The sequence below is a fragment of the Entelurus aequoreus genome, linkage group LG03 (assembly GCF_033978785.1).
Source record: "Entelurus aequoreus isolate RoL-2023_Sb linkage group LG03, RoL_Eaeq_v1.1, whole genome shotgun sequence".
Classification (NCBI taxonomy): domain Eukaryota; kingdom Metazoa; phylum Chordata; class Actinopteri; order Syngnathiformes; family Syngnathidae; genus Entelurus; species Entelurus aequoreus.
Window position 1 is genome coordinate 2,144,877 of NC_084733.1, and position 72,089 is coordinate 2,216,965.

At 37.5% G+C, this 72,089-nt stretch overlaps 1 protein-coding gene across 2 annotated transcripts; it reads left to right on the plus strand.

Moving 5' to 3' along the window:
• The first annotated feature begins 11,272 nt into the window (after positions 1 to 11,272).
• Positions 11,273 to 34,585, plus strand: ptbp1a (polypyrimidine tract binding protein 1a). 2 transcript variants are annotated; one of them, XM_062040943.1, is made up of 16 exons: positions 11,273 to 11,343; positions 14,333 to 14,386; positions 15,491 to 15,521; positions 23,212 to 23,272; positions 23,464 to 23,636; positions 23,759 to 23,905; positions 24,005 to 24,178; positions 24,272 to 24,382; positions 24,893 to 25,067; positions 25,138 to 25,230; positions 25,335 to 25,492; positions 26,675 to 26,708; positions 27,634 to 27,726; positions 31,916 to 32,132; positions 32,216 to 32,293; positions 32,374 to 34,585. In XM_062040943.1, the coding sequence occupies exons 1-16, from the start codon at positions 11,336 to 11,338 to the stop codon at positions 32,504 to 32,506; spliced, it is 1,740 nt and encodes a 579-aa protein (XP_061896927.1). In that variant the 5' UTR covers positions 11,273 to 11,335; the 3' UTR covers positions 32,507 to 34,585. The 2 variants fall into 2 exon arrangements, with proteins under 2 accessions (XP_061896927.1, XP_061896928.1); XM_062040944.1 differs by having other exon boundaries at positions 25,138 to 25,212.
• The last annotated feature ends 37,504 nt before the right edge of the window (positions 34,586 to 72,089 follow it).

Below are 72,089 nucleotides of genomic sequence, written 5' to 3' on the forward strand. Positions count from 1 at the left end.
TGTGGTGCATTATGAAGCCTAAAATAGCACAAGGGAGACCCCCGGACTGTTGAACAACTTAAGCTGTACATCAAGCAAGAATGGGAAAGAATTCCACCTGAAAAGCTTCAAAAATGAGTGTTGTTAAAAGGAAAGGCCATGTAACACAGTGGTAAGAATTCCCCTGCAATATGTTGCTGCCATTAAATTCTAAGTTCATGATTATTTGCAAACAAAAATAAAAGTTTCTGAGTGTGAACATGAAATATCTTGTCTTTGCAGTCTATTCAATTGAATATAAGTTCAAAAGGATTTGTTGTATTCTCTTTTTATTTACCATTTACACAACGTGACAACTTCACCGCTTTTGGGTCAATAAAGGTGACAAGCAGATATTTAGCTATTTGGTTTTATCTCACAAAAATAGTTTTGCAATACAGTATATAATAATATAATTGGCATGATCAGATAATATTAAAGTTTAAATTATGCATTTTTTTTCTGTCGAAATTGAAAGAACGAATGCATTTAGTCAAAAAATAATTTAAAAAAATAGGTATTTTTTAGAAACCCATTTTTTCCAGGCTTTGGCGGGCCTCATAGAATGACGTGGTGGGCCACATAGAATGTCGTGGTGGGCCACATAGAATGACGTGGTGGGCCACATAGAATGACGTGGTGGGCCACATAGAATGACGTGGTGGGCCACATAGAATGACGTGGTGGGCCACATAGAATGACGTGGTGGGCCACATAGAATGACGTGGTGGGCCACATAGAATGACGTGGTGGGCCACATAGAATGACGTGGTGGGCCACATAGAATGTCGTGGTGGGCCACATATGTGGTTTGTCATTCCAAATCATGTCCAACCAACTGAATTTTGATGGGGTTTTTTGGGGTTTTTTTGGTTTTGTTTTATTGGATTTGAAAAAAATCTCTTAAAAAAGGGGTTGGGGGCTCACATTGTATTTATGGGGAATTTTCAGTAGAATTGTAAGGGGGAAAAAATGACTATTTTCTCAAGTTTGAGCCTCTTTAGAGAGCAATTTTGCAGTAAATAAGTCAACCTGAGGGTTGCAGTTGCACACACATGCCACTAGAGGGCGCGCGTAAACCAGGTTAGAAAAATAACATTACAGGAAAAATCAACACTTAGTTTTGTCCAAATGTACACACACTTCCCCATTCCAAAAATTTTAAAAAAATATTACTTTTTAGACACTTACCACGAAAGGGAAGCTGTAAAAATATTACATCCATACAGAGCATGTGCACATAACTGCAAAAATGTCATTAAAATGAAACGATAGTGTTACGCCAACCTTAACATTCACTCACAGCTTCTTACCTGCTGACAAATAAAACCGCTGTACGTAAGCAGACATTGTGCAGTAAGTGATGTCTTATTTTGTTTTGGCTCTCATAAAGTCTGCAGTGAGTAATAATCAGTTATATTATTTAAACAATATAAAGAAAACATGTTATTATGAATGTTACTACATGACACATATACTTACATCATGTATATATTACATGTTATTATGAATGTTACTACATGACATATATACTTACATCATGTATATATTACATGTCATTATGAATGTTACTACATGACATACTGTATACATACTGTATATACAAGTCTGTTTCGCAGGTTTTTCCTGCTCTTCCGAGGATTTTTAAAATCTAAAATATATTCCGCTCTACCCCAGTATTGAGCACTTTCTAACGGAAAAACCACAGTAACCCCAGCTATATATATGTATTTATGTGTGTGTTTATATATATATATATATATATATATATATATATATATATATATATATATATATATATATATATATATATATATATATATATATATATATATATATATATATATATATATATATATATATATATATATATGTATATATATATATATATATATATACATACAGGTATATATATTTATATGTGTTTATTTATATATATATATATATATATATATATATATATATATATATATATATATATATATATATATATATATACATACATATATATATATATATATATATATATATATATATATATATATATATATATATATATATATATATATATATATATATATATAAATAAACACATATAAATATATATACCTGTATGTATATATATATATATATATATATATATATATATATATATATATATATATATATATATATATATATATATATATATATATATATATATATATATATATATATACAGGTATATATATTTATATGTGTTTATTTATATAAATATATATATATACATACAGGTATATATATGTATATGTGTTTATTTATATATATATATATATATATATATATATATATATATATATATATATATATATATATATATATATATATATATATATATATATATATATATATATATATATATATATATATATAAAATTAAATGTTTTCTTAAATCTAAATAATTATAGCTTTCAACCTAATAGTTCCGACTTTTTATCTCAGAATTATGACTTTTTCAGCTCATAATTTGGAATTTTTATTTCAAAATTTTGACTTTTTATATCACAATAACGACTTTTTAACCACGTTATTCCAAATTTTGATCTGAAAATTACGACTTGTATCCAGGGCCGTAACCAGGATTCGACAAATACCGAGGTAAAAAAAATGGGGGTCCAAGAGGAGCTTTGAAAGGCTAAAATCATGAGTATCCCAGCACCATATAAATAAATGCCTGCAACGTTTTTCAAAAAAGCTGGCACAAGTGGCAAAAAAGAGTGAGAAAGTTGAAGAATGCTCATCAAACACTTATTTGGAACATCCCGCAGGTGAACAGGCTAATTGGGAACAGGTGGGTGCCATGATTGGGTATAAAAGCAGCTTCCATGAGACAAGGACGGGGCGAGGGTCACCACTTTGTCAACAAATGCCTGAGCAAATTGTTTAACAACAACATTTCTCAACAAGGAATTTAGGAATTTCACCATCTACGCTCCATAATATCATCAAAAGGGTCATAGAATCTGGAGAAATCGCCAAAAACCAACATCAAAAACCAAAAAGCCACATCAGTGTGTAAAGGATATCACCACATGGGCTCAGGAACAGTTCAGAAAACCACTGTCAATAACTACAGTTGGTCGCTACATCTGTAAGTGCAAGTTAAAACTCTACTATGCAAAGCGAAAGCCATTTATCAACAACACCCAGAAACGCTGGCGGCTTCGCTGGCCCCGAGCTCATCTAAGATGGACTGATGCAAAGTGTAAAAGTGTTCTGTGGTCTGACGAGTCCACATTTCAAATTGTTTTTGGAAATTGTGGACGTCAGAGGAAAAGAACCATCCGGATTGTTCTAGGGTGAAAGTGTAAAAGTCATCATGTGTGATGGTATGGGGGTGTATTAGTGGCCAAGACATGGGTAACTTACACATCTGTGAAGGCACCATTAATGCTGAAAGGTACATACAGCTTTTGGAGCAACATATGTTGCCATCCAAGCAACGTTCTCATGCTTATTAACGCCACCTGTCTCTCACATACAACACTGTCCTTTCAACCATTCCTAAAAGACTCTGCAATTGAGCCTCCAACAAATAACAGGAGTCAGAAACAGTCTGGTCACAGAAGGTGACCAGTATGCCATTTGTGTTTACAACTGAATGGAGTTCTAACACGGGGGGGATTCCGACTAATTTGACTGGTGGTAGTCGATGGTTCTACCACAAAATGCTAACCAGGGTAATGACACTTCAACGACTGCCGTTGGCTTTGACAGTAGGATTGCTCGTTTGCATCTCAACAGTAGTTTTCCTCACTAAAGTAGGGCGAAACCATCCTTGCCCAGCCACACCCTTCTGGTTTGTGGAGTATAAACATTTGGGGTTTTGGCAGCAGCCGCTAGACCGGATCTGACCAATCTAAGTTTATGATGAAGTCTACTTGGATGAGAGGACAAACGTCTTCGAAGACAAACCAAACAGTGCAGTTGCGATCGGTTGAATGACCTGGATGGATATATATATATATATATATATATATATATATATATATATATATATATATATATATATATATATATATATATATATATATATATATATATATATATATACATATATATATATATATATATATATATACAGTATATATAGTCGAGGTCTCTGTGGTTTTTCCGGTATCCAGTGCTCAATACCGGGGTAAAGCGGAATATACGTTAGGTTGTAGAAACAGTTGAATTATATTTATATAGCACTTTTCTCTAGTGACTCAAAGCACTTTACATTGTGAAACCCAATATCTAAGTTACATTTTTAAAGCAGTGTGGGTGGCACTTGGAGCAGTTGGGTAAAGTGTCTTGCCCAAGGACACAACGGCAGTGACTAGGTTGGCAGAAGCAGGGATCGAACCTGGAACCCTCAAGTTGCTGGCACGGCTACAATAATAATAATAATAATAATACATTTTCTTTGGTATAGCACTTTTCAGAGCACTCAAAGATGCTTTACAGGATAAAAAAAATTAAATTAAAATATAAAACAGTTTAAAGTAATAATGTAAAATACAGGAAATATAAAAGCAGTACATTGTAAAATACAAAATAATACACACTTCCAACCGAGCTATACCGCCCCACAGGAAACCCCAGAAACAGGCTTGTAGGGATGATATAGCCTCTGTGTTTTTTTCCTGACCTAACGTATATATATATATATTCATTTTCTACCGCTTGTCCCTTTCGGGGTCGCGGTGGGTGCTGGAGACTATCTCATCTGCATTCGGGCGGAAGGCGGGGTACACCCTGGACAAGTCGCCACCTCATCACAGGGCCAACACAGATAGACAGACAACATTCACACTCACATTCACAAACTAAGGCCAATTTAGTGTTGCCAATCAACCTATCCCCATTATAAATATATATATATATATATATATTTACAGTGAGTGAGTGAGTGAGTGAGTGAGTGAGTGAGTGAGTGAGAACAAGCCTGAGGGAGTCAGGATTGTTGCGATGTTGAGATAAAAATTCACAATTATGAGATTAAAAAAAAAAACGTTGTAAGTGATCAAAAGTCATAATTATGGGATTAATAAATTGTAATTCTAAAATAAAAAGTAATTATTATAAAAAAAATCAGTATTATTAGATAAAAAGTCATAATTATCATATGCAAAAGTCTAAATTATTAGATACAAATTCACAACTATGATATAAAAAGTCCTAATTCTGAGATTAAAAAGTCAAAATCATGAGATAAAAATGTATGATTTTGAGATAGAAATTATGTGATTATAATTATAGACTTAGACACTCTTTATTGATCCACAAGGGAGATTGTTCCACACAATTACTCAATTACAAAGGATGGAAAGTGTAAGGATGGAAAGGATAATGCACACAAGGGCACAAAAAGAGGGCGAAAACAAAAGGCATAAAGTAGACTAAAAATGTACCATAGTAGCAATATAAAATATATCATATATGTAATATTTATATATTACATGTACAGTATATAATATACACTGATATATTATATTGTATTATATTTTTATATATTATATAAAATATATAACAAATTTAATAAGCTCTGCTTCTTTTTACTCCTTTTCAGACATGTTGAAATGAAAACTGTTAGCCTTAGTTTGTGCACAACTGTAATCTGGTATGCATGTCTGGGAAAAAAATGAACCGATATTATGAATTTTTATCTCATATTTTCAACTTTTTTTCTGATGAATATAATTTTTTTTCTCATAATTTCGATTCTTTACCTCAGAACTATGACTTTTTATGTCATGACTAAGACTTTTCATCTCAAAATTATGATTTTTTTTTTCCTAATAACTATATTTTTTCCCCCTTCATAATTATGACTTTTATCACATAGTTCCCACAGTGTTCCATTTAAGAACTCCTTCATTCCGCACTCCATCCAGCTGTATAATCACTAACCATACTGCAATAGATGATATCTGTCTATTACTTGACCGCTTCTACTGTATGTTTTCTACCTCTCTTTCTTTATAATGTATATTTTCTGATCGATATACTGTCTATTTTTTGCTGCAGCTGTAATATTGTACATGGTCATTGGGATTTGTTATATATTTTATATAGTATATAAAAATATAATACAATATAATATATCAGTGTATATTATATACTGTACATGTAATATATAAATATTACATATATGATATATTTTATATTGCTACTATGGTACATTTTTAGTCTACTTTATACCTTTTGTTTTCGCCCTCTTTTTGTGCCCTTGTGTGCGTTATCCTTTCCATCCTTACACTTTCCATCCTTTGTAATTGAGTAATTGTGTGGAACAATCTCCCTTGTGGATCAATAAAGAGTGTCTAAGTCTATAATTATTATCACATAATTTCTATCTCAAAATCATACATTTTTATCTCATGATTTTGACTTTTTAATCCCCGAATTAGGACTTTTTATATCATAGTTGGGAATTTTTATCTAATAATTTTGACTTTTGCATATGATAATTATGATTTTTTATCTAATAATACTGATTTTTTTTTAATAATAATTACTTTTTATTTTAGAATTACGATTTATTAATCCCATAATTATGACTTTTGATCACGTACAACATTTTTTTATCTCATAATTGTGAATTTTTATCTCCTGATTTCAACTTCTACATCTCAGAATTACAAGTTTTTATTTTATAACTATGACTTTTTATCTCATAATCAAGACTTTTTAGATCATAGTTGTGAATTTGTATCTGATAATTTTGACTTTTGTATATCATAATTATGACTTTTTATCTAATAATACTGTTTTTTTTAATTTATTGCATGATTATGACTTATTATCTAATAATTCCGCCTCATAATTATGACTCTTCATCGCATACTTTTGATGTCATTGGGGTATTTTTCTTGTGGCTTCCATAACCACAGACATGTTCTAAGGGTACGCAGCATGGAGCGCAACTGCCTACTGGCGCTGACGAGACGCGGGGCCGCCATCTTGGAGTGGTGATCCGCTCCACTCAGTGCAATTCATTTGGCAGGAGCAATGAACTGTCAGCGCATTTAATTCATCTTACCTCACTGAATACCACTGATTTTCACGCTCTTTTTTGTCATACGTGTATCTATGATAAAAGACACATGTTTTATTATTCATAGTTTGCTTAACAGTAATAGAATATTCTTATATGCTATAAGTGAGCAGACGTCCGAGATCATAACTGGGAATATAATCCCAGAGAAGGGGGGAAAAAACGGTCAGCTATTTTTAAATTGAAGAAACAATATGATTAGGTTATATATACATGTGTATATCCTACAGAAACAATGTATGAATATATTAGATATCTATATATCTTAGGGACCTATAGACTGTATACTGAGTTTATTCTGTCTTGACACTTTGTATTGATATTTTGTGTTACATTCTTCCCTTAAATCAGGGGTCACCAACGCGGTGCCCGCGGGCACCAGGTAGCCCGTAAGGACCAGATGAGTAGCCCGCTGGCCTGTTCTAAAAATAGCTCAAATAGCAGCACTTACCAGTGAGCTGCCTCTATTTTTTTAAATTGTATTTATTTACTAGCAAGCTGGTCTCGCTTTGCCCGACATTTTTAATTCTAAGAGAGACAAAACTCAAATAGAATTTGAAAATCCAAGAAAATATTTTAAAAACTTGGTCTTCACTTGTTTAAGTAAATTCATTAATTCTTTTACTTTGCTTCTTATAACTTTCAGAAAGACAATTTTAGAGAAAAAATACAACCTTAAAAATGATTTTAGGATTTTTAAACACATATACCTTTTTACCTTTTAAATTCCTTCCTCTTCATTCCTGACAATTTAAATCAATGTTCAAGTAAAAAAAAATGTTTTTATTGTAAAAAATAATAAATAAATTTTTTAATTTAATTCTTCATTTTAGCTTCTGTTTTGTCGACGAAGAATATTTGTGAAATATTTCTTCAAACTTATTATGATTAAAATTCACAAAAATTATTCTGGCAAATCTAGAAAATCTGTAGAATCAAATTTAAATCTTATTTCAAAGTCTTTTGAATTTATTTTAAAATTTTTGTTCTGGAAAATCTAGAAGAAATAATGATTTGTCTTTGTTAGAAATATAGCTTGGTCCAATTTGTTATTCTAACAAAGTGTAGATTGGATTTTAACCTATTTAAAACATGTCATCAAAATTCTAAAATTAATCTTAATCAGGAAAAATTACTAATGATGTTCCATAAATTCTTTTTTTAAGTTTTTCTCTTCTTTTTTTCGGTTGAATTTTGAATTTTAAAGAGTCGAAATTGAAGATAAACTATGTTTCAAAATGTAATTGTCATTTTTTTCGTGTTTTCTCCTCTTTTAAACCGTTCAATTAAGTGTAAATATCATTAATTATTAATAATAACATAGAGTTAAAGGTAAATTGAGCAAATTGGCTATTTCTGGCAATTTATTTAAGTGTGTATCAAACTGGTAGCCCTTCGCATTAATCACTACCCAAGAAGTAGCTCTTGGTTTCAAAAAGGTTACTGACCCCTGCCTTAAATGATCATGTTTACAGTGATTGTTTTATATGTATTTTTTATGTATGTCGCTTTGGATAAAAGCGTCTGCCTAATACTTCAACATAAACATATATAAACACCAGAATTGATTGATTGATTGAGACTTTTATTAGTAGGTTGCACAGTGAAGTACATATTCCGTACAATTGACCACTAAATGGTAACACCCGAGTAAGTTTTTCAACTTGTTTAAGTCGGGGTCCACTTAAATTGATTCATGATACAGATATATACTATCATATATACTATCATCATAATACAGTCATCACACAAGATAATTCTTGTGTGAAAGAAAGTCTTTATATCAGCTAAAACCACCAATCTGTTTCACTGGCTTCAGAATAAAACCAAATTCTGTCTTACCCAACAATGTTAGTATTTGAATATTGTTACTTGAAGACTTATTCCTGGTTACAATTATACTGTTAAGAAAGTATTGTCTTATACTTTGCCTAAAATGAGAACGCATCATAATCAGTGGCGGCTGGTGAATTTTGTTTTAGGTGTCACAATCATTTATTTCAACTTAATGTTATCCAAGTATGACATTTTTAAATTAAATTTCATTGACAAGCAATTCTATTATGGTCATTCTCTTGTTTGTTGGCGGCTGCGATTTCAGTAATATTGACGATCTTTGCTCCTTCTCAACTCTGTGCTAATATTCTTTTCACAAAATAAAAGTATGTTAATGTTAAATCTTACTTGTGAAAAGTATTCCCCCGATTCCTATTTTCAACAGCCCGCTCATTTGAGCAGGAAAACGCTGAACACCGTCTTTGTTTTCTACCTGTCAACTGTCAGTTTAGGCTGCTCGCCGGCTCCTCATCACCACTTCAAGATGGCGGCCGAATTTCACACGTCACAGCAGCCAATGCTGCGTCTACTTATAAGATGTCTATGGTTATAACGTCATTGCAACGTCCACTGCAGTTTGCTACCTTTATTCATACTTTTTGTCAAGTGATTTTTTTTTAAGCAGGGTTGCATGAGGTACCTATACATAACGTTACGTTAGTCAATGTATCACATACAGTAACGTAACGGTAGACGGCGGTCAGCAGCACTGCGTATTTTAGCCACCTACAAAAAGACAAACATAGTCAAATAAAGGTCAGTTAAAATGTATACTATATTAAGAATATGTGTACATATTGCGTAGGGCCCTGACATCTAAAAAGTACAACTCTGTTCATTGTTATGTTCATGTATTTGTTATGTTTTTCATGTGATGAGATCAATGAGATAAGGTAAGAACAGGATAAAAAAATGCTGTGGAACTAGTTACAATGCAATATGCCATGGAAGTACAATGTTAACCCTTTTGTGCAAATAAATACAGTAGCACTTGTTTTTTCATATGTGTTTATTCTGTAAAGGAATGAGTTAAATGTTCAAAATGACTGGTTAATAGTGCTATTATGAAGTGCAATGTCAACACTATTTTTTTTCCTGCAACTTCAAATGCACTTGTTTTAATAAATAAATACAGCGTTTTAAAAGCATACACAATCTGTGTAAATATGTTAGTCTGTGGTTAAAAGGACTCGAAAGGACTCAAAACTCAAAATGCAGGACTTGGGACTTGACTTGAGACTTTCCAGTCTTGACTTTGGACTTGACTCGGGACTTCCCTGTCTTGACTCGGGACTTGAGGGCAAAGACTTGAGCGGACCTGGGCAAATTAAGGCCCGGGGGCCACATGCGGCCCTTGAGCTTTTCAGTCTGGCCCGGCGGACATTCCCAAACAATTTTTTTAGATCTTTAAGATGGAAACTCTATTATGATGTGCAGTGATGTTTTCTAATGACCGTAAGTCTTCAACTATACTAAGTCTTTCAATGGTTGGAATCTGTGCTTATTACTATGGTAATCTAATTAGTTACTATGGTCATCTAATTAGTTACTATGGTAATCTACGTCACAGCAGCTCAGACGAGGCACCAAGCAGTGTGGGCGGGGAGCGTTTCCACAGACGCGGAAGGAGCTTTTCACAACAAAGTTCTGAAGCTTTGAGATATATCAGATTGTAGGTGGGTTTATTTTGTACCCTTCGCGTTCATATTTCACTGTTTGTTGCATTTTTGTTGCGTTTCACTCGATTGTAAAATATGCCGATCGAAAGGGGGTGTGACATTCATACTTTGTCAACATTCAATGTTTTATCGTTCATAGAAAAATTTAAAATTCCATTACGTTTTTTTAAGGCGGTCTGTCATAACGTTTTTAGCATTCAATCAGACATTATTGTGAGGTTTTGTATTAGTGTCCCTAAAAATAGATAGGGACACATTTTTTTCTCTAAATGTGGCCCCCGGATCAAAATAATTGCCCAGGGCTGGACTTGAGACTTACTTGTGACTTGCAAAACAATGACTTGGTCCCACCTCTGTTGTTTTCTACCTGTCAACTGTCAGTTTAGGCTGCTCGCCGGCTCCTCGTCACCACTTCAAGATGGCGGCCCAATATCTCGCGTCACAGCGGCCAATGCTGCGTCTACTTATCACATGTCTATGTGCCTAATGTTTTGACTGGTGAGTGGCCTTGTTATTTTTTATTAACCTCCGCCCCCGCCACAAATGACGGCCGTCTTGACCAATGGCGTGCTGATGAGCCCTCAAGCCCCGCCCACACCAGGCGCGGGGAGGCGAGTGGACCAATCAGCGGTCGCCTCCGCGCGTTCAGCCATTTTGTAAGAAAATCAAGCAAGTGTGCCGCCCTACCTTCGCCTCAGACCTGCAGTTTTTTTCTTGTGCAATGGACGGGTAAGTTAAGAAAGAGCCACTCTCCCTACTCCATTTTACCCCGAATTTACACCGCAAACTCACTTTTGTGTCGGCAATTCGTCGCCGTTTGCATGTCGCTCGCTTGTTTGACCGCGAAAGTTGGACTTGAATTACTTTTTTCTTTTCTTGTCGCGCGCGTATCTGTTGAACATGCAACAGTTAGCACGGCCGAGCTAGCGTGTTAGCATCCGTCAAGTTTACGCCGAGGGACGCTTTTTTTTGGAAAGTACATTTATTTAAAAGACGCTGTTCAAAGTCGGCGAATGTGTGGTAATAGGAGTTAAAGGAGGTTGTGGCGGAGTAAGTAGTGATTCCTAGTAAGCAACGTGTCTCATTTCCGCCTTCATGTTTGTCACTGAGGGCCATGTTGCACCATCGTGTCTGCAACTTGCATTCAAGCACATTATTTCCACAACGTTGGAATATCAAAGCCCAGTTAACATTACTTTATGACGAAGACCCACTTTTAAAGGGGAACTGCACTTTTGGAGAATTTAGCCTATCATTCGCGATCCTTTTTGAGGGACAGGAAGACAAAAGGTGTTTTTTTTGTTGCTATTCTAACATGTAAAAATGCGTTCAACAATACTTTATTTACGCTCCGTAAACTGTATAATAACCAAACTGCAGCGACATTATTGTAAGCGCGAACGCCGAGGAACTCTTTTTTTTTTTCCCTAGTGTTGTTGCACATCGACGGTATTAGCCGTAAAACAACCTACGGAAAGCGATAAGCTAGCATCTATGTCAACAAAAAACGCGTTTGAGTTTGTAACTCACAAACACCGCCATAGGACACCGATCTGTACTGACCGAAATACATAAACAATCGTTACAGTATCTGTAAAGTCACGACGTGTTGCATGAATCATGGTCGATATAAAGCGTAACTCACTCGGTGGACAGTTGTCTGTTTGGTCCAGCTAGCCGGAGACGGTTTTTTACTTTCTGGGTAAGCACTCCATTTATGTCGAAATATAAAGCAGCTTCAACGTCAACAAGAAGCATGTTTGAGTTTGTAACTCACAAACACCGCGATAGGACACCGATCTGTACTGACCGAAATACATAAACAATCGTTACGGTATCTGTAAAGTCATGACGTGGTCAATATAAAGTGTAACTCACTCGGTGGACGGTCCAGCTAGCCTCGGACGTTTTTTTCCTCTCTGGGTAAGCACTCCATTTACCGTATTTTTCGGATTATAAGTCACCCCGGAGTATAAGTCGCACCGGACGAAAATGCATAGTAAAGAAGGAAAAAAACATAAGTCGCACTAGGGTATAAGTCGCATTTTTGGGGAAATGTATTTGATAAAATCCAACACCAAGAATAGACATTTGAAAGGCAATTTAAAATAAATAAAGAATAGTGAACAACAGGCTGAATAAGTGTACGTTATACGACGCATAAATGACCAACTGAGAACGTGCCTGGTATGTTAACGTAACATATTATGGTAAGAGTCATTCAAATAACTATAACATATAGAACATGCTATACGTTTACCAAACAATCAGTCACTCCAAATCGCTAAATCCGATGAAATCATCTTCCTCGGTGTCGCTTCTAAACAACTCTGCCAACTCCAAAGGTAGACAATGCGCCGCTTCCTCTTCTATCGGTACGTCGCTTACGTCAGAGTCATCGTCAGTTGCAGTTCCAATTATTCCAGGGTTTCTGAATCCGGACAGGATGGTTTCGGTTGTCACTGAAGCCCATGCTTTGTCGATCCGTGTGTGTGAGTGACGTTTGCTGATATACGCCTAGTCTCTTACGTGAATGTGATAAATATTTTATATTTTACGGTAATGTGTTAATAATTTCACACATAAATCGCACCCCCGGCCAAACTATGAAAAAAAACTGCGATTTATAATCCAAAAAATACGGTATGTCACAATATAAGATAGCTTCTATGTCAACAAAAAACGCGTTTGAGTTTGTAACTCGCAAACACCGCGATAGGACTGACTGCACTGACTGAAATACATGAACAATCGTTGCGGTATCTGTAAAGTCACGACGTGTTGCATGATCAATATAAAGTGTAACTCACTCAGTGGACAGTTGTCTTACATGAACAATCGTTACGGTATCTGTAAAGTCGTGACGTGTTGCATGAATCATGGTCGATATAAAGCGTAACTCACTCAATGGACAGTCTGTTTGGTCCAGCTAGCCGGGGACGTTTTTTTTCCTTTCTTGGTAAGCACTCCATTTATGTCGAAATACCATGGCTTCAAATTCCACATTTTGCAGTTTCGAGTCACTGTCTCGGTTTCTGTCTGCTCCAACGTCTCACTCTTCCTTAGTGCTGGCTTCCATAAGCAGCAGTTCATCGTCCATGTGGAATTCCAAAAGGTTTTGAAATATCTTAATTTGTCGTCGTTGTTGTTTGTTAGCGAATCTGTCATGATTACAACACACACATGCCTTTGTATCCTGAAGTAGGAGACACATTTGTTGCCAGAAGTCGGAAGTGTGCTGCTATGGAAATAAATGTGCCGAGGAATTAGTTCTGGCAATGATTCAAATTATCAAAATATTGTAAACATTGCGCATATTACATATTGTTTTTAATGTGTCTTACTACAATATGTATATATACTTGCAGTGTGTATACAAAATGTTGGAGGGGAAGGCTACAACGGTGTCTCCCATTAGCCACATCATCAAATAATTTATTTTTATAATCTTTGACACCCCTCCCCCAAAAAAAGACATGTTTTTGTTTCTCATGATTCACAATTGGCAAATTTCCAAAAAAAATGCCTTCCCCCTTTAAGAATGCTCCTTGTTTTCCCCTCATCTCCCCCTCTGTTTGGTCGACAGTGTGAATGATTTCCGTAGTTTGAGACGTTTTACTTTCCTTGCTGACCAATTTATTTTTCGGTGTGGATTTGATGTCAAAGTTTGCCCAAAGCCTTTCTAATCATTTTCTCTTTTAATTTTCCAACCTTACAGCCGCCTAGACGCTGACTTGTACCCTCTGGGATCCGGCTACGTCCCTGAAATTGAGTAAGGATTTGTTTTATTACCAAATATCATGTGAAAACAACTAAAGTTCCCCCCCAGTTGTGGGGCTGCACAATTTTAAGAAAAATCCTTAATTGCAATTTTTCCAAAATTGCGATTTTTCTATTTTATACATTTAAATGCATAAAACTGAAATTAACGAGTGAAGGAAGACGTGTCGCTTTTAGGCTGTCAACATATTCCTGGCCCAATGTGCCACAAAGGATAATATGCAATAATTTACTTTAAAATATTTGGCTTTACGCAGACAGACTCTGAGCTTTTGTCTGCTCTTAAACTGAATAAATAAATGATAAAAACTGTACAGTTATTTATGATACACTACAAGTAACCATTTTAAAATGATTTTCCCTTATTACTGTAGAGTTGTTTACCATTGTACTGTAATTAGAAGGTAAATACATATAGCTTAAACAAAAAAATAAAATGGGCTCTAATTTCTGTTAGCAAAAAAGTTAAACAAAAAAATAAAATGGGCTCTAATTTCTGTTAGCAAAAAAGTTACTGAAATATTGAAATGGATGGATCTTAAAGTGCAACTTTTTTCCCAGTTGGAAAATTGAGGTCGGCTGTTGTCTTTTGTTTGTTGCCATCACGGCATTCTCGCTTGTTTATTTTTGTTGATGGTCGTATATTGCCCATCCGAGTTGAATCTGAAATATTCCCACTATGGGTAATACTTGGTAATCATATTTATTTTCGCCCAATGTTTTGTTACTTTGCAGCACCTCTCACTGGCGAGTAAGGAAGTTGTCCGTACGTGCTTCCTGTGCGTGTGTATAAAGTAGGCGGTCTCGCTCGCCGCCCACCAACAAAGATTGTGAATGACTGAAAAGCGGGCCCACTGCGTTCAGTTAATTATACTGTTAAATAAACATGCCTCAGCCTCTTACGGTTATTTATCGAAAAAAGAAAAATACATTCTCTTAGGGCTATTTATCACACTTTTTTTTAATGATTAATGGTGCAGCCTCCACACAGTTGTTTGTAAAGACTTTAGCAGCCTGGAACGGGGAACTGATGTACCTTTTTATACACTTTGATAGATTTGCAATTTTAACTGACACCATTGTGCTTCTTTCCCAGGAGTGTCCATGACATATCAGTTGGCACAAAGGTAAGCATTCCATTTTGAGTGTTTTTTGTCTTTGCACCCCTTCTCACACTACAGGCACTGATTTCATTCAAATGCAGGCATGTGAAATTTCCACAAATCCGGAAATTTGCATTTTTAAACATTAATTTCCCGTCAAAATAGCACTTCCGCATAGAAATATTCCTATTTTTTCGTCAAAGTCTTTGTATGCTAGGGCTGGGCAACACGGCCGAAAACTGTTATCACGATATCAGTGTCTGATTACGGTCTCTTTTGATAATTATTGATATTTTATGTCGATGGAAAGGACCAGGAGAAGAATACATTATTGTAAACATTTTTATTTCCAATGTAACCTTTCTCTGGTTATAAACCGTAAGAAAATGGTGCAAAGTGTGAAAATGTAAACAGAGAATCCGTGTTTAGTGCCAGGAAGTTACATTTGTGGTCTAAGGTGAGCACGCCAAGGTGGTGTGGGATTACCGGGCTTGCTGGGATGAGCGCTTTGCATAATTTACAGACCCCTTTGGTCTGACTACGATACTTTGGAGAAAATCCAAAAAAGGTGACTTTTCCGGTTTCATCGACAATTTCTTAGCTCTCTGCAGCACTCATTTTCAGTTTCTCTGCTCACTCCATGCCAAGAATCAACCACAAGACAAGAAAATGGCGCAATCAAACTCTTCTTTGCTGTTACCATAGAGCGAGTGCTTTTGTTCATGCAACCAACCTTGCGTTGACACTTCCAAATGTATTATTTATATAGACGTAGATTTATTATCGAATGTTTTATGTGATATATCAGTGTTTCCCATAAACTGCCAAGATACCTGTGGCGGTGGGGGCGTGGCTATGGGCGTGGTCACCATGACATCATCAAGTAATTTGCATAATTTACTACAATAGGATTTTCTCTAAAAAGGCTCAAAAAATGTATACTTACTAATTAATAATAACAGTTTTGTTTTAAACGTCCATCCATCCATTTTACAATATAATTACAACACTTTATGTACATATTTATATACAGATTTGAACAATAAGTTATTCACTGAAATATATGTATTAATTGTGGTTCTTACAAAAAATGTATCTTATAAAATATAAAAGCTAAAATGTCTCTTAAAGCTCTACCCCTTTAATTAGTGCATACTAAATAATTTAACTTTAGCCTACTACTACAACCATATTAGTTACCAGCAACATAAAGTGAAACAGCACTGCCACAGTCAGTAACAAATAAACAGAAAACAGTAGTGGTCAAATACAAATAAGGCAAGAAGTATCCTACACTTCTCTTTTGTAAAGTAAATCTGAACAGCCTATATGGGCATCTACATCAACTATATGATATATATATATATTTTTTATTTATTTTTATTTTTATTTTATTTGTTGCGGACGTAATTCTTTCGTGCCGGTCCGCCACAAATAAATGAATGTGTGGCAAACACTGGATATATAATATTGTTTTATCGCGCAGCCCTATTATATGCGTCAAAAAAATATTTTAGTCAGAATTTGCCTTAAAGATTTTTATTTTTTTTTGCTAACCTGACATAGTTGAAGTTCTGCAAGCATGGAACAATTCACAACCCAATGTGTCATTTTCAGACATTGACTTGTACAAGTGTAAACTTAGAATGTGGCTTTACTAAAAGCATGTTAGAAGTAACTATACTAGCACCACACTATGTGCTGCCTTATGCACCTCAAGATCTTTCTCTATAATTACTGACTAAACCTAGGCTAATACATGTCTTTAATGGGATAGTTGGTTTGAAGACAAAATATTTGCCCTGACATGTTGTAAATCTTGCTACCATAAATCCATATACCGTATTTTCCGCACCATAAGCCGCACCTAAAAAACACAATTTTTCTCAAAAGCAGACAGTGCGGCTAATAACCCGGTGCGCCTTATATATGGATTAATATTCATATTTATTTTCATAAAGTTTAGGTCTCGCAACTACGGTAAACAGCCGCCATCTTTTTTCCCCGTAAAAGAGGAAGTGCTTCTTCTTCTACGGTAAGCAACCGCCCCCATAGAAGAGGAAGCGCTTCTTCTTCTACTGTAAGCAACCGCCAAGGTGAGCACCCGCCCCCGTAGAAGAAGAAGCTCGCGGATATTTAATTTCATTTGTTTTTCTGTAAAGACAACAAAATGTCTCCTACTAAGAGACACGCGTACAAGGTTCCACTGACTTTTGATATTCCTGTGAACCGCACTGTGGATACAACGGGAGCACGTACGGTGAATATTCGCACCACAGGGAATGAGAAGTCGTCCTACTGTGGTTGTAGCTTGCCATGCTAACGGCCAGAAACTTCCACCTATGGTGATATTCAAAAGGAAGACCTTGCCAAAAGAGAACTTTCCAGCCGGCGTCATCATAAAAGCTAACTGGAAGGGATGGATGGATGAAGAAAAGATGAGCGAGTGGTTGATAGACGTTTACGCGAAGACACCGGGTGACTTTTTTCACGCAGCGCCGTTCCTGTTGATCTACGACTGCATGCGCGTCCACATCACAGATGGTGTCAAAAAACAAGTGAAGCACACCGAAGAAGAAGAATTCGAGGGATTTGTAGATGAGTAATAACTTCAGAAAGTGAGCTTTAAATGTTTATTTTGTGTGTTGTGTGACATTAACGTTCGAGCAACGTTGAGTTATTGATGTTGCTATTGCTCTGCACTATTTTGAGTGTTACTATTTTTGTGATTGCACATTACATTTTGGGAGTGAACAGAGTTGTTAGAACGCTGGTTTGTAATATATTATTAAAGTTTGACTGACCTATCTGACTGTTTTGTTGACATTCCCTTTAGCGTAGCGTAGGTGCGGCTAATGGCACGGGGCGGCTAATAGGTAAACAAAGTTTTGAAATATTCCGTTCATTAAACGTGCGGCTAATAACACGGGGCGCCTTATGGTGCGGAAAATACGGTATCCTAAAGCAGGGGTCACCAACCTTTTTGAAACCAAGAGCTACTTCTTGGGTACTGATTAATGCGAAGGGCTACCAGTTTGATACACACTTAAATAAATTGCCAGAAATAGCCAATTTGCTCAATTTACCTGTAACTCTATGTTATTATTAATAATTAATGATATTTACACTTAATTGAATGGTTTAAAAGAGGAGAAAACACGAAAAAAATGACAATTAAATTTTGAAACATAGTTTATTTATCTTCAATTTCGACTCTTTAAAATTCAAAATTCAACCGAAAAAAGGAAGAGAAAAACTAGCTAATACAAATCTTTTTGAAAAAATTTAAAAAAGAATTTATGGATCATCATTAGTAATTTTTCCTGATTAAGATTAATTTTAGAATTTTAAATAGGTTAAAATCCAATCTACACTTTGTTAGAATATACAACAAATTGGACCAAGCTATATTTCTAACAAAGACAAATCATTATTTCTTCTACATTTTCCAGAACAAAATGTTTTAAAGAAATTTAAAAGACTTACAAATAAGATTCAAATTTGATTCTACAGATTTTGTAGATTTGCCAGAATAATTTTTTTGAATGTTAATCATAATAAGTTTGAAGAAATATTTCACAAATATTCTTCGTCAAAAAAAACAGAAGCTAAAATGAAGAATTAAATTAAAATGTATTTATTATTCTTTACAATAAAAAAAATAAATTTACTTTAACATTGATTTAAATTGTCAGGAAAGAAGAGGAAGGAATTTAAAAGGTAAAAAGGTATATGTGTTTAAAAATCCTAAAATCATTTTTAAGGTTGTATTTTTTCTCTAAAATTGTCTTTCTGAAAGTTATAAGAAGCAAAGTAAAAAAATTAATGAATTTATGTAAACAAGTGAAGACCAAGTCTTTAAAATATTTTCTTGGATTTTCAAATTCTATTTGAGTTTTGTCTCTCTTAGAATTAAAAATGTCGGGCAAAGCGAGACCAGCTTGCTAGTAAATAAATACAATTTAAAAAATAGAGGCAGCTCACTGGTAAGTGCTGCTATTTGAGCTATTTTTAGAACAGGCCAGCGGGCTACTCATCTGGTCCTAACGGGCTACCTGGTGCCCGCGGGCACCACGTTGGTGACCCCTGTCCTAAAGGAAGTGGTGCCCCAGCTTGACCTTTTCATGATACAAGCTATCTCTTGGCCAATTTGTTAGGCTTTAGGTTGCGAGCAAAACTTATGAGTTACAAGCCTTTCCACCACTAGTTGGCATAGCGAATGCCACAGTAAACCCTGTAAGAGCCAACCAAAAAAGCATCCAGTCTTACTTGCTAGCATTAGCTTATAGCTAGAGATGGACATAACTTTTTTTTCCAACCATAGGAATGATAAAAGTAAATGTGAAGGACAGTGCTGAGAAGAAGTGGATGATATCCATTGAATTGTGAAGTGAAGTCAATTATATTTATATAGCGCTTTTCTCTAGTGACTCAAAGCGCTTTACATAGTGAAACCCAATATCTAAGTTACATTTAAACCAGTGTGGGTGGCACTGGGAGCAGGTGGGTAAAGTGTCTTGCCCAAGGACACAACGGCAGTGACTAGGATGGCGGAAGCGGGGATCGAACCTGCAACCCTCAAGTTGCTTTTACGGCCGCTCTACCAACCGAGCTATACCGAATTGATTATAGAAGCAACCCAGAGAGGGACAAGCGGTAAAAAATGGATGGATAGATAATCGAAAACATGACAGAGCGTGGAGCTAGCTAAATTGGTGACGCAGTTGGAGCGTAGCACTTTGAATCTGCACCATACTGAAGTAGACTGAGTCTATAATGCCGGCCAAAGGTGTTAAGGTAACATCCAAACGTTGAACATTTGTCTAAAAAACAGAGGCTGCTAATGTTGGGTTTGGCAAAGAAGAAACTGAAAGGAGATACAGTAGAAGTCCACTCTAATCACTAAAACAACTGTAGTCGTATGTTACGTGTTGAAATTGTTTTAGGTTACGAGCTGCGTCACAGAACCAATTAAACTTGTATGCTGAGGTACCACCAAAGCTGTGAATAAAATTGTCGTTTGTAGCTAAAGGATAAGGTTTGCTTGATCTTTAACTAAGTACACCATTTTTGTAAAATTGATTGCTAGGCAAACATGGTTTAAACATGTTTTTAATTTGACTTGACCTGTTTAAAATCTGCATACATGATTTATGACGCTCAAATAACTGTCTCATAAATATCTCTATGTAACACTCATTTTCCAATATCCACTCATTACTGTGAACCATTCAGTCAGTGAAATATTTATATCATGGAATTTGCAACCTGCACTGCCATACTACTCCAAAAATGCACTTATTTATCTATTTGCACTATTTTTTTTATCTCTTTCCTTATTTTTTTCTGTTTTCTTTTGTATGTCTGCGCCAGAGAATGAGCTTGTTTTAAATCTTTGTCCTTTCGTATAGTGACAGTATAAAAAGCATTCTATTCTATTGTATTCTATCTATACTAAAGTAAAGTTTCCCATTTGGAGCTCAACATTCAAGCCTCGGAAATGTACACAAAAAAGGGGTGATTCATGGACTCTGTGGTCAGTACATGGCGGCTTCTTCTCCCAAGAAAGCGAGTAGTTGGTCTCGTGTCCATGAAGTGTGAGGTGTGGCTAGTCGGCCTTGTGGCTGTTTGGAAACAAAAGCTTGTAGTTAATCTCGGGTGCTCCTGTGTAGTGGAAAGTCCAACATGTACGTGTTGTCAGTTGTATCATTAAAAAACTGACTTGTAGTATCCATTGTTGCTTGGGAGATCACTCGGCGTAGAAATGTGAGTGATTTCAGACATTTTCAGGTCCGACTATTGTTCAACAGCCAGCCATTTCTTGGCTAAAGGTCTTTGTCTGTTTAAACAAGCTCCCAGGTACACACCCTTGCAGACACAAGCCGCACCCCCTTTCCTTTCAGCCTAGCCTGTTTTTCAACATGGATTGGTGCTCCAGGTTCAAACTGTATTGTTTTTTTAAAGCCACCTTTTTTAAAAGAGGTTTTAGTGTGCATTAAATCTCACTGCTGCAGCTCTCTGCTTTGCTGGAATCTTATAATTATTCGTCTGGGCAGAGCGTCTGGCATTCCGCGGTCACATTCCAGCACCCCCCTATCTCCTCCCACCCCCAGTGAGACACCCTGCCCCCTTTCCCAATCCCCTCAATGGCAGTTCATGGAAAAAAACATGCCCGTACCTGCGTGGTGCTTCTTGTTTTTTTCACTAACTGCAGCCAAATGTAAACCATTGTTGGCTAATCAGATTCAGATGTTATTTGTGTATGTAAACACAAGCCAGGTGTGGTTTATGATGCAGTAAAAAAAAAAAAAAGCCTCTCGTGTACATTCCAATTTGAGTTGCTTTTTGCTGTGAAAGGAAGCTGCACATGTTGAGGAAGTGAGCTGATCATGAATCATGATTACTGAAGGTGGTCATTATTCTGTCAGCGCTCTGAGCTTTAATGAACAATCAAATAAGTACATACACATTTAGAACATGCAGTATATCTGTCTGAAATCTTACCCTCCATAATGCATTTACTCAAATTGAAAGTGCCATTTTGTTAAAGTTTTTATTTAATTTTTTAAACACGCCCTGTGGCTATTGTTAGAATGAGGAAGTAGAAGAAAAAGAGGAGGAGGAGGGGAAACTTACCATGAAGCAGTAATCATCAAGTCCCATGGAGGGAGTTAACGGAGCCCAGGAAGCAGGCTTGGTCTTGCTCTCTTCCTGTCTTCTGTTCCTGTTGAGCGATTGACTGCCAGGTCCTCAATTTCTCATGACCAGTTTTCAGTGTTTTGACCAACGCCTTTGTTGATATCACCTTCAATTTACAATGTTCCAATGAGCTCCTGAGTGGTGGCCTCACAGCCTTTGGTTTGTTTGCTATTATTTACACTGTAAGGGTGGACTGTTGTTTCTCTTGTTGTAGAGATAATGAACAATACAAGAGTTGCATGGATCCAAAACTCCCAGTCAGCTTCACAAGTTTGGGGAGGAATGCTCATAAAACCTGCACGACAGGTTCTTTTTAAAACTCTTGCATGGCTCTTCAAATCCCAGAGAGTCCTAAGGGGTTCCATATGTTTGCGCTCTGCCGTGCAACAATGGCCCTAGTTTTATCCGGAACAGGACCTTCATTGTGGGCCCCCCCCCCCCCGCCCGTTGTAGAGCTTATAGTCCACTGAGCCACTTCTTGTGACTGCTGTACTTCATTAAAGCCCAGCCATGTGGACGCCATTGTATGGTGGGGGGGGGGGATCTCCACTATCCTTCCAGTCCAGATGGTCCCACTGTTTATGTTATCTACCTGAGTGGGTGCTTTTGAGTGACTGATGGTGCTTCTTAAGCTAAGGCGTAACTGTTGACTTAAATGCTGTAGTTTATGTAAATATGCTCTGGACAAACTGCATTCTCCACTCTCGTTGGTGGTGGTTTTCAAAATTGTCATCTGTGGTATTCACCGGCATTCTTGTCCCCTGTCGCTGGTGTAGCTTTCTTAGAACACACAAACTGTAGTAACCTCGTATCTGATGACAAGCAGAAGCCTTCTCATTATTACCGGTTGGGGGGGTCATGTTCTCTTCTAAAGCATGTTTTCAAGACTTGTGTTACGCCCTGCTTCACCTCACAATGCTGGCCGTAACACGAGCACTATGCTCCCCACCTGCCCTTCGCTGCATTCATTGGCTGATCCATTTAAAGTGAGCCTTTTTGTTTTCTTTCTCTGCAGAGGGGATCTGACGAACTCTTTTCTTCCTGCATGACCAACGGGCCCTATATCATGAACTCAGGTAGGGAGGTGCCATGGAAGGATGGTTCTTTTTCTCTTTTTTCCCTCTCTCTCTTTCTTCCCCCACTGCCTCATTTCAGCGCTCGTCTTGCCTGTGTTATGTGTTGCCATGACAATCAATCCATTATTCAGGAACGGGTAAGCAATGCCTTTCACTCCCCTGATTGTATCTTCCTCTGTTTTCCCTCGCAGCCAATGGCAACGACAGCAAAAAATTCAAGGGTGAGGTTCGCAGCCCCAGTGTTCCGTCGCGCGTGGTCCACGTACGCAAGCTGCCCAGTGACATAAACGAGGCTGAGGTCATTGGGCTGGGCTTACCCTTTGGTAAAGTCACCAATCTGCTGATGCTGAAAGGGAAAAACCAGGTATAGACCATGTTCTTGCTTGCAGGAGAATCTTAATCTTTTTTTCTTTCAGTTGAATTTAATGTTACTAAAGTAGATTTTAGTGTAAGATAGGATCATGTTTTTTTTGTTCTGCCTCACAGGCTTTCTTGGAGCTGAACAGTGAGGAGTGTGCTCAAACCATGGTGAGCTACTACTCATCTGTCACCCCTATCATCAGAAACCACCCCATTTATATGCAGTACTCCACCCACAAAGAGCTCAAGACTGACAACTCCCCCAACCAAGTGGTGAGGCCTTAGAAATGCTCCTTGCTTTTCATGTTTAGTTTAGAACTTGTTTGGGCCTGAAAGTAAGTTTTTGTCTGTCGGCCTTGTCTCCCTCCCCAGCGTGCCCAGGCAGCTCTGCAGGCGGTCAACGCACTACATGGAGGCGCGATTGGAGGCGTCATGGCCATACCTTCAGATGCAGGCGGCCTCGCAGGCGCTACAGCTCAAAGCCCCGTTCTCAGAGTTATTGTAGAGAACCTCTTCTACCCAGTCACCCTGGAGGTTCTGCACCAGGTACAGTCTGAGTCCTACATTTCCAATCAAGTCTGCTTTTGATGAAAGGTTCAACATGTCTTTAACCCGCTGTCCTACTTTGCACTGCCTCAGATATTTTCCAAGTTTGGCACGGTGCTGAAGATCATCACTTTCACAAAGAACAACCAGTTTCAGGCTCTCATCCAGTATGCTGACGCCATGACGGCCTATCACGCTAAATTGGTAGGAGTGATGCGACCAAAACTTGGTTTATGCTTATGTAATCACTACGACGTCGCTTCTGACGTTGGTGTGATTATTTCTGAGTTCTGTGTCCGGGCTCAGCGCGTAGCATGCATCGAGTCAACTCCGTGAGCTCCAATGACACACTTAAGCGTTTTTACGAACAATGGCAATTGCAGAGATACAATGTTATTAGCGCTAATCCATGTGTAACCGTCACATATTACAAATGTTGGTCTAAAATCCACAGAGAACGCGTTCACTACGGCGGGCTGTATACACACAGGAAATGTGCTTAAAGCCTACCAATCACATCATTGACAGATGTTCGATCGTTTAGATCGCAATAGGGTTTAAGGGGCAGGGGCTATCCTACGTACCTACGTAACATACCCAAGCGCCTCAACACAGAAGCATAAACCAGGTCTAAGGCGGATGTAGTCGAGAAAAAATGTCCAGCACAACATACTTGTTTCTAGTTTTCACGCAAAACCCTCTGCTTTTTGTCAGTCTCTGGATGGTCAGAACATCTACAACGCTTGTTGCACTCTGAGAATCAGCTATTCCAAGCTCACCAGCCTGAATGTGAAGTACAACAACGACAAAAGCAGGGACTACACACGCCCAGACCTCCCCACTGCAGATTCTCAGCCCACCCTTGACCACCAAACCATGGCAGCATTTGGTAAGATTGTGTATGTTTTTTAGTGTGTTACTCAAATCATGTAAACACTTATTTCCTTTCACGACCACAGCACCAGGTTTAATCTCTGCATCTCCATATGGTGGCGCTCATGCATTCCCCCCAGCCTTTGCCATCCAGCACGCAGGTCTGTGCCCTTCATTCCGTAAGGAGAATCTGTTCAGAAGTGTAATGCAACATGGTTGGCTCTGTATAAAGTGACACCTGCAGTGATAATTTGTGTGAAAAAATCTGTAATTGTTCTTTTAGGTCTTGCAATGCCTGGTATTCCCGGCGCCCTGGCATCTCTGGGTGTTGGGCACGGAGGCATGGCAGCAGCAGCGGCCGCCGCCAGTCGCCTCAGCCTGGCCGGCCTCGCTGCTGCAGGGGGACACAGCGTTCTGTTGGTCAGCAATCTGAACCCTGAGGTCAGTAACACTGGCTGGGCTCTCTAAAAGCAGTACAGCCCCACCACCCTCTGTTTGCACAGGTTAGAAAGTAGTACTAGACAGGTCCAGTGTCGCCCCCACGTGGCCGTGATGAGACTGGCTGAAGAACGCCATGACTGTTTAGGTTTTTTTCAATTTGTATTTGTGTGCCATCTAGTCCAAAGCACTTCTTTCAGGACCTCTGTTTGACCAAACCTGCTGCATTTTCTGACCTGCCACTTTGCTCACTGTGAATTTTTAAGTTTATTCAATACACTAACTTCTTTTTTTTGTAATACACTTACCATTCCATGTCTTCATTTTTTGTCCATAAGTATGAAATCATTCTTGAGTTGTTTGGAGAGACAATATGACTTTTTTTCTTATTCTAATTTGTAGCAATGTTATCAGTCACTGGTGTTTACTCTTGTCATTACTTTACGGGGGTTGGGACATGAATAATTGAAGGGTAACTTGATTGCTTAGTTCAAAACATGTAATTTTAACCCTTAACGTAGTTTGTAACTCCAAAGTTCATATTGTCTCTGCCTTTTTCTGTATTTCATTGTTAATCTTTTTTTTCTCTTCTGTTTCTTCTAGTGTTCCCATAGTGACAGTGCATTTTAATTTAGCCAGTTCTACTGTCTGAAGCACTACATTTCTTTGTGTATACTGACCTTGTTTTTTTTTTACTTCCTTTTTCTCTCTCTCTCTCTCTCCCTCCTTCCCCCCTCCTCCTTTTTTTTGTTTTAAACCCCCACCCCGCCCCACCTGTACTCTTGCCAACTGACCGCACGCCCCACGACCAATCGTTCCCTCTGTCCTCCCCTGTTTTTTCTGCTACAACCACCCGCCCTTTGTCTCCCATGGCCATTGTCCCCCAATTTGGAAACCACCCACAAAAATGACTAATTGACACCTCCCTATTTTTTTTGCCCCAACGTCCACAATCACTGCTCACCACCACCACCACATCAACTCCCTCCTCCTTGTCCTCCATTATTCTCTCCGTGCCTCATGCCTCTCCTTCCACCATGGTACTGTGGCCTTCCTGTGGACCTCGCTGCCTGTGGCCTGCGGACATGTCCCGACTCCACTCCACTGTCCTCCACTCCGCCTATTTTCCCCTGTTACCTCTACCTCCCCCTTTTGGCCCGCTGCTCCCCCCTGCTGTCTCTAAAGAGCGTTACGCCACACTGCCTCTTTATTCTTTTCGGTACGTTATCATCCTTTCATCTCCTTTTTTTATTACTACTGTTACCTGGCAAGGTGGGCATGTCTTGTCTCATGTTGTTGGCTTTGTTTATTTAAACCACTGATGGCTTAGCATCAGGCTAGGTGGGCATAAAAGGGGTTGCTAGCTTTATTTTGGAGATTTGTGTGTGTGTGTGTTTGCGTGAGATCTGTTTTGGTTGATGGAGGCTAAGAGCGCCGCACAGAGCAGCAGCATTTTACTTAATTTTTCAGTATTTGAGAAATATGTTCTCGTTTATCCTCAAAAGAACAGCTCTCCATTGTGGTAAAACTCCCACTTAAGAAGTGTGGCAGGTTCCAAAGCACAACGCACTGTCAGACAAGTTGATGATTTTAGTTAAATGGTTTCCGCATTGTTTTGATTAAAAAAAAAAAAAAAAATGGGCGATGTGTAGAATTTCCCAAGGTGGCAATGAAACAACAGACAAAATCAAATGCTGCAGCTTTCTATTTTTGTGCAGCGACTTACCCCCTTCCTTTTGTGTTGGTTTATGCATGTGGAGTTTATTCCTGCATGATTTTACCCGATTCCCCAATTGTACACAAATCAACTTTATGCTAGCAAACAATTAAACTACCGCTTTTTTCATTATCCTTTTTCCCTTTTGATCTGAACTTTTCAAAGCATAACTATTTTGTATCCTTTCTTAACAAATAAGATGATTTACTACTTGTGTACTGTTTCGGGTTAGTCTTTGAGATTCAACACCAGCACCAATTTAGAATCGCCTCAATCAAGCTCGGGTTTACTCGCTAGCGGATTTGATAGAAAGGCCCTGAGATCTGAATAGTTTTCTGCTGTGATTGGTTGTGTGAGAGACTATTAGTTAAAAAAAAACTAAACCCTGCACTCCTCCGCATCTGACACCCTGCTCTTTTCCTCCCAGGTGTGTATGGCGACGTGACGAGAGTCAAGATCCTGTTCAATAAAAAGGAAAATGCGCTGATCCAGATGTCTGATGGCACCCAGGCTCAGCTAGGTAGCTAACACTTTTTCGTCGTGTGCCAACACTTTGTGCCAGAATGATTTTACTATGGCCCCAGAAAACCTCCTTAGAAAGATGGATTAATAGTCGAAGGCATCATTTCATGCGAAAAAGCTGGAAGAGTTAATAACTAATAATATATTTTCCTAGCCTTTTTATTAGCATATTTTATCCCGTCTTTCTGAGGTTGGGCATTCACTCCTTGCATAGCCGCAGATTCCTGTTCAAATTAGAGATCGACCGATTATCGGCCGGGTTGATTACTGCCGCTGATATTTAGCATTGTGACGTATACCATATTGGCCCTTTTTTATTTATTTATTTTTAATAGAAGTACATCAGCAGATAAAATGTATACACATTTTATCATAGATCAACAGGGACGGAGCTGCGTAAAAAAAGTCACCCGGTCTCTTCGCTCATTTTTTCTTCATCCATCCATCCCTTCGAGTTTGCTTTTATGATGACGCGGGCTGGAAAGTTCTCTTTTGGCAAGGTCTTCCTTTTGAATAGCACCGTGGGTGGAAGTTTCTGGCCGTTAGCATGGCTAGCTAGAACCACAGTGAAGGACGGCTTCTCATTCCCTGTGGTGCGAATATTCACCGTACGTGCTCCCGTTGTATCCACAGTGCGGTTCACAGGAATATCAAGTCAGTGGAACCTTGTACGCGTATCTCTTAGTAGGAGCCATTTTGTGGTCTTTACAGAAACACACAAATGAAATAAAACGTAATATCCGCGCGCTTCTTCTTCTACGGGGGCGGGTGCTCACCTTGGCGTTTGCTTACAGTAGAAGAAGAAGCGCTTCCTCTTCTATGGGGGCGGTTGCTTACCGTAGAAGAAGAAGCGCTTCCTCTTCTACGGGGAAAAAAGATGGCGGCTGTTTACCGTAGTTGCGAGACCTAAACTTTATGAAAATAAATATTAATATTAATCCATATATAAGGCGCACCGGGTTAGTAGCCGCACTGTCGGCTTTTGAGAAAAATTGTGGTTTTTAGGCGCGGCTTATGGTGCGGAAAATACGGTACCAAGGGATGGCGTTAAAAGGGATGTTTGTCGTTTTGTACGGCTGATATATTCCAGGCATGTTTCTTTGCTCACTTAACAGTTCCTTAGCTCTGCATTCGCGCTGGAAAAGCATTTTTCAACGAGGATATTTTCTAAAACACTTTTACCCCACTTGAATGAATTTTCCTCCACATAAGTGTTGAAAAATGTTATTACAAAAACACATTTACCGACTATTGTGTGCATTTTGGCCAATCAGTAGCCTGAAAAAAGCCTCTGTTAATCAATATTGTGATATTACATGTACAGTAGGGGTGTAAACGGTACGTGTATTTGTATTGAACCGTTTCGGTACGGGGGTTCCAGTTCGTTTCGGAGGTGTACCGAACGAGTTTCCACACGGACATATTAAGTAGCGTAACGCACGTTGTGTAAACAATGCACACCGAGGCACAACACACGGCATGCTAACAGCTAATGGGCTAGGATAGACTGACCATACGTCCTCTTCACCGGACATGTCCTCTTTTGCGGAGCTGAGTTTCTTAAATGCCTCAAATGTCCGGCATTTTGAGTTAGGGTTGCGTGTATTTCCAATGTACTGTAGCGTCCAGAAGAAGTGCACACCAAGTATGACGCTCTTTTTAATCTTTTATTGAGCAACCTATACTAACACAGCTCAACTTATCTCGTTCCTTCCACACGCACGTCTATCCTCACTCCTCATTTCCGCCTTCTTCGCCAATCACCTTACAGGCGTGCTACGTTCACAACAATGGGAATTCTGAATATCACTCACTCAAGAACACACTACGTTCAGGATTAAGAAGGGGTTAAAAACAAAACAAATTGTGCGTGCAGCAGCATTGGTGAGGGAGGGGCAGAGACAGAGAGAGTTATGATAAACGCGCATGCGTCGCCAGGCTCTGCTTTTTATCCATAGATTTATCAGATAAAAATTTTTATTATCTCTAGCAGGGGTGTCAAAAGTGTGCCCCGGAGGCCATTTGCGGCCCACAGCTAATGTTTTAAAGGCCCACGGCACAGTCTAAAAATACTATTAAGATAAACAAAAACATAACAAAAGTGAAATAAAAAAGCTTAAAGGTTAAATGTCATTTAGAAAAAGTTGCAATGTTGACTAATAAAACAAAGCTGTTTTTTTTCTTTCAAACTGTCATTGCTCAATAATATTGAATCAAAATCAATGTTATTATGAATTATTGACCTATCCAAGGTTCCCATTACTTCACATCAAATATTACACTAAGAAAAATATTTTTGGTGGAAGATTTTGCAAATTTGGTAAATAACCCAAATATTTATATTTTGTTGTTTTCTTACTGTACCGAAAATGAACCCAACCGTGACCTCTAAACCGAAGTACGTACCGAACCCAAATTTTTGTGTACCGTTACACCCCTAATGTACAGTAACTTGTAACATTATCTTTGTTATCGTCTTTGTTATAACACACATGTGCGATTAAAACAAACATTGTTATCCTGGGCTTCTGGTAAGTGATTGCTAATTTTTAAGCTATCAAACTGACAGTCGCACGTCAATGTTTTTGTTGCTAAATAGGTTACCTGTAACCACACAAACACTGAAGCAGCAGTTCTCCAAAAGTTCTGTTTGTAACCGACTTCGTCGTGTGGACAAGAAAAAGAGTGCTGCAGCTTAAAATACAGCAGAGGGTAATGTCTAGGGATGATACTCGAAACCGGTTTTCCCGGTTGTTTGATAAGAAAAGAACCGAGTCCTCGGACTCGAATCCCTTTTTGAGAACCCGTTATCGAGACCACTATAGTAAAGAAAAAGTTGATTCTTTATTCGAATCCCGTCCCGACCAGAAATGCTCCGTGTGACATCACAAGAAATGACGTCACGTAGCTCAGTCATTAGGCGCAGATAGCGAAAGCAGGAAAACAATGGACGGGAAAAAGCGCTCCAAGGTGTAATAAAGTTCAAAACAAAAGCTATAATCCATCGAATAACTTTACTGAGAGATTTTAGCAGGGTAAAACACATGACGAACACTTTTACGACCAACCGGAAACATAGCAACCAGGCTAGCAACGCACCTCCTTTACGGCAGCTGTCGCAACGTTCTTAAAGCAACCGCAGCACATACATATATATACAACACATCTCCCTTTTTGAACTCTGGTTTTTCTTTCCTTGTAAACAAAACAAAATCACACTGTATATGTGTTGTCTGTCTAAATATAAATAATGCAGACGAGGCGTGTTGGCTGAGTTCTTGACGTTTACTTTCACAGCGTGGCAACATGCAACACTTTTCGGGGTGTCCGTGCACGCTCGTCACTCCCGTTGCATGCTGGGTAGTGTAGTTGTTATATTCTCTAGCTCATAACATCTTTCCCCTTATAAAGAAATAATGTTAACTCAATAAAGTGTATTTCTTTTTTTAGCTTTAACTTTTCATTTTTTAGCATTGTAACCACATTTGCAAACAACTTTTCTCTTCATAGAATTTTCTTTCAATAAAGAAATAAAGTGCAAAAATGTCAAAGCATCATAACAAACAGTTATGTTCCAATAGCAGCAGAAGTGCACTTTTTGGAGAGCTGTATTATTTTCAGTTTTGTGCCCAAGGTACTGATTTTATTTATACACCTATAGTGATCACAGAGACAGGTTGTTTTTGTGTTACTGTATATATTTGTTTCTCTGAAAAATCCCACTTAATATACTTTGGGTAACAACAGTCAATATTTATTTTTTTTATTTTATTTTTTTAGGTGAGTAACAGTCAATATTTATTTATTAGATTTTATTTTTTTATTATATAATAAAAGCTTTTGTTAAACCAAATATTGTGTTTTTTTCCATATACAACAACCTATCTGGACTCGATAAGAGAATCGATAAGGAATCGGTTCGATAAGAGAATTCGATAATAGGCTCGAACTCGATAATTCCTTATCAAACATCATCCCTAGTGATGTCTCAAAGTGGCGAATGCTTTGACAAGACATGTCTTTTCATGTCAGTACTAGGCATTTTATAGTCACTTTGTCCATTGTGTTTTCGCTGTGGGTCTTGGACTGAAACACAATTCAGCAACTTTCCCACTAGGTAACGCCGTCTCGCTCGCAACGTGTCAAGCTCCAAACACTCAACTAACATGCTCATGTCGTTTCCTTAGCCATAAGTCACCTCAACGGCCAGCGGCTTCACGGCAGGGCCATCCGTGTGACGGTGTCCAAACACACCACGGTCCAGCTGCCGCGAGAGGGCCAAGAGGACCAGGGCCTGACCAAGGACTTCAGCAACTCCCCACTGCATCGCTTCAAGAAGCCCGGCTCCAAAAATTACTCCAATATCTTCCCGCCCTCCGCGACGCTCCACCTCTCCAACATACCGTGAGTTTTCTTGTTTTTATTCTACAAATGTGAATGTTTCATTTGCGTAGATGACGACAAATACCACATAACTCGTCATGTAGGCCGTCTGTGGTGGAGGAAGACCTCGAGAGGCTTTTTACCAGCTCAGGAGCCACAGTCAAAGCCTTCAAGTTCTTTCAGTAAGTTTTCTTTCCTAGGATTTATTTTTATCTTCCAAGGTTAAGTATTAAGCATCAGCCCTTTTCTCCCCCTCACACAGAAACGATCGCAAGATGGCCTTGATCCAGATGGCCTCGGTCGAGGAGGCCATCGAGTGCCTGATCGAGTTCCACAACCACGATCTGGGGGAGAACCACCACCTTCGCGTGTCCTTCTCCAAGTCCACCATCTGAGTGCCTTTTTTGTCTCCCTCTCGAGGTTTACTGTTTGATTGCGACCATTCTCCCGCTCTCATTCGGTGAAAATGACACGCTCGTGACTGTTTCCTTGCAGAAAGTTGCTCCTACTTCTACAATGTTTATTTCTCCAGTACGCTCAGTTTTTTTTTAATCATTATTTTATATGGTATAACAAAAACAATCCCAATTTCTTTAGGTGTCAGTCAGGTAGAATGGTGCTTGGGTGTTAAGGTGATGGACAAACTATTTTGTATACCAGTCAGAAAACCTGCTAAGTGATTTAGGGACACGTTTCTTCACAAGAAAATGTTTTTAACGCTTTTATGTTTAGAATATATGTCCAACAAACACACGCTGTGCCTGCACAGGCGCTGATGTAAGCACAACCATGAATGAGGACCCAAGGGCGGTTAAACCAGCTCTTTGGTACCCAAACGAGCTGTTGTGAAGGTGGAGCAGCAGTCTGCAATACAACAGGACACATTTGGGCTAATGAGCTGTCACTTAAAAGACCAAAATGGCCTGAAGACACCATCTATACATACCAGACACACTTCTGCATTCCGTGTGCCTTCGGAGGCTAATTATTATTTGTAATTTTTTTCACTACCCGGACCACGAAAAAGTTTCCCCTTTTACTTTTAAAACAGATATTTCATGTAAGTGCTCACCGATTTGCTTCAAGGGATATGTACCACTATACTGTAGTACTCTTGAGTTGGAGAAGCATAAATATTATCTACTACAGTCTCGTGCCTTACGCCTCCTTTCCCAGCCACAAGCCTTAAGCAATCTGGCTTCCGTCAAAAAACCTTTTTTTTCCCCCCGCTTAGTGAAAGTGGTAAAAGATCTAGTCTAAATACGATTAATGTGTATGCAGAAAGTTCTGAATGTAAGTCATAGAGGCCTAATATGCTTGCTAGGCAATTGTAGCTCTTAGGCGTAAGAGCCACTCACATTCACAGCGCCCTTTGACCTACTTGTAGGTCTCATTTAACCATCTTTATATTCATTTATATGTGGACACATATATTCATTTATCTTTTTTATGTTAGCATTTATCTCTTCTGAACGTATCTGTTAGTAGTGGCCTGTTTGGTTAAACCACAGTGCCTTGACCCACCCAGTTTGTTTACCTATTTCGTCAGGTGTTGTCCCCCACACACACACACCTAAGATTTAGTTTTACCACCAAGCTCAGGTAAATCCTACCTGTGAGAGGGCAGCTGGGAGGCATTTTGTCAGTTCGAGTCATTTATTTGTTTAGTTTAATTTCTCGTGCACTTTGTCCCCTTCCTTTGCGAACCCCTCAAGTGTCACGCGAGTCTTAAAAAAACGTCACATTCCTCTCAGTGCCTCCCGCACGCTTCTCCACAGCCTTGGACCACTGTATAGTCCCGGAGCAGGCGGGTGTCCGCTCTCTATTTTTCTAAAAAAGACGATTATTATGCATGGTTTAAGAAAAAGCTTCATGTAGCTACAGACGGTTATTGATGTTGATGATGTTGTTGTTGTTGTTGAGGACCAAAGGACCTTCTGCGGTTTTGTAGTGTTGGGATTTCTTAAGTTTGTTTCCTCCCCCGCTTACACACATTCCACAACCTGAACGCGTCGTCCTCGATCGCCTCAAAGACACGTACACTGTGTTGCCAGGAAAAAAACCCGACGCTAGATCCGGAGCCCGCTCACCATTCCCACACAGTGAAGTCGCGTACATTGTTTAGTTTGTTTAGAGCTTTTAGGTTTCTCCTTTTTATACGGGGCTTGTTGTACAACGCGGGGGCTGCTGGTTGTATATATTCATGTTTTTGTACCACACAATCATTTGGATTATAAAGACTTTACGTTCAAACATGTATATTTTGATAAAACAATACAATATTAAAAAAAGATAAAAAGCTCCACCGGAGCTATGAAAACAAGCCTTTTTTTTATTTCTTTTTTTTCTCCTAACACCGACATTGAGAGTGGTATGAACACAGAAGTGTCTCCGTATGTCGCCCGTACCCCTGCCATCCTGTTCTTGTCTCTGCATCTTCTGCTGCCTTCAATAAATCTTTAGTTTGTTCCTTCTTTTATCTGGCCTTATTTGGTTCCTCTGTCTCTCCTTTTTCCTGTGGACCTGACACTTGGTAACATCTTGTAACATTTCCCATCCCGTTTACTACCTTTTTTATTTTTGTTAAATCTTGCTACATTTCTGGCTCTACTCATCTTTTAAACAGGGACTGCAGGTTTTTCCGCACGTCATGACAAAGTCACTTAATGGATTTAAAAAAAATTAAGGCTTTAAGTCAGGGGTGTCCAAACTTTTCCCACCGGGGGCCATTTTGGTATTTTTCAACTTTAAAACTATACAATATTTAGATATTTTTTTAAACCTTTAAGAGTGTTAAGGTTTGATAAACGTTGAAGTTCCTGTGGACCCGAAAGGGTCTCAATTATAAAAGTCTTGCGTTCATATTTTTTAAAACTTTTCTTAAATCTCCAGATCAACTTCAGATGTTTTTGTATAAACTTACATTTTTTTTGTTTTTTTGTTGTTGTATGCCAGGGGTCACCAATGCGGTGCCCGCGGGCACCAGGTAGCCCGTAAGGACCAGGGGCCGTACTTATCAAGCTTCTTAGAGTGCCATTTTACACTTAAGTCCTGAGAATTTGCGAAATTTAGTACTACTCTCAAACTTAAGAATAAAAGCTTTTTATCAACGTTCTTAAGTCTAAGAATCACTCCTACTCTCCACGATATTTAAGAGACCTTCAGAGGTGTCTTACGTGGTTAGGAGTTGCCAGCAGGGGATGGCACTGAGGCGAGAGAGACGTGCGCGAACATCCAGGGAGCGGAACGATGTTCTGGATTTGTTTGATGACGAGCAGCTGATCAAACGGTATCGTTTAGACAGAGCGGGTATTATTTTTGTCACAGATTTAATACTTTTCGATTCCATGTTGATTTCTGCATGTGGCTGCAGTGGGCTAGTATATATAGAGCCACCCACACCAGTTTCAAATTAGTTGCCTAATTAATGAATTGGAAAGAAAATGTTATGACAGTAGCGTATGTGTGTGGCCGTGAGGTGAGTGACATCAGTGAGTGTGTGGGCGACAGAAGAGAGGGAGCGGTAGCGTGAGTGCCGGCGGGGACTAGTTTGTTTTGTATTATTTTGTTGTTTATTGTCAAAATATACACTCCCATTGTCCACTTAAATATTTCCAAGATATTGCTTTATTCTTAGACAACGGATTCCCTTCCGTGATTGGTCATTTCTATGGACACAGAAATGACGTCACCTAAAATTCCGTTTACGGCACATAGTAATGTCGTAATTCAGCTCTGAGTGTGACACTTAAGATTCAGTCCTACACTTCGCTGAAAGTGTGAGTAAGACGCTTGATAACTAACTTTTAAGTGCAGCTTTCAGCGAAGAATTTATTTACTCTTAAGTCAACTCTTAGCAGACTTCTTAGGAGTCATTCTGAGAAGCTTGATAAGTACGGCCCCAGATGAGTAGCCCGCTGGCCTGTTCTAAAAAATAGCTCAAATAGCAGCACTTAGCAGTGAGCTGCCTCTATTTTTTAAATGTTATTTATTTACTAGCAAGCTGGTCTCGCTTTGCCCGACATTTTTAATTCTAAGAGAGACAAAACTCAAATAGAATTTGAAAATCCAAGAAAATATTTTAAAGACTTGGTCTTCACTTGTTTAAATAAATTCATTAATTTTTTTACTTTGCTTCTTATAACTTTCAGAAAGACAATTTTAGAGAAAAAATACAACCCTAAAAATGATTTTAGGATTTTTAAACACATATACTTTTTTACCTTTTAAATTCCTTCCTCTTCTTTCCTGACAATTTAAATCAATGTTCAAGTAAATGTATTTTTTTTATTGTAAAGAATGATAAATAAATTTTAACTTAATTCTTCATTTTAGCTCCTGTTTTTTCGACGAAGAAGATTTGTGAAATATTTCTTCAAACTTATGATTAAAATTCAAAAAAATTATTCTGGCAAATCTACAAAATCTGTAGAATCAAATTTAAATCTTATTTCAAAGTCTTTTGAATTTCTTTTAAAAAATTTGTTCTGGAAAATCTAGAAGAAATAATTATTTGTCTTTGTTAGAAATATAGCTTGGTCCAATTTGTTATATATTCTAACAAAGTGTAGATTTGATTTTAACCTATTTACAACATGTCATCAAAATTCTAAAATTAATCTTAATCAGGAAAAATTACTAATGTTCCATAAATTCTTTTTTTCATTTTTTCAAAAAGATTCGAATTAGCTAGTTTTTCTCTTCTTTTTTTCGGTTGAATTTTGAATTTTAACGAGTCAAAATTGAAGATAAACTATGTTTCAAAATTTCATTGTCATTTTTTTCGTTTTTTCTCCTCTTTTAAACCGTTCAATTAAGAGTAAATATCAATAATTATTAATAATAACAGAGTTAAAGGTAAGTTGAGCAAATTGGCTATTTCTGCCAATTTATTTAAGTGTGTATCAAACTGGTAGCCCTTCGCATTAATCAGTACCCAAGAAGTAGCTCTTGCTTTCAAAAAGGTTGGTGACCCCTGTTGTATGCCCTAAAAAACATTTTCATGGCAAAAACACCAAATTATAAGTAGAAAATCTGGGGCCGTATTTATCAAGCTTCTTAGAATTACTCCTAAGAAGTCTGCTAAGAGTTGACTTAAGAGTAAATAAATTATTCGCTTCAAAGTGTAGGACTGAATCTTAAGTGTCACACTCAGAGCTGAATTACGACATTACTATGTGCCGTAAACGGAATTTTAGGTGACGTCATTTCTGTGTCCATAGAAATGACCAATCACGGAAGGGAATCCCTTGTCTAAGAAAGAAATATCTTAGAAATATTTAAGTGTACAATGGGAGTGTATATTTTGACAAACTACAAAATAATACAAAACAAACTAGTCCCCGCCCGCACTCATGCTACCGCTCCCTCTCTTCTCTCGCCCACACACTCACTGATGTCACTCACCTCACATGCTGTCACCTATTAAAGGGCCACACACATACGCTACTCTCATAACATTTTCTTTCCAATTCATTAATTAGGCAACTCATTTGAAAGTGGTGTGGGTGGCTCTATATATACCAGCCCACTGCAGCCACATGCAGAAATCAACATGAAATCGAAAATTATTAAATCTGTGACAAAAATAATACCCGCTCTGTCTAAACGATACCGTTTGATCAGCTGCTCGTCATCAAACAAAGCCAGGACATCCTTCTGCTCCCTGAACGTTGGCGCACGTCTCTCTCGCCTCAGTGCCATCCCCCGCTGGCAACTCCTAACCACTTAGGACACCTCTGAAGGTCTCTTAAATATCGTGGAGAGTAGGAGTGATTCTTAGACTTAAGAAAGTTGATAAATAGCTTTTATTATTAAGTTTGAGAGTAGGACTAAATTTCGCAAATTCTCAGGACTTAAGTGTAAAATGGCACTCTTAAGACGCTTGATAAATACAGCCCCTGATGTGAAGGGATTTGAACTTTGAATAGGTCAATAATTCATAGCATTTGAGCGGGTTTCAAACAAAACAAAAATCACACCAAATGTTTTGGGGGCCCCACTCGTTTGTTATATTTAATGTTTTATCACTTTTATTGCTTGAATTCCTACATCAACTTCAGATGAATCTGTCAATTATATTAACTTTTTTTAATGGCTTTGTTTTTTTTGTCTGTATGCACTTTTGTCAAATAAAACCTTCATTTTGATCGAGAAAACACACTAAAACGTGCAATATTTTTGAAGTAATTGGAGCCTTGAATAGATAAAAAATTTAAAATTTTGATTCCATTAGTTTTTGAGCAATGACCGTTGAAAACCAAACAGCCTGCCTGGCGGCTTTGTGTTACTGTAAACAAGTTCTTGTTACAGTACAACTGTTTGCACTTTTATTCCACTTATGTTTGTTTAGTGATAGTATTACTAGGTGTCACAAGTCGTTAAAAAATTGGCTGCGGGGCCACACTTTGGACACCCTTGCCTTATAGGACATTAAAATCATTGCATTTTATGTCCATAGGTATAAACAATTATATAATTGTAGGTCGGGGCGATAAATGAAAATTAACTTGGTAATGACAACCGGTAGAAAATGGATGGATGGAACTTTGCTGCCATCAATCATTTGCTTTCTGTGTTTTTTGTTTTTGTCACTGGCTTTCAAAATGTATACAAGAGGTCTCACTCTGCATCCCCCTCAGCATGTTTGACAGAGTGAAGCCTCTTGTTATGAGTACTGCTATCTTACACACAGATTACATGGCATCGCTAGTGAGAAGCACTGCTATGTAACACAAGTTGGGAGGAAAAGATGACTACAAAGCCAAACCTGGGAATATCCATCCATTTTCTATCTTCAAATTGAATGAGCAACATGGGCCCATCAGCGTGGGCGAACTGGCAAGTACAGTACAGGACACGCCTTCTCATTCAATGCATTGTCTTTATTGTCATGACTATTTACATTGTAGATTGTCACTGAAGGCATCCAAACTAGGAATGAACATGTGGAGTTATGTACTTAACAAAAAAAAGGTGTAGTAACTGAAAACATGTTTTATATTCTAGTTTCTTCAAAATAGCCACCTTTTGCACTGATTACTGCTTTGCACACTCTTTGCATTCTCTCCATGAGCTTCAAGAGGTGTGCTTGAAGCTCATGGAAAGAATGCAAAGCAGTAATCTGCGCAAAGGGTGGCTATTTTAAGTTAAAGTTAAAAGTACCAAGTCTCACACACACTAGGTGTGGTGAAATTTGTCCTCTGCATTTGACCCATCCCCTTGTTCACCCCCTGGGAGGTGAGGGGAGCAGTGAGCAGCAGCGGTGGCCGTGCCCGGGAATCATTTTTGGTGATTTAACCCCCAATTCCAACCCTTGATGCTGAGTGCCAAGCAGGGAGGTAATGGCTCCCGTTTTTATAGTCTCTGGTATGACTCGGCCGGGGTTTGAACTCGCAACCTACCCATCTCAGGGTGGACACTCTAACCACTAGGCCACTGAGTAGGTTTTGAAGAAAGTACAATATAAAACATGTTTTCAGGTATATCACCTTTTTAGTTTGGGTGTGACAGTCTACAATGTAAATAGTCGTGAAAATAAAACACATTGAACTTTTGGCCTGTACTGTACGCCTTGATAAAAGTTTCAATCAATCAATCAATCAATTGATGTCATCGGCAACAAGACAAAACAAACCATCCGAGCAGTTAAAACTGGGGGAAAAACGGCACTTTCAAGATGTTTATATTTATTGAGATGCATTTTTACTAACAGATCAAGAGTCAATTTTATTTCTGCTTACTTATTTAGGATAAATATGTTACTGACCTTTCAGTTACAATGGTAAAAAAAATACTACAGTATTGAATATTTATTGCGTTTCAAAGGGTTACTTGCATAATTTGCCCAAAGGTAATGTAAACAACTATTCAATATTATAATTGTCAAAGGCCTACAATTTTGTGTATACAATTGTATGCTTTTGACTATTTATTCTAGCGACCACGCAGTCTGATAGTTTATATATCAATGATGAAAGCTTAACATTGCAACACATGCCAATACGGCCGGGTTAACTTATAAAGTGACATTTTAAACTTCCCAGGAAACTTCCGCTTGAAAACGTCGCGGTATGATGACGTATGCGCGTGACGTCACGAGGTCAAGGGAAGTGTTTGGACCCAATTCAAATACCTCTGTTTTTTTCGACAAAATTCCACAGTATTCTGGACATCTGTGTTGGTGAATATTTTGCAATTTGTTTAATGGACAATGGAGACTGCAAAGAAGAAAGTTGCAGGTGCGATCGGTGGAGCGGCGGACTACAGCAACACCAGGAGGTTGTGTTGTGTTTAGAGCAGGATAGCAGACGCACTACAGTGAGTAAGCCCGCCGCCGCATCTAAGTTAGCTTCTGTTTTTTTAGCTTCGCCAAGCTGAATATTATTAATTGTGTATTTACATGTTCATGGTTTAATAGTATTTTGGATCTTCTGTCTATCCATCCAGTCAGGGTTTTTTTAAATTTAGTTTCTATCTGCATTTGAGACTGATGCTATCACGTTGGCTACGTAGCTAGGTTAGCTTCTATTTTTTTTAGCTTCGAAAAGCTGAATATTATTAATCGTGTATTTACATGTTCATGGTTTAATAGTATTTTGGATCTTCTGTCTATCCATCCAGTCAGGTTTTTTTTTAATTTAGTTTCTATCTGCATTTGAGACTGATGCTATCACGTTGGCTACGTAGCTAGGTTAGCTTCTATTTTTTTAGCTTCGAAAAGCTGAATATTATTAATCGTGTATTTACATGTTCATGGTTTAATAGTATTTTTGATCTTCTGTCTATCCATCCAGTCAGGGTTTTTTTAAATTTAGTTTCCATCTGCATTTGAGACTGATGCTATCACGTTGGCTACGTAGCTAGGTTAGCTTCTATTTTTTTAGCTTCGAAAAGCTGAATATTATTAATCGTGTATTTACATGTTCATGGTTTAATAGTATTTTTGATCTTCTGTCTATCCATCCAGTCAGGGTTTTTTTTTATTTAGTTTCCATCTGCATTTGAGACTGATGCTATCACGTTGGCTACGTAGCTAGGTTAGCTTCTATTTTTTTAGCTTCGAAAAGCTGAATATTATTAATCGTGTATTTACATGTTCATGGTTTAATAGTATTTTGGATCTTCTGTCTATCCATCCAGTCAGGGTTTTTTTAAAATTTAGTTTCTATCTGCATTTGAGACTGCTATGCTATCACGTTGGCTACGTAGCTAGGTTAGCTTCTATTTTTTTAGCTTCGAAAAGCTGAATATTATTAATCGTGTATTTACATGTTCATGGTTTAATAGTATTTTGGATCTTCTGTCTATCCATCCAGTCAGGGTTTTTTTTAATTTAGTTTCTATCTGCATTTGAGACTGCGATGCTATCACGTTGGCTACGTAGCTAGGTTAGCTTCTATTTTTTTTAGCTTCGAAAAGCTGAATATTATTAATCGTGTATTTACATGTTCATGGTTTAACAGTATTTTTGATCTTCTGTCTATCCATCCAGTCAGGGTTTTTTTTAATTTAGTTTCTATCTGCATTTGAGACTGATGCTATCACGTTGGCTACGTAGCTAGGGTTAGCTTCTATTTTTTTAGCTTCGAAAAGCTGAATATTATTAATCGTGTATTTACATGTTCATGGTTTAATAGTATTTTTGATCTTCTGTCTATCCATCCAGTCAGGGTTTTTTAAAATTTAGTTTCTATCTGCATTTGAGACTGCTATGCTATCACGTTGGCTACGTAGCTAGGTTAGCTTCGAAAAGCTGAATATTATTAATCGTGTATTTACATGTTCATGGTTTAATAGTATTTTGGATCTTCTGTCTATCCATCCAGTCAGGGTTTTTTTTTATTTAGTTTCTATCTGCATTTGAGACTGCTATGCTATCACGTTGGCTACGTAGCTAGGTTAGCTTCGAAAAGCTGAATATTATTAATCGTGTATTTACATGTTCATGGTTTAATAGTATTTTTGATCTTCTGTCTATCCATCCAGTCAGGGTTTTTTTAAAATTTAGTTTCTATCTGCATTTGAGACTGCTATGCTATCACGTTGGCTACGTAGCTAGGGTTAGCTTCTATTTTTTTAGCTTCGCAAAGCTGAATATTATTAATCGTGTATTTACATGTTCAGTCACTGCGTTCTCGACTCTCATTTTCAAGAGGATATAGTATCTGAGGTGGTTTAAAATACAAATCCGTGATCCACAATAGAAAAAGGAGAGAGTGTGGAATCCAATGAGCCAGCTTGTACCTAAGTTACGGTCAGAGCGAAAAAAGATACGTCCATCACTGCCTCTCAAGTCCTTCACTGTAACGTTCCTCATCCACGAATCTTTCATCCTCGCTCAAATTAGTGAAGTGAAGTGAATTACATTTATATAGCGCTTTTTCTCAAGTGACTCAAAGCGCTTTCCATAGTGAAACCCAATATCTAAGTTACATTCAAACCAGTGTGGGTGGCACTGGGAGCAGGTGGGTAAAGTGTCTTGCCCAAGGACACAACGGCAGTGACTAGGATGGCGGAAGCGGGGATCGAACCTGCAACCCTCAAGTTGCTGGCACGGCCGCTCTACCAACCGAGCTATACCGCCCCGGGGTAATGGGGTAATCGTCACTTTCTCGGTCCGAATCTCTCGCTCCATTGTAAACAACGGGGAATTGTGAGGAATACTAGCTCCTGTGACGTCACGCTACTTCCGCTACAGGCAAGGCTTTTTTTTATCAGCGAGCAAAAGTTGTGAACTTTATCGTCGATTTTCTCTACTAAATCCTTTCAGCAAAAATATGGCAATATCGCGAAATGATCAAGTATGACACATAGAATGGATCTGCTATTCCCGTTTAAATAAAATAAATTCATTTCAGTAGGCCTTTAATAACCAATGTTAAACCTGCAGAAAGCCTGGATAGACCCGTGTCATTCCCCCTCATCGTCCACTAGGGGGAGACCTTGCTCTCTGGTGGCGCAGGCAGAGGTGACTTTACCTGCCAACTCAACACAAAGTCAATAGTCCTGACACTTTAATCTCTGGTGGCTCCTCGGGCTTTCTGCCATTAGGCCTTTACCTTTACCTTTTTGTCCGACTTTCTTACAGAGCGGCAGAAAGGATTAACCTCGGATCTTCGCCCGTCTTTGTGGAGACGAGGACAAAACGTGAAATGGAGAATGAGAAGGCGCTGATGTGAGTGTCAAGCTTCCGAGTGTGGTCTGTTCAAATTGAAGCCTCGTTTTTTTGGCGCTTTGCATGAGAATTCTCGCTTTGAAGGTTACGAAAGCGTCCACAGATTGTAGTCGTGTCTGTTAAAAGAACTCTGGTGCATTTGTTAGTGCGGTTCCTTGGATGGAGTGTGAAGGTGACACATCAAACCCTGATGTGCATCAACAAGCGGGCCGAGACCCTTTGAGAGTACATATATTTTTTCCTCCCAAAATAGAATACATTTAGTAAGAAAAGTTACACTACTTTATTGATACATGTTATTTCCAGGCTTTCCAGGGCCAAATACAATGAATTTGACACCTGTGATCTAGAAGGTAGAACATGGTCAAATAAGGTAAGTCATATAGAAGGTGGGACTGTCAAGAAGGTTAAAAGATGGTCAAAAGGGTAAAATGTTAAATTGAAGGTAAGTAAAAAGTCAAATAAGTTAAGATGTGGATTAAAGGTAAATAAAATGAATATGAAGTAGAAGGTAAAAAATAATGTAAATACAAATGTAAAATAAGATAGATTTAAAGTAAATAGAAGGTAAAAAAAATATATATATACATATATTGAAGGTAAAATAAAGTAATTTAGGTTATGACAAGTGCAAAAAAATATTTGTTTTAACTATTTTCCCTGAAATATACATTAAGGCTTTAAAGTGTGTTTTATCCGATTATTCTATTAATCGGACAGATTAGATTTAAAGTAAATAAAAGGTCAAACAAAACAAAAAATATATACACATATATTGAAGGTAAAAGAAGGTAATTTAGGTTATGGAAAGTGCAAAAAAATAAATAAATTAAATAAAAGGTTAAAAAAAAAATATATATATATATATATATATATATATATATATATATATATATATTGAAGGTAAAAGGAGGTAATTTAGGTTATGGCAAGTGCAAAAAAATATTTGTTTCAACTATTTTCCTTGAAATATACATTAAAGCTTTAAAGTGTGTTTTATCCGATTAATTGAACAGATTAGATTTAAAGTAAATAAAAGGTAAAATATATATATAATATACACACATATATTGAAGGTAAAAGAAGGTAATTTAGGTTATGGCAAGTGCAAAAAAAATTTTTTCAACTATTTTCCCTGAAATATACATTAAGGCTTTAAAGTGTGTTTTATCCGATTATTCTATTAATCGAACAGATTAGATTTAAAGTAAATAAAAGGTCAAACAAAACAAAAAATATATACACATATATTGAAGGTAAAAGAAGGTAATTTAGGTTATGGAAAGTGCAAAAAAATAAATTAAATAAAAGGTTAAAAATATATATATATATATATATATATATATATATATATATTGAAGGTAAAGGGAGGTAATTTAGGTTATGGCAAGTGCAAAAAAATATTTGTTTCAACTATTTTCCTTGAAATATACATTGAAGCTTTAAAGTGTGTTTTATCCGATTAATTGAACAGATTAGATTTAAAGTAAATAAAAGGTAAAATATATATATATATATAATATACACACATATATTGAAGGTAAAAGAAGGTAATTTAGGTTATGGCAAGTGCAAAAAAATGTTTCAACTATTTTCCCTGAAATATACATTAAGGCTTTAAAGTGTGTTTTATCCGATTATTCTATTAATCGGACAGATTCGATTTCAAGTAAATAAAAGGTCAAACAAAACAAAAATATATATACACATATATTGAAGGTAAAAGAAGGTAATTTAGGTTATGGAAAGTGCAAAAAAATAAATTAAATAAAAGGTTAAAATATATATATATATATATATATATATATATATATATATATATATATATATATATATATATATATATATATATATATATATATATATATATATATATATATATTGAAGGTAATTTAGGTCATGGAAAGTGGAAGAAAAAAATGTAGTTTCAACTATTTTCCCTGAAATATACATTGAAGCTTTAAAGTGTGTTTTATTCAATTAATTGAACAGATTAGATTTAAGGTAAATAAAAGGTAAAAAATAAATAACAATATATATATATTGAAGGTAATTTAGGTTATGGAAAGTGGAAAAAAAAAATGTAGTTTCAACTATTTTCTCTGAAATATACATTAAGGCTTTAAAGTTTGTTTTATCTGATTAATCGAACGGATTTATCGATTGATAAAATAATCGATACCTGCAGCTTGAGTAAGGGGACCAGGAATTAAATAAGTTTGTCCACACAGAGTAAACAATTTCCACTGGAATAAGTCATGAAAATGGTCAAGACCGTCTTTTGTGTCTGTGACAAAGCAAAGTGTGATCTTTCCAGAAGCAGCACATTTGACCCAAGCAACACGGACCTTCTTATACCTCGGCTAGGAGTCCTCCTCAGGGCTGGGTAGGCTAGGATAGACATGTATTTATCCCACAATGGTCACATGATGTGGCTGCATGCAGTAAAAGTTCAATGCAATGAAAAAATAAAGAATACATCATGTTAGTCAGCAACCTAATTCCCAGTAATGGGCGGATCTTAATGAACGGTTCAGGAAATGTGAGAAGTGATTAGATTTTGGGAGTGATCGGGATTCTTTCTACTTAATCAGGGATGTCAACGTGGTTTTCATTGAGGGCCACATCACAGAGGGCCGCTTGTAACTGTGAATAATGTATGAACTTGCCTTTTGGATTTCATTATTAATTATATACATTGTTTTAAGTAGACTGTCGCTTTTACAGTAACAACATTTTACTGTAAAATAGTGATTTTTTAAAACATTTTACGGAAAATGGAAAAACAGTACCACTGTTTTTTTTGGGGCGTTTTTTTTACGTTAATAGCTGGCAGCTTAGTTGTGTTGCGTCCGACCAGTTCTTCCTCCAAGGGAATCTAAGTTACTGGTCAATCCCAAGTTCTTTTGATGACATATATGCTGAGTAAAAAGGACCATCAAGACAGAATTGTAATATTTTATAGTTTATTCCAAAGCTTTGGGAGGTCAACTTAATCAATACATTCGTATCGGCTGCTCTAGTTGATCCAACACTCAAACAGGAAGAGACAACTTCTTGAATACGCATACAGCCCCCACCCTCTCCAAAAAGGAATACAGGCTCATTGTTCTACTACAGATAAGATATAAGGGAGTACGCCAACTCCTACATTCCAAGTCTTCAAGGTAACACACACAGTTTACAGGCATGTGATTTTTCCGTCTAAAGTCGGAATTCCGTCTTTTTTAATCTCGGGGGTAAAAAAAAAAGATCTCCCGTTTTTCCGTTTTTTTTCCGACCCTAAATCAAGATTCGAGACGTAGTTTATATTACGCCGTAGTTGATTGGTCGATATGTTCCTTGTGACCAATCAGGACATCTGTTATGAATGATGACGTTAATAACGTCGTCATTCATAATGGTTACTACGGCCATTTTCCATATGTAAACAATGTCGGTTCTCGAGAGAAAGGACGCTTTACGAGTAAAAGAAATTGATAAACATGTCAAAAATAAGTTTGGATGGGACTGGATGGAAAGGGAAATCACTGATACTGTTGGGAAGAAGGAAGTTACGACTTTGTTCGGTGATTTTATTCGGAAAATCGATCGTCCCGGAAAGGTTTTGTGCACGTGGTGTCATGATAATATTGACTATGGATCACCAGGTTTCAAGGCTTTGGAAGTACATGTGAAACGGCAAAAACATGAAACAACTTGAAGCAAGGAAAACAAACTTTTCACTAGCTGGTACTTTTGGATGTCAACCGAAAGTGAGCAAACCTTACGGACTTCATCTTTTGTTTACATGGACAAGTGCCGTAGACATGGAGAGGAAAGATCTGCCCACTTCAGTTGCAGACAGGGTTGTTAATAATGAGGTAAGCTAAAAAATATTTGCTTGCGAAATACGCATGTTTGTTTTAAATATCAACCAATTATTGCTTTGCGAAATATAAATGGGTTTTTCTAAAAATAAAAAGCCACGTGAAAATATATTATGAAATTACAGAAATTCAAAGAGTCGCATTATTGGATCCAGTTAACAATTTATTTGAAATAAATTTGCATATAATACTATTTTGTAATATTAAGTTCTTATGTAGTCTGTTGAAACTATTGTCAGTGGTGTAACAATCTTGAAGGTAAATATTTTCACACTTGTTTCATGCAATATGTCAGAGTCCTCACGTTATTATTATTTCCTATTTTCTAATATGAGTAAACAATACTAAACATGTTTAATTATTTTCATAAATGTATATCCTATTTTGCCGAAAAGAATGAAATGTTTACATTACATGAACTGAAGTAATGTGGTAATACTGTAAATAAACTGTAGATAATATCACTGATCAATGTGACACCTGTGGATGTAAATATTAGTGACTAAATACTGTAGGGACTGAACCATGTACAGTGATTCATTATTATAATCGGGTTATGTATGTTCTATTAATGATGTTTTCATGTCTTTAAACACTAAAATATTTTCTTCAAATGGTGCTGTCTTTGTTAATTTCAGCATGTTAAATTGGTGAAAAACCAGGAGCTTCGGGGGGCGTTGCCCCCCTTGTCCCCCCCCTGGACCTGGCTGGGGGTCTTCGTCCCCCAGACCCCTGGAAGTTTTTGCAGTCTTTTTTATTGTGGTCAAATCACATGCCTGAGTTTACTTGCGGACATAAAATGAAAAAGTAGAAAGAGTACAAATGGAAAGACACTAGCTGATTTAAACATGACTATGAATACACAAATAACTCTTAAACATATATATGCATTCTCCACAGTTGCCCCAGAATTGTATTGATCCACAAGGGAAATTGTTCCACACAGTAGCTCAGTTTCAAAGGATGGAAAGGATAATGCAGATATTGAGTAGACAACAAATGTACCATAGTAGCAATATAAAATATAACATACACTACCGTTCAAAAGTTTTGGGTCACCCACACAATTTAGTGGAATAGCCTTTATTTCTAAGAAGAATAGACTGTCGAGTTTCAGATGAAAGTTCTCTTTTTCTGGCCATTTTGAGCGTTTAATTGACCCCACAAATGTGATGCTCCAGAAACTCAATCTGCTCAAAGGAAGGTCAGTTTTGTAGCTTCTGTAACGAGCTAAAGTGTTTTCAGATGTGTGAACATGATTGCACAAGGGTTTTCTAATCATCAATTAGCCTTCTGAGCCAATGAGCAAACACATTGTACCATTAGAACACTGGAGTGATAGTTGCTGGAAATGGGCCTCTATACACTTATGTAGATATTGCACCAAAAAGCAGACATTTGCAGCTAGAATAGTCATTTACCACATTAGCAATGTATAGAGTGTATTTCTTTAAAGATAAGACTAGTTTAAAGTTATCTTCATTGAAAAGTACAGTGCTTTTCCTTCAAAAATAAGGACATTTACATGTGACCCCAAACTTTTGAACGGTAGTGTATGTAATGCTTATATATTATATATACAGTATATAATATCTACTGATATATTATTATGTTATATTTGTCTATAATATATTCAATATATAACAAATCCCAATTACCTTGTACAATAATACAGTATATGTAACAGCTGCAGCAAAAAAACAAAAAAAAAAAAAAGTAGCATAAAATTAGAGAATAGATCCGGCAGAAAATATACATAATAAACAAAGCAAACTTCGCTGCCAGTTTTTCTACCGTAAAAAATTGGTCAAATCCACAGATTTGTTTCACTGTTTACGTTAAAAAAAAAAAGTAAAATATTTCAATTAATGGGCAAATTGATTAATTATTTACAGTTACAAGCGGCCCTCTATTGGCAGCCATGACTGCGGTGTGGCCCCCCAATGGAAACAAGTTGGACACCCCAGGTCTTAGTGGGACAGGCCAAAGTTAAAGGCCTACTGAAATGATTTTTTTTTTATTTAAACGGGAATAGCAGATCCATTCTATGTGTCATACTTGATCATTTCGCGATATTGCCATATTTTTGCTGAAAGGATTTAGTAGAGAAAATCGACGATAAAGTTCGCAACTTTTGCTCGCTGATAAAAAAAAGCCTTGCCTGTAGCGGAAGTAGCGTGACGTCACAGGAGCTAGTATTCCTCACAATTCCCCGTTGTTTACAATGCAGCGAGAGAGATTCGGACCGAGAAAGTGATGATTACCCCATTAATTTGAGCGAGGATGAAAGATTCGTAGATGAGGAACGTGAGAGTGAAGGACTTGAGAGGCAGCGCAGGACGTATCTTTTTTCGCTCTGACCGTAACTTAGGTACAAGCTGGCTCATTGGATTCCACACTCTCCTTTTTCTATTGTGGATCACAGATTTGTATTTGAAACCACCTGGGATACTATATCCTCTTGAAAATGAGAGTCCAGAACGCAAAATGGACATTCAGTGCCTTTTATCTCCAAGACAATACATCGGCGAAATGCTTTAGCTACGAGCTAACGTGATAGCATCTTGCTTTAACTGCATATAGAAACAAAAGAAATAAACCCCTGACTGGAAGGATAGATAGAAAATCAACAATACTATTAAACCGTGGACATGTAAATACACGGTTAATGCTTTCCAGGCTGGCGAAGGTTAACAATGCTGTGCTAACGACGCCATTGAAGCTAACTTAGCAACGGGACCTCACAGAGCTATGCTAAAAACATTAGCTCTCCACCTACGCCAGCCAGCCCTCATTTGCTGCGTTCCAGCGATCGGCAAAAGGACGAAGGACTTCACCCGATGCGTTTGGCGGCCCGGAGACGTAGGAAGTCAAGGTGAGGTCGGCGGCTAGCGCGGCTAGCGCTCCAACAAAGTCCTCCTGGTTGTGTTGCTGTAGTCCGCTGCTAATACACCGATCCCACCTACAACTGTCTTCTTTGCAGCCTTCATTGTTCATTAAACAAATTGCAAAAGATGTCCAGAATACTGTGGAATTATGAAATGAAAACAGAGCTTTTTGTATAGGATTCTACGGGGTACCATAACTTCCGTTACTCGGACTTCGCCACGCGCATACGTCATCATACCGCGACGTTTCAGCCGGATATTTCCCGGGAAGTTTTAAATGTCACTTTATAAGTTAACCCGGCCGTATTGGCATGTGTTGCAATGTTAAGATTTCATCATTGATATATAAACTATCAGACTGCGTGGTCGCTAGTAGTGGCTTTCAGTAGGCCTTTAAGTTATAGATTATGTAATGTTTCTCTCCGGCCCCGGTAGCTAATGCTTCACGGACCGGTACCGGTGGTCGGGGACCACTGCATTAGGGGACACGTCCTGGTGGAAGTCTGTCTTTGTGCTCTCCTGGTCTTTGTTGGCAAAAGGAGTCGGATGCGGTTGACCCCCTTTCTAGCGTGTTCCTCCTTCTGAGACTGCTGTTTACTTTACTGTTCACTTTTCTAGCAATCTCTCTGGAATAAGTGGAAATGCAAAAAAGAGATTGCGTAATTTGGCAAGAGAGTCGGGGGGCCTGAAATTCAAAGAGGACGATCCAAACATGTTCCAGAAGTTCCCCCCCCCCCACCCCCCCTGCTGCTTTTATACCATATTTTATCTTCTGACTGGTACAAGAGGACGGCTTGTGCAAACATTTTACTTTCAAAGAAACGTTTCATCCGTGAAGCGCCGACGTTTTATTCCGGAAGTAAAGGCGGAGACTGGACTTAAAAAAATGAAAAGCATGCGAGGGCCACATCTGGCAGGACTTATTTACATCAGCGTCTCTAATCAAGCAAATACCGGCAAAAAACACTCAAGCCGCACATGCTGGAGTGTTTCTGTTTCAGAGACTGCCCACGTTCAGCATTTGTAACTTGATGAAACCCAGGAAGTAGAGTTTTGAACTGAAGGGGGGTTGCAAGCTAGCACTGAATGAAGGCTTTGTCAATTTGTGCGGAACTTGGCTCACTTTTCATCGCTAATATTCACTACTGCTCCTTTTTTAGGAAGCTAACTTAGCCAAACTTCTTAGACCGAGGCCGTCCAGACGGCAACAACATGCCATCATTCCCGGGATATACGAGCCGCACCCAATACTTTTTAGGGAAAAACAATATTTTCCATATATTAGTCGCAGATATATACGTTGTGTAATGACTTATTCCCACAGAAATATTCTGTAAATGTTTATTTACATACATACATTATTTCCAAACGGTGTCTGTAACGCGGCGGAAAAACGGCTGATCAAACAAAACATAAGCCAACTTTTTTGCAATGTGTTGCTGCTGTTCAATTTTAAGTTAATGATTATTTGCACATGAAATATCTTGTCTTTGCATATAAGTTGAAAAGGATTTGTTGTATTCTCTTTTTTATTGACCATTCAGTGTTTCCCATAAACTGCCAATATACCTGTGGCGGTGGGGGCGTGGTCATCATGACATCATCGGTTAATTTGCATAATTTACTACAATATGATTTTCTCTAAAAAGGCTAAAAAAAAATGTATACTTACTAATTAATAATAACAGTTTTGTTGTAAACGTCCATCCATCCATTTTACAATATAATTACAACACTTTATGTACATATTTATATACAGATTTGAACAATAAGTTATTCACTGAAATATATTTATTAATTGTGGTTCTTACAAAAAATATATCTTATAAAATATAAAAGCTAAAATGTCTCTTAAAGCTCTGCCCCTTTAATTAGTGCATACTAAATCATTTAACTTGAGCCTACTACTACAAGCATATTATTTACCAGCAACATAAAGTGAAACAGAGGCAGAGGTGTCCTGCCACAGTCAGTAACAAATAAACAGAAAACAGTAGTGGTCAAATACAAATAAGGCAACAAGAGAAGTATCCTACACTTCTCTTTTGTAAAGTAAATGTGAACAGCCGATATGTGCATCTACATCAACTATATGATTTGCCTGAGAAGCTGGACAGGACAAAAAAAAAATAACATTTTTTTTTTTTTAATTTTTAATTTGTGGCGGTCGTAATTCTTTTGTGGCGGGCCGCCACAAATAAATGGGCTGGACTGCTGAAATCACGGCATTATAACTTCAAAATAAAGACAACTTCAGATTGTTTTCTTTGTTTAGAAATAGAACAAGCACATTCTGAAAATGTACAAATCCTAATGTTGTTTTTTTACACTCACATGTTGCGGTTAATAGTATTCTATCTTTATTTGTCGTTATTTGCACTTTCTGAATAAATGATGTGATAATGTTCATCAGTCAACTCATTGGTGTTTATTTCCAATCTATCAAGTTAAAAAAAGTATATCAAAATCAAATTACAGGATGTTATTTATGTAGTTTGATCATTGTCCCCGACTGGTGCAAGAACATGTGCTTTATTTTTTTTGTACATATGTAGCATCATCTACAAAGATAAAAAGCTATTGCGACATCCAGTGGACACATTTAGAACAGCGGTTTCTTTCATTCAAAAATTTCGGCTCATTTTTATACTTAGCAAACTCATCCCGCGGACCGGATCAAATCTGTTCGGCCCGCGGGATGTATGTTTGACACCCGTGCAGCACCTGCAGTGAGCAAACCAGTCCAAAAGATGGCGCCATAGCGCAAACAATAACACACCTTTTCAGTGTCTATGTTGGTGTTGAAAACTATTTGTCGAATTAAAAACAATAAGGCCGTTAGCGAAGAAAAATCCGTAAATTAGCCGCACCGTTTTATAAGCCGCAGGGTGCAAAGCGAAGGAAAAAATTATAGTCTGGAATATACGGTAATCAAAAAGTGAAAAACCACGGCACGCTCACAAGCTCGTTGTAAATATGTGTCCTTAAAATTAAGCTATCACTTATCTCGCAAGTAATTAATGACAGCTGCCACTTTTCACCACTTTTCAGTGTCTATGTTGGTGTGGAAAACTATTTGTCAAATTAAAAACAATAAGGCCGTTAGCGAAGAAAAATCCGTAAATTAGCCGCACCGTTTTATAAGCCGCAGGGTGCAAAGCGAAGGAAAAAAAATTATAGTCGCGAATATACGGTAATCAAAGAGTGAAAAACCACGGCACGCTCACTAGTTCGTTATAAATACGTGTCCTTAAATTTAAGCTATCACTTAGCTCGCAAGTAATTAATGACAGCTGCCACCTTTCAGTGTCTATGTTGGTGTTGAAAACTATTTGTCGAATTAAAAACAATGAGGCCGTTAGTGAAGAAAAATCCATAAATTAGCCGCACCGTTTTATAAGCCGCAGGGTGAAAAGCGATGGGAAAAAAATTATAGTCGGGAATATACGGTAATCAAAAAGTGAAAAACCACCGGACGCTCACTAGTTCGTTATAAATACGTGTCCTTAAATTTAAGCTATCACTTAGCTCGCAAGTAATTAATGACAGCTGCCACCTTTCAGTGTCTATGTTGGTATTGAAAACTATTTGTCGAATTAAAAACAATAAGGCCGTTAGCGAAGAAAAATCCATAAATTAGCCGCAGGGTGCAAAGCGATGGGAAAAAAATTATAGTCGGGAATATACGGTAATCAAAGAGTGAAAAACCACTGCACGCTCGCTAGCTCGTTATAAATACGTGTCCTTAAATTTAAGCTATCACTTAGCTCGCAAGTAATTAATGACAGCTGCCACCTTTCACTACTTTTCAGTGTCTATGTTGGTGTTGAAAACTATTTGTCAAATTAAAAACAATAAGGCCGTTAGCGAAGAAAAATCCGTAAATTAGCCGCACCGTTTTATAAGCCGCAGGGTGCAAAGCGAAGGAAAAAATTATAGTCTGGAATATACGGTAATCAAAGAGTGAAAAACCACGGCACGCTCACTAGCTCGTTATAAATACGTGTCCTTAAATTTAAGATATCACTTATCTCGCAAGTAATTAATGACAGCTGCCACCTTTCAGTGTCTATGTTGGTATTGAAAACAATTTTTCGAATTAAAAACAATGAGGCCGTTAGTGAAGAAAAATCCATAAATTAGCCGCACCGTTTTATAAGCCGCAGGGTGCAAAGTGTAGGGAAAAAAATTATAGTCGGGAATATACGGTAATCAAAAAGTGAAAAACCACCGCACGCTCACTAGTTCGTTATAAATAGGTGTCCTTAAATTTAAGCTATCACTTAGCTCGCAAGTAATTAATGACAGCTGCCACCTTTCACTAGTTTTCAGTGTCTATGTTGGTGTTGAAAACTATTTGTCGAATTAAAAACAATAAGGCCGTTAGCGTAGAAAAATCGGTAAATTAGCCGCACCGTTTTATAAGCCGCAGGGTGCAAAGCGAAGGGAAAAAAATTATAGTCAGGAATATACGGTAATCAAAGAGTGAAAAACCACCGCATGGGTGCATGTTATATCAACTAAAACCCACACTTAAACTTTCCACGCGCAACATTGAATCTATTGTAACCTATTTTTATGGGCTTTCCTCTTTGTGATGTTAATTCCTGTTACACGCTGTTATACAGTATATGCCTTGCGCTCTTATTTTGAAGGCGCTAAGAGCGGAAGTGATGACACGTTGGAGTGGAGCGGAGGTTTTTGAAAGAAGGTAAATAAAGTGGTCCTCGTGTAAACCGGAGCCTCCGTGTTTTATTATTTTGTAGTTTCATACAGTATAGGCCAGTGGTCCCCAACCTTTTGTAGCTGCGGACCGGTCAACGCTTGAAAATTTGTCCCACGGACCGGTAAAAAAAAAAAAAAAAATTTTTTTTTTTTTTTTTTTTTTTTACATAAATAAATACAATCATGTGTGCTTACGGACTGTATCCCTGCAGACTGTATTGATCTATATTGATATAAATGTATATATTGTGGTTTTTATGTTGATTTCATTAAAAAAAAAATAAAAAAATTTATAGGCCAGTGGTCCCCAACCTTTTTGTAGCTGCGGACCGGTCAACGCTTGAAAATTTGTCCCACAGGCCGGTAAAAAAAAAAAAAAAAAATTTTTTTTTTTAAAAATGTAAAATGTAAAAAAAAAAAAAAAAATTTTTTTTTTTTTTTTTTTTTACATAAATAAATACAATCATGTGTGCTTACGGACTGTATCCCTGCAGACTGTATTGATCTATATTGATATACATGTATATATTGTGGTTTTTATGTTGATTTCATTAAAAAAAAAAAATTTTTTTTTTTTTTTTTTTTTTTTTTACATAAATAAATACAATCATGTGTGCTTACGGACTGTATCCCTGCAGACTTTATTGATCTATATTGATATAAATGTATATATTGTGGTTTTTATGTTGATTTCATTAAAAAAAAAATTAAAAAAAATATTTATTTATTTATTTTTATTTTTTTTAATTCTTGTGCGGCCCGGTACCAGTCGGTCGTTGGGGACCACTGGTATAGGCGACATTTATAAACCCTCGGTTACACTATTTAAAAAAGTTATTTAATAAGAAGCCAAAAAGTGCAAAAACAATAATGTTGGTGTTGGAGGAGTTGTGAATGACCGCTGGGCCACAACATTAGGTACACATGCAGACTGCAGCACGGATTTCATATTTCATTCATTCAAAACTCCTCCAACACCAACATTATTGTTTTTGCACTTTTTGGCTTCTTATTAAATAACTTTTTTAAATAGATTCAATGTTGCACGTGGAAAGTTTAAATGTAGGCTTTAGTTGATACAACACTCCCGTCAGGGGGTGCATTCTACGACGGGGGTGCATTAATCCAGCACAACAGCGGCGCATGGACTTCATTTATAAGTAAAGGTAAGACCATAATAAAGTTTTTTTTTATTAAATGTGCTTTTTTGTGTGCTACAGTTTGTATGTGTAAAGTTAAAGTACCAATGATTGTCACACACACACTAGGTGTAATGAAATATGTCCTCTGCAGTTGACCCATCCCCTTGTTCACCCCCTGGGAGGTGAGGGGAGCAGTGAGCAGCAGCGGCGCCACGCCCGGGAATAATTTTTGGTGATTTAACCCCCAATTCCAACCCTTGATGCTGAGTGTCAAGCAAATCATCAAAAGGTTCAGAGAATCCGGAGAAATCACTGCACGTAAGCCATGATATTACACACCTTCCATCCCTCGGGCGGTACTGCGTCAAAAAGCCACACCAGTGTGTAAAGGACATCACCGCATGGGCTCAGGAACACTTGAGAAAACCACTGTCAGTAACTACGGTTTGTTGCTACATCTGTACGTGCAAGTTAAAACTCTACTATGCAAAGCCAAAGCCATTTATCAACAACACCCAGAAACTTTAACTTATCAACAACACCCAGAAACGCCGCCGGCTTCGCTGGGAAGGCCATTCTAAAACCTTAATTCTAGCCGGATTTAGCCATTCCTTTACCACTTTTGAGGTGTGTTTGGGGTTATTGTGCTGTTGGAACACCCAACAAGACCCGACCTCCGGGCTGATGATTTTAGCTTGTCCTGAAGAATTTGGAGCTAATCTTCCTTTTTCATTGCCCCATTTAAAGCAGCAGTTCCATTGGCAGCAAAACAGGCCCAGAGCATAATACTACCACCACCATGCTTGGTGGTATGCATGGTGGTCCTGGGATTAAAGGCCTCACCTTTTCTCCTCCAAACATATTGCTGGGTATTGTGGCCAAACAGCTCCATTTTTGATTCATCTGACATCACATGGACAAAGATAAGACCTTCTGGAGGAAAGTTCTGTGGTCATGGACAAAGATAAGAACACCATGCCTACCGCCAAGCATGGTGGTGGTAGTATTATGCTCTGGGCCTGTTTTGCTGCCAATGGAACTGCTGCTTTACAGAGAGTAAATATATATATATTAAACGCTCACATTCAGGATTGACTGATTCGGGTCAATCCGTGGTCTCCCGCGCTCAAGGAGACTAACGTGAAGAGTACGGTGAGCATTTTGGTGGCGATAATGGCATTTGATGTTGAGCACTTGGTATTCCTGGGAGGCCTTTTTAAGGAGGCACTTTCTCTTCCTGCTCCACACTCCAGACCCGGGATCCTCGCCTCCCAAACACCATTTAGGCTGCGCGGCTTATTTGATTTAAGACTCCAAAGTCAGAGTGACAGCGGGGCAGGAGAGTCTTGAAGGAGGTTTTTTACTTCACGGCGGCTGCTCCCCCACTTCTTCACATAACATACTAAAACATGGCCGCCTGTTTACATATGCAGGCCTCAGACACATGTTGAATAATTCAGGGTCCGGGGCAGCCGTATTTGGGTTACGGTGCTGCCGCGGAAAAAAAATTAAAAAAGTCAAAAGTAGGGCACTTTTTTTGGGGGTGGGGGGGGAGGCGGGAACACGGCCGACGGCCTCGGAGCACATTCTCCATATCGCTAAGATATAAAATTGACGGAGAGCTTTCGAGGGGAGGCGGTATTTCACCTCGCATGGCGACGGCGTTCAAGGCCAAAAGACGCTCGCGAGACAACCCGGGCAAGACTTTTGTCGGGTCGCTCTCCCGTGCTTTATGGGCGCCCGCGTTTTACACTCGGCTGACCCCCGGGGGCGGGGGGGGGGGGGGGGCGGTGTGGGGACGCGGTCCACCCATGCGTCAGGCGCCACCTCGCCCCTCTGGGGTGCCATCCGTCTTAAGTTGAGCTGTCACACAGGCGGGGGGCTTTATGGGCGCCTTAAGTGCGTCTTAAAACGCCTTCGGTGACGGGGAGCGGCGCCACAACTTAAATGTCAGCGCTGCTTGTGGTGGACACAACATTAGGTACACCGGCACTACAATAGAAAGTACAAACCCCGTTTCCATATGAGTTGGGAAATGGTGTTAGATGTAAATATACCGTATTTCCTTGAATTGCCGCCGGGAATATAGTATTAGCCTGCCTAGAATTACAGCCGGGTCAAACTCGTTTCGCAAAATAATTAGCGCATGCTTGGCACTTCCGCCGGGTCAAATATGAGTCATTAAATGACTCCCGCCTCCTGGTGGTAGAGGGCGCTAGTGATCCCCTCTTGCGACTACCAGTACTGCAGGAGACCGGTGCTGCAGAAGAAGACAACACCAGCAAGAGTGCGCAGCCATTGTTTAACCATGGAGGATTACATATCTAAAATAAAACAGTTTTCTAAACTGGACTTTCAATCGAAGCAGGAGGTAATAATTAAAGGAATATCTCCAGAGACTTTTAAAACTGAAGAAAGATAAGGAAGACTGCCTTTGATCAGAAGCAGCTGCACATGGACATCATTTAATAAGTAAAGGTAAGACCATAATAACGTTTTTTTTTAATTAAATGTGCTTTTCATGATAAGGTAAGCGCCGGAGTGAGAAGAGGTTTTAAAATAATTAGCGCATGCTTGCCCATCCCGCATGCTTTTGGTAAGCGCAGGAGTGAGAAGAGGTTTTAAATTAATTAGCGCCCCTGCGGCTATTCAAGGAAATACGGTAAACGGAATACAATGATTTGCGAATCCTTTTCAAGCCATATTCAGTTGAATATGCTACAAAGACAACATATTTGATGTTCAAACTCATAAACATTTTTTTTTGTTGCAAATAATCATTAAAGGCCTACTGAAATGATTTTTTTTTATTTAAACGGGAATAGCAGATCCATTCTATGTGTCATACTTGATCATTTTGCGATATTGCCATATTTTTGCTGAAAGGATTTAGTAGAGAAAATGGACGATAAAGTTCGCAACTTTTGCTCGCTGATAAAAAAAAAAAAGCCTTTCCTGTAGCGGAAGTAGCGTGACGTCACAGGAGCTAGTATTCCTCACAATTCCCCGTTGTTTACAATGGAGCGAGAGAGATTCGGACCGAGAAAGTGACGATTACCCCATTAATTTGAGCGAGGATGAAAGATTCGTGGATGAGGAACGTTAGAGTGAAGGACTAGAGTGCAGTGCAGGACGTATCTTTTTTCGCTCTGACCGTAACTTAGGTACAAGCTGGCTCATTGGATTCCACACTCTCTCCTTTTTCTATTGTGGATCACAGATTTGTATTTTAAACCACCTGGGATACTATATCCTCTTGAAAATGAGAGTCGAGAACGCGAAATGGACATTCAGTGCCTTTTATCTCCACGACAATACATCGGCGAAATGCTTTAGCTACGAGCTAACGTGATAGCATCTTGCTTTAACTGCACATAGAAACAAAAGAAATAAACCCCTGACTGGAAGGATAGATAGAAAATCAACAATACTATTAAACCGTGGACATGTAAATACACGGTTAATGCTTTCCAGGCTGGCGAAGGTTAACAATGCTGTGCTAACGACGCCATTGAAGCTAACTTAGCAACCGGACCGCACAGAGCTATGCTGAAAACATTAGCTCTCCACCTACGCCAGCCAGCACTCATCTGCTCATCAACACCCGTGCTCACCTGCGTTCCAGCGATCGGCAGAAGGACGAAGGACTTCACCTGATGCGTTTGGCGGCCCGGAGACGTAGGAAGTTAAGGTGAGGTCGCCGGCTAGCGCGGCTAGCGCTCCAACAAAGTCCTCCTGGTTGTGTTGCTGTAGTCCGCTGCTAATACACCGATCCCACCTACAACTGTCTTCTTTGCAGCCTTCATTGTTCATTAAACAAATTGCAAAAGATGTCCAGAATACTGTGGAATGATGAAATGAAAACAGAGCTTTTTGTATAAGATTCTACGGGGTACCATAACTTCCGTTAAACTGACTTCGTCACGCGCATACGTCATACCGCGACGTTTCAGCCGGATATTTCCCGGGAAGTTTTAAAAGTCACTTTCTAAGTTAACCCGGCCGTATTGGCATGTGTTGCAATGTTAAGATTTCATCATTTATATATAAACTATCAGACTGCGTGGTCGCTAGTAGTGGCTTTCAGTAGGCCTTTAACTTTAGGATTTGATGGCAGCAACACGTGACAAAGAAGTTGGGAAAGGTGGCAATAAATACTGATAAAGTTGAGGAATGCTCATCAAACACTTATTTGGAACATCCCACAGGTGTGCAGGCTAATTGGGAACAGGTGGGTGCCATGATTGGGTATAAAAGTAGCTTCCCAAAAAATGCTCAGTCTTTCACAAGAAAGGATGGGGCGAGGGTCACCACTTTGTCCACAACTGCGTGAGCAAATTGTTGAACAGTTTAAGAACAACGTTTCTCAAAGTGCAATTGCAAGAAATTTAGGGATTTCAACATCTACGCTCCATAATATCATCAAAGGGTTCCGAGAATGTGGAGAAATCACTGCACGTAAGCAGCATGGCCGGAAACTAGGGATGTCTGATAATATCGGCCGATAAATGCGTTAAAATGTAATATCGGAAATTATCGGTATCGGTTTTTTTATTATCGGTATCGGGTTTGTTTGTTTTTTTATTGTTTTTTTTTAATTAAATCAACATAAAAAACACAAGATACACTTACAATTAGTGCACCAACCCAAAAAACCTCCCTCCCCCATTTACACTCATTCACACAAAAGGGTTGTTTCTTTCTGTTATTAATATTCTGCTTCCTACATTATATATCAATATATATCAATACAGTCTGCAAGGGATACAGTCCGTAAGCACACATGATTGTGCGTGCTGCTGCTCCACTAATAGTACTAACCTTTAACAGTTAATTTTACAAATTTTCATTAATTACTAGTTTCTCTGTAACTGTTTTTATATTGTTTTACTTTCTTTTTTATTCAAGAAAATGTTTTTAATTTATTTATCTTATTTTATTTGATTTATTTTTTTTTAAAGTACCTTATCTTCACCATACCTGGTTGTCCAAATTAGGCATAATAATGTGTTAATTCCACGACTGTATATATCGGTTGATATCGGTATCGGTTGATATCGGTATCGGTAATTAAAGAGTTGGACAATATCGGAATATCGGATATCGGCAAAAAGCCATTATTGGACATCCCTATCGGAAACCAACATTGAATGACCGTGACCTTCCATCCCTCAGGCGGTACTGCATCAAAAACCGACATCAATCTCTAAAGGATATCACCACATGGGCTCAGGAACACTTCAGAAACCCACTGTCAGTAACTACAGTTGGTCGCTACGTCTGTAAGTGCAAGTTAAAACTCTACTATGCAAAGCGAAAGCCATTTATCAACAACACCCAGAAATGCCGCCGGGTTCTCTGGGCCTGAGATCATCCAAGATGGACTGATACAAAGTGGAAAAGTGTTCTGTGGTCTGACGAGTCCACATTACAAATTGTTTTTGGAAATATTCGACATCGTGTCATCCGGACCAAAGGGGAAGCGAACCATCCAGACTGTTATCGACGCAAAGTTCAAAAGCCAGCATGTGTGATGGTATGGGGTAGGGATGTCCGATAATGGCTTTTTGCCGATATCCGATATTGTCCAACTCTTTAATTACCGATACCGATATCAACCGAAACCGATATCAACCGATATATACAGTCGTGGAATTAACACATTATTAGGCCTAATTTGGACAACCAGGTATGGTGAAGATAAGGTACTTTTTAAAAAATTTTGTAAAATAAGATAAATAAATGAAAAACATTTTCTTGAATAAAAAAGAAAGTAAAACAATATAAAAACAGTTACATAGAAACTAGTAATGAATGAAAATGAGTAAAATTAAGTGTTAAAGGTTAGTACTATTAGTGGAGCAGCAGCACGCACAATCATGTGTGCTTACGGACTGTATCCCTTGCAGACTGTATTGATATATATTGATATATAATGTAGGAAGCAGAATATTAATAACAGAAAGAAACAACCCTTTTGTGTGAATGAGTGTAAATGGGGGAGGGAGGTTTTTGGGTTGGTGCACTAATTGTAAGTGTATCTTGTGTTTTTTATGTTGATTTAATAAAAATAAAAAAATAAATAAAAATACCGATAATAAAAAAACCCGATACCGATCATTTCTGATATTACATTTTAACGCATATATCGGCATCTCTAGTATGGGGGTGTATTAGTGCCAAAGGCATGGGTAACTTACACATCTGTGAAGGCACCATTAATTCTGAAAGGTACATACAGCTTTTGGAGCGACATATGCCGTCTTTTTCATGGACGCCCCTGCTTATTTCAGCAAGACAATGCCAAGCCACATTCAGCACGTGTTACAACAGCGTGGCTTCGTAAAAAAAAAGAGTGCGGGTACTTTCCTGGCCCGCCTGCAGTCCAGACCTGTCTCCCATGGAAAATGTGTGGCGCATTATGAAGCCTAAAATACCACAAACATGCCCTTCCCCAACTACTTTGGCACGTGTTGCAGCCATGAAATTCTAAGTTAATTATTATTTGCAACAAAAAAAAAAAAAAGTTTATGAGTTTTGAACATGAAATATGTTGTCTTTGTAGTGCATTCAACTGAATATGGCTTGAAAAGGATTCGCAAATCATTGTATTCCGTTTATATTTACATCCAACACAATTTCCCAACTCATATGGAAACGGGGTTTGTACATGCAAGTTCAGTAAATAATTACAATTTGGAACACAGCATCATCGTTTTCACAGCTTTTTGGTTGTTAGAGTTAGAGAGTGTTTTAACGTAGAGTTCTAATTCTTAAAACTATACAAATATATATATATATATATATATATATATATATATATATATATATATATATATATATATATATATATATATATATATATATATATATATATATATATATTATAGGGCAGGGGTCACCAACACGGTGCCCGCGGGCACCAGGTAGCCCGTAAGGACCAGATGAGTAGCCCGCTGGCCTGTTCTAAAAATAGCTCAAATAGCAGCACTTACCAGTGAGCTGCCTCTATTTTTTAAATTGTATTTATTTACTAGCAAGCTGGTCTCGCTTTGCCCGACATTTTTAATTCTAAGAGAGACAAAACTCAAATAAAAATCCAAGAAAATATTTTAAAGACTTGGTCTTCACTTGTTTAAATAAATTCATTAATTTTTTTACTTTGCTTCCTATAACTTCCAGAAAGACAATTTTAGAGAAAAAATACAACATTAAAAATGATTTTAGGATTTTTAAACACATATACCTTTTTACCTTTTAAATTCCTTCCTCTTCTTTCCTGACAATTTAAATCAATGTTCAAGTATTTTTTTTTTTTATTGTAAAGAATAATAAATAAATTTTAATTTAATTCTTCATTTTAGCTTCTGTTTTTTCGACGAAGAATATTTGTGAAATATTTCTTCAAACTTATTATGATTAAAATTCAAAAAAAATATTCTGGAAAATCTAGAAAATCTGCAGAATCAAATTTAAATCTTATTTCAAAGTCTTTTGAATTTCTTTTAAAATTTTTGTTCTGGAAAATCTAGAAGAAATGATGATTTGTCTTTGTTAGAAATATAGCTTGGTCCAATTTGTTATATATTCTAACAAAGTGCAGATTGGATTTTAACCTATTTAAAACATGTCATCAAAATTCTAAAATTAATCTTAATCGGGAAAAATTACTAATGATGTTCCATAAATTATTTTTTAAATTTTTTCAAAAAGATTCGAATTAGCTAGTTTTTCTCTTCTTTTTTTTCAGTTGAATTTTGAATTTTAAAGAGTCGAAATTGAAGATAAACTATGTTTCAAAATGTAATTGTCATTTTTTTCGTGTTTTCTCCTCTTTTAAACCGTCCAATTAAGTGTAAATATCATTAATTATTAATAATAACATAGAGTTAAAGGTAAATTGAGCAAATTGGCTATTTCTGGCAATTTATTGAAGTGTGTATCAAACTGGTAGCCCTTCGCATTAATCAGTACCCAAGAAGTAGCTCTTGCTTTCAAAAAGGTTGCTGACCCCTGTTATAGCGGGACTGCATTTCATTGACGTCATCACGCTGATTGAGCGCATGAGCGATACGGACCCGGTATCGGCAACGTCAAAACTTGTGTCAGCCGCAAGGGAGCGTCCCCACAGGCCCCGCCCTCGCAGACGAATAAAAGAGCGCGGACGTGGAGGGGAGCGAGTGGGTGTGGCGTGGACGCGCTGTGGCGGGGATCCTCGTACACGCTGCACACATTCACCGGGACGCGGCGTGGATTTTTCTATACGGTTTTTTTTTTTTTTAAAAGAGCGGAGCTTGGATTTTCTCTCTCCTTTTATTGAGTGAAGCGCGCCTGCAGAGAAAAACACAACAGCATGCACCTGAACGCATCACCGTAGAAGTGGACCACCTGTGTCAGCTCCATGGGACAAAAGTTTGGACCCTTCCCGAGTAGTCGCAGAACCCCGCGCGTCCACGCGTGAGTACCGTCGACGCGCACGCCCGTCCGGAAGCGGACCCCCGGTGAGACCCGTCTCAACTCCCCCCCACCAGGATGACTTGAACGCCACGCAGCGCGCTGCCTTTGTGGACCTCAACCTCAGACCACATCTTCACCGGGTCCCCCCCTCAAGAAAAAGGAGCCCCCCCAGAAGCAGAGAGACGTGGAAGTTAGGATGAGGGGCCGGAAGTGTGCCACGGAGGTGCTGGTGCTGACCGTGCTGTCGTGGGTGTGCGTGGGGGCCGAGGACAAGATCGTGTTTGACCGACACTCCGTCTACTGGAACAGCTCCAACCCCAAGTGAGTTTGCTGTGCGCATGCGCCAATCTGTCATTGATTGCTTTGATTGGCTCATTTGCATTCTGCATAAACACTTTATTGAAGTCACGCTGGCCTGAGCACGCATGCGCGCACACAGAATGCCTAATTAATCATCTAAACATAAATAGGTGCGTGCGCCCTCATGCATAATGGTTGTAGAAAAAGTAGCCGCCACCAGAGGGCGCTGTGTCCTCCCCTTGCCTCCCTTATTCATGCAAAGCAGGTGCATCTCAACAATTAGAATATATTTTATGATGAATTTCTATTAATTTGCTATCTATACCATTTTTTTGTACCATATTCAATCTTTTTTGACTATTTTAGAATGCGAGGCTGGATTTTGTTTTGGTCATCTGTGCACTTTAATCAATGTTATGAAGTAGTGAAGATATATATTTCATTGTATTGTATAGCATGGATTTTTTTAAAGTGTATATGTTTTTAAATTATTACAAATTGTAACGAAATAAGTCAATTATTGCCATGATGTCGACACATTCAAAAATAATGTACCACCACAAACTGGAAAATAATAGTTGGTATCTCATTTGCATCGTCCCCATTAAATTAAAATATTATTGCTAAATTATAATATTTGGTATATAAATAAAAAATACAGAAAAATATATTAACTATATCGATCAATGCAAAAAAAAAGGAATTTAACTACTTTTGCTAAATTATAATTTTTGGTATATAAAAAAAAATACAGTAAAATATATGAAGTTAACTATATCGATCAATGCAAAAAAAGGAATTTAAATAATTTTGCTAAATTATAATTTTTGGTGTATAAATAAAAATTAAAAAATACAGTAAAATATATGAAGTTAACTATATCGATCAATGCAAAAAAAGGAATTTAACTACTTTTGCTAAATTATAATTTTTGGTATATAAATAAAAATACAGTAAAATATATGAAGTTAACTATATCGATCAATGCAAAAAAAGGAATTTAACAACTTTTGCTAAATTATAATTTTTGGTATATAAAAAAAATACAGTAAAATATATGAAGTTAACTATATCGATCAATGCAAAAAAAGGAATTTAACTACTTTTGCTAAATTGTAATTTTTGGTATATAAATAAAAATACAGTAACATACATGAAGTTAACTATATCGATCAATGCAAAAAAAGGAATTTAACTACTTTTGCTAAATTATAATTTTTGGTGTATAAATAAAAATTTAAAAATACAGTGAAATATATGAAGTTAACTATATCAATCAATGCAAAAAAAGGAATTTAAATAATTTTGCTAAATTATAATTTTTGGTATATAAAAAAAAATACAGTAAAATATATGAAGTTAACTATATCGATCAATGCAAAAAAAGGAATTTAACTACTTTTGCTAAATTATAATTTTTGGTATATAAATAAAAATACAGTAAAATATATGAAGTTAACTATATCGATCAATGCAAAAAAAGGAATTTAACTACTTTTGCTAAATTATAATTTTTGGTATATAAATAAAAATACAGTAAAATATATGAAGTTAACTATATCGATCAATGCAAAAAAAGGAATTTAACTACTTTTGCTAAATTATAATTTTTGGTATATAAATAAAAATACAGTAAAATATATGAAGTTAACTATATCGATCAATGCAAAAAAAGGAATTTAACTACTTTTGCTAAATTATAATTTTTGGTATATAAATAAAAATACAGTAAAATATATGAAGTTAACTATATCGATCAATGCAAAAAAAGGAATTTAACTACTTTTGCTAAATTATAATTTTTGGTATATAAAAAAAAATACAGTAACATATATGAAGTTAACTATATCGATCAATGCAAAAAAAAAGGAATTTAACTACTTTTGCTAAATTATAATTTTTGGTGTATAAATAAAAATTTAAAAATACAGTAAAATATATGAAGTTAACTATATCGATCAATGCAAAAAAAGGGATTTAAATAATTTTGCTAAATTATAATTTTTGGTATATAAAAAAAAATACAGTAAAATATATGAAGTTAACTATATCGATCAATGCAAAAAAAGGAATTTAACTACTTTTGCTAAATTATAATTTTTGGTATATAAAAAAAAATACAGTAAAATATATGAAGTTAACTATATCGATCAATGCAAAAAAAGGAATTTAACTACTTTTGCTAAATTATAATTTTTGGTATATAAATAAAAATACAGTAAAATATATGAAGTTAACTATATCGATCAATGCAAAAAAAGGAATTTAACTACTTTTGCTAAATTATAATTTTTGGTATATAAAAAAAAATACAGTAAAATATATTAAGTTAACTATATCGATCAATGCAAAAAAAATGAATTTAACTACTTTTGCTAAATTATAATTTTTGGTATATAAAAAAAATACAGTAAAATATATTAAGTTAACTATATCGATCAATGCAAAAAAAGGAATTTAAATAATTTTGCTAAATTATAATTTTTGGTATATAAAAAAAAATACAGTAAAATATATTAAGTTAACTATATCGATCAATGCAAAAAAAGGAATTTAAATAATTTTGCTAAATTGTAATTTTTGGTATATAAATAAAAATACAGTAAAATATATTAAGTTAACTATATCGATCAATGCAAAAAAAGGAATTTAAATAATTTTGCTAAATTATAATTTTTGGTATTTAAAAAAAAATACAGTAAAATATATTAAGTTAACTATATCGATCAATGCCAAAAAGTAATTTTAAGAACATGAATTTCTCAACATGTTAGTCTCGTTTTTTTGGCTCTGTTGACGTATTTTGTCGTTCTGTAAGTTATTTTAACCGCACTACCGTTTGGCTCCGTATATTCTGCCTAGCAACAGGTGGCAAACAAGTCACATGACCTAGAAAAGGATGTCATTGTCATTCATCCCATTAAATTAAAATATTTTTGCTAAATTATAATTTTTGGTATATATATAAATTAAAAAAAATACAGTAAAATATATTATGTTAACTATATCGATCAATAGAATAATAATAAACTAAACTAAACTAAAAAAAAACATTTTTGATAAATTAAAATTTTTGGTATATATAAAAAAATACAATAAAATATATGAACTATATCGATCAATGCCAAAAAGTAATTTTAAGAACTTGAATTTCTCAACATGTTAGTCTCGTTTTTCCCATAATTCCCGTTGCCTCTGACGTATTTTGTCGTTCTGTAAGTTATTTTAACCGCACTACCGTTTGGTTCCGTATATTCTGCCTAGCAACAGGTGGCAAACAAGTCACATGACCTAGAAAAGGATGTCATTGTCATGCATCTGACGTTTTGTTGTCAAATTTGATCTTAAATTGCAAATATGTTGTGCTTGGAACATCACTATTGTTATTATTAGTCTTAAGATGTTTTTCAAAACTGCTACACCACACGCTATTTAATGGGTACATACCCGTTTCATGGACGATTGCTTTGAGACTAACGCCAAAAAGACAAGATTACCTCCTCTTGTAGCTCAGCCATACTTTAACGTAGCTCGGTGCTTAACGTCTCATTTTGTTCACGCACTTGTCTACTTTAACTAAAAAAAATGTACGTCCTATTTTTAGTTATGGCTGGATGGCCATCGGAAGGAAGGCTTTTGTACAGTTACACCTAAAACTCACAGATTCGGACACTCTGCACCATCTTCAAAGTACGGCGACTTCCGGTGACCCCCGGCCAAAGGTCCAGGGCACAGATAGCAAGCCCATCAAAAATGGGAATTTTCTAGTTATTATAAATATTATGACATTTTGTTTTTCAAAAAAACCCACTAAGAGACTGTACTTTTGGTTTCGCTGTTCCTTTTCCAGACAATTATTTTGATGTACTTTCCCATGTCTTCTTTTGAATAACTGGCGAACGATTTGTATGTGGTTCATACCATTTAACATCATAGCAGACTTTATTCATATTTTATGGCTACGTGGCTTTTTTGTTGTTGTTTGCTCTATGAATTCTGCCTAGCAACAAGTAGCAAAACCGAGAAAAAGATCAATTATGCTTGTTCTTGCATCTGCTGGATTTATATCCCAAATAGTATATTAATAGTAAAACAATGCCATGCAGTTTTATGGGAATATCGGTGCGGGTTAATTGCGTGGCTGTTTTGATAGTCCATAGAAGTAGGAGTGCTGTAGTGTTCCTCTTCCTGGTGCTCCACTTTCCCTTTAGATAAACACCACTAGTCCAAAGTGACAGCACTGACACTTTCTCTCCACACACACACACACACACACACACACACACACACACACACACACACACACACACACACACACACACACACACACACACACACACACACACACACACACACACTCTTGTATTTCTTATCTTCTTTAGGACCACCCTTTCTAAAAATATCAAGGTTTGTATTTACAACATTAATAATATATACATACTATGCAAATATAAAAAAGGTAAGCTTTTAGTTGATTATAATTGTTTTGAATATTTTCTTTGTAATTGTTTTTTAATCTTCATTATTTACTTTATTACAGTACGTCTCTATATACATATTTTAAAAAAATGTTTTGCCAAAGGGGGCGGTTTTTCAATTTGTTACACACACATGTTATTTCATATGTTGACCAGAGGGGGAGCACTTTTAAAAGCGACACACAGTAAATTTGAAAAATCCCTCCTTTTTGGGACCACCCTCATTTTGATAGATTTCTCCACCAAATGAGACATTCTCTATTAGATGCAACGGTTTTCCGTATTGGGACCATGATTTCGGTCCTAACTTGTTCACCGGTCCTCATATGGAAGCTACTTGTCCTTGTTGATGTCTCAACAAGGGTAGAAATACAAGAACACAAATTCTTGTACTTAGGACCTCTGGAAAATGCCTACCTCTTTAGGACCAGCCTTTCTAGATATATAAAGATTTGTATTTTAAACATTAATAATATATACATACTATGCGAATATAAAAAAGGTAAGCTTTACATTTTTTAAATTTTTTGTTTGTAAATGGTTTTTAATCTTCATTATGTACTTCAAGTAATTTCATCAAGTCTCTATATACATATTTATTTATTTTCACAAATTTTGGCCAAAGGGGGCGCATTTCAATTTCTTTCACACACTTGTTATTTCATATGTTGACCAGAGGGGGAGAACTTTTAAAACCGACACACAGTTTTCAGCACAGTCCCACTCAAGAGCAGACAAACATTACAGGGAGACAGAAGCAGGACCGCTGGCGGGTCAGCCAACTTCCGGCGCCCCTTAAAAAGGTGGAAAACGGGTAAACATTGGTGGTGGAGGGGGTGAGTAAAAAAAATATACAGTCTAAGGCTGGAGGTGGTGCAGACTGAGACCAGGAAAAAAAACCTCCATAGCAGACACAAACAAGTTACAAAGAACACACAAGACTTGCAACAGAGTCAATGTGAAAAGTCCCTCCTTTTTGGGACCACCCTCATATTGACCAGCAGGGGTGCTAATGAGACATTGTCTATTCAATCATCAATCAATCAATGTTTATTTATATAGCCCTAAATCACAAGTGTCTCAAAGGGCTGTACAAGCCACAACGACATCCTCGGTACAGAGCCCACATACGGGCAAGGAAAAACTCACCCCAGTGGGACGTCGGTGAATGACTATGAGAAACCTTGGAGAGGACCGCATATGTGGGTAACCCCCCCCCTCTAGGGGAGACCGAAAGCAACGGATGTCGAGTGGGTCTGACATAACATTGTGAAAGTCCAGTCCACAGTGGATCCAACACATCAGCGGGAGTCCAGTCCACAGCGGGGCCAACAGGAAACCATCCCGAGCGGAGACGGGTCAGCAGCGCAGAGATGTCCCCAACCGATGCACAGGCTAGTGGTCCACCCGGGGTCCCGACTCTGGACAGCCAGCACTTCATCCATGGCCACCGGACCTATGCAACTCCCCCTCGCAAGGGACAGGGGAGAAGAGGAGAGAAGAAAAGAAACGGCAGATCAACTGGTCTAAAAAAGGGGGGGTCTATTTAAAGGCTAGATTATACAAATGAGTTTTAAGATGGGACTTAAATGCTTCTACTGAGGTAGCATCTCTAACTGTTACCGGGAGGGCATTCCAGAGTACTGGAGCCCCAATAGAAAACGCTCTATAGCCCGCAGACTTTTTTTTGGCTCTGGGAATCACTAATAAGCCGGAGTTCTTTGAACGCAGATTTCTTGTCGGGACATATGGTACAATACAATCGGCGAGATAGGCTGGAGCTAAACCGTGTAATATTTTATACGTAAGTAGTAAAACCTTAAAGTCGCATCTTAAGTGCACAGGAAGCCAGTGCAAGTGAGCCAGTATAGGTATATATATATATGTATATAAAGGTATATACAGTATAGGCGTAATATGATCAAACTTTCTTGTTTTTGTCAAAAGCCTTGCAGCCGCATTTTGTACCAACTGTAATCTTTTAATGCTAGACATAGGGAGGCCCGAAAATAATACGTTACAGTAATCGAGACGAGACGTAACGAACGCATGAATAATGATCTCAGCGTCGCTAGTGGACAAGATGGAACGAATTTTAGCGATATTACGGAGATGAAAGAAGGCCGTTTTAGTAACACTCTTAATGTGTGACTCAAACGAGAGAGTTGGGTCGAAGATAATACCCAGATTCTTTACCGAGTCGCCTTGTTTAATTGTTTGGTTGTCAAATGTTAAGGTGGTATTATTAAATAGATGTTGGTGTCTAGCAGGACCGATAATCAGCATTTCCGTTTTCTTAGCGTTGAGTTGCAAAAAGTTAGCGGACATCCATTGTTTAATTTCATTAAGACACGCCTCCAGCTGACTACAGTCCGGCGTGTTGGTCAGCTTTAGGGGCATGTAGAGTTGAGTGTCATCAGCATAACAGTGAAAGCTAACACCGTACTTGCGTATGATGTCACCCAGCGGCAGCATGTAAATACTAAAGAGTGCAGGGCCAAGAACCGAACCCTGGGGAACTCCGCACGTTACCTTGACATAGTCCGAGGTCACATTGTTATGGGAGACACACTGCATCCTGTCAGTAAGATAAGAGTTAAACCAAGACAAGGCTAAGTCTGACATACCAATACGTGTTTTGATACGCTCTAATAAAATATTATGATCGACGGTATCGAAAGCGGCGCTAAGATCAAGAAGCAGCAACATAGATGACGCATCAGAATCCATCGTTAGCAATAGATCATTAGTCATTTTTGCGAGGGCTGTCTCCGTAGAGTGATTTGCCCTGAAACCGGATTGAAAAGGTTCACAGAGATTGTTAGTCACTAAGTGTTCATTTAGCTGCTGTGCAACAGTTTTTTCGAGAATTTTGGAAATAAACGGAAGGTGGGAGACCGGTCGGTAGTTTACCATGAGGTCAGGATCGAGGTTAGGTCTTTT

What these genes read in the sequence shown, in the direction of transcription:
- ptbp1a (XM_062040943.1), top strand. An exon ending in GCCCTATATCATGAACTCAG is followed by an intron (nt 23,273 to 23,463) that starts GTAGGGAGGTGC and finishes TTTCCCTCGCAG; the next exon opens with CCAATGGCAACGACAGCAAA. An exon ending in TGCTGAAAGGGAAAAACCAG is followed by an intron (nt 23,637 to 23,758) that starts GTATAGACCATG and finishes TCTGCCTCACAG; the next exon opens with GCTTTCTTGGAGCTGAACAG.